This window comes from Haemaphysalis longicornis, unplaced genomic scaffold, assembly GCF_048455015.1.
Source record: "Haemaphysalis longicornis isolate Haplotype H1 unplaced genomic scaffold, Haemaphysalis longicornis Haplotype H1 scaffold_3, whole genome shotgun sequence".
NCBI lineage: Eukaryota > Metazoa > Arthropoda > Arachnida > Ixodida > Ixodidae > Haemaphysalis > Haemaphysalis longicornis.
In genome coordinates this window covers 36,509,023-36,580,040 of record NW_027526335.1, presented here as the reverse complement: position 1 = coordinate 36,580,040, position 71,018 = coordinate 36,509,023, and the positions used below count along the sequence as shown (strand labels likewise).

General features: G+C 50.0%; 1 protein-coding gene across 3 annotated transcripts; it reads left to right on the top strand.

Annotated features, from left to right (window-relative positions):
* Nucleotides 1–19,795: 19,795 nt before the first annotated feature.
* Plx (PTB_TBC1D1_like and TBC domain-containing protein plx) lies at nt 19,796–69,562 on the top strand. Of its 3 annotated transcripts, none has more exons than XM_077702925.1 (17): nt 19,796–20,464; nt 23,050–23,289; nt 28,050–28,242; nt 33,900–34,273; nt 36,517–36,661; nt 37,249–37,445; nt 39,130–39,225; nt 43,879–43,938; nt 44,047–44,192; nt 45,519–45,772; nt 48,016–48,177; nt 49,584–49,742; nt 54,380–54,531; nt 54,613–54,705; nt 56,525–56,684; nt 61,268–61,650; nt 63,851–69,562. In XM_077702925.1, the coding sequence occupies exons 1-17, from the start codon at nt 20,048–20,050 to the stop codon at nt 64,223–64,225; spliced, it is 3,606 nt and encodes a 1,201-aa protein (XP_077559051.1). In that variant the 5' UTR covers nt 19,796–20,047; the 3' UTR covers nt 64,226–69,562. The 3 variants fall into 3 exon arrangements, with proteins under 3 accessions (XP_077559051.1, XP_077559052.1, XP_077559053.1); XM_077702927.1 differs by having other exon boundaries at nt 19,826–20,464; nt 28,050–28,248; XM_077702926.1 differs by lacking the exon at nt 43,879–43,938 and having other exon boundaries at nt 28,050–28,248.
* Nucleotides 69,563–71,018: the final 1,456 nt, after the last annotated feature.

Below are 71,018 nucleotides of genomic sequence, written 5' to 3'. Positions count from 1 at the left end.
CTTGCTTGTGCAGGAAAGGAGCCACCGCAGGCAAGATATCGTCGACGCGGCCGTGAAAATACCGCGCGCGAATCACGTGCAGAAACTCGCCGTGCGGTTCACGCAGCTCGCACGCAGAGGGGCGATGTAGGCGGTGCCGAAATCGCACACACAACGTGCTTTTTTTTTTTTTTTTTTCAAGGAATGTTAAAAGTCAGCGCTTTTTGGGAGCTAATCTTGAAAGAACTTTTCTTATGACATCAGGAGCCAGAATTACCTTATCAAAAAGGAACATGACATCGTTTAGCGTGAACCGCGTGGGGCGTTTTCTGCTCACAAAAATGCGCCGCGCACGTCACACACGCTCTGACGCTGCCGCGGAACCGCCTGCACGCTGCGCTCGGTGCTGCCGGCAGTGGAAAGTGGTGGAAACATGGCGGCGGCTTCGACTCTGAAGTGGTGACAGGAGCTCGAGCGACCGCTTCTAAGCGCTCTCTAAAATGCCACAAGGCACGCACGAAGTTGCTTGTGAGGTAAAGGAGCTTATAATGTGGGCGAAAACGGTACTATAAAACATCATCCGCGCTGCTAGTGAAAGCGCCCATGCAATACCTGCCATGGTGGTAAGCCTAAACATCTGGCGGGGCCATCCGGCTGTCTCGAGAGCTTCAAAACTGCCGCCATGAGGCGTGCGGCTCTCCATTGGCGCAAGTAGGCAGGCTCCTCCCACTGCATCGCACGACGCGCGTCATTTTCTGAGCGAGGCAGAAGCTGCCGCGCCCGAATCGCGTGCAAAAACGCACCATGCGGTTCACGTTGCATGTCGAGCCAGGACAATAAAAAAACAAGCAAAAGGTGCTCGCTGAAGCGCAACTTGAAGCTTCTATCTCGCAAGAAGAAATAAACTCTCTGAAGCCGTAACAAAAGGCAAGCAAACTTCAAACTGAACAAGTTAATCAAAGTGCATTTTGACAATGAGGGCACTTGCAACAAATGTGTTTTTCCTTATGATAGAATGTGTTTTGCATGTGCTTTTTATATGCTTCACGGACCATTTCCACAGAATGGCGCCTGTTGTATAGGTCAGGGAATTTCGTTTAAAATGGTCATGGAAAACATGGAAAAGTCAGGGAAATTGAATTAGGCAATTTGCTAGACACCACACCACCGTAAGTACTCCAGACAATCGCAAACCAAACGCCTATGCACAAAGCCCGTGGTCACCGCTGCAACCGCACTACGAGAAGCGTAGCGGAGAAACCAGACCACAGCAGCCATCTTTCTCGAACCATGACGTCACATCCGGCAAAAAAGTCGCTTTGTTTTTCTTTTTTCTAGTTGGCACATGCGTGGTAGGGCACGTCTAGCGTTCCTGAACGTCAGGTCTCAAAAAGTATCGAGGGTGTAGTGGAGGTGCTGCTTGAGCGAATGGCTTGTCGCGAATCATCGGGATGACGGGACACCGAACGATTCATCTTGCTACAGTGAAATGTGTTGCCGTGTTGTGCCAGAGCGCCCGGCCCAAACCGCCCGCAGCAGACGTGGCCCAACTTGAAGGTGCCGCAGAGTCGCTTCTCTCCTTTTCCCTTCTTAGCGGCTGGGCCGAATAATGCATGCCTCAGACGAACGGCCCGTGGCAGACGCGCAGCGACATGCCTGGAGACGGCGCCGCTGAGTCGCCTTCCCTTTCCCCAGCGTGGCGGCTCGTCTTCCTGGCACCCGCCGAGGTCGAGGGTTCGATTCCCGGCCACGGCGGGCGTTTTTCTGATGGAGGCGAAAACCAAAAACGCCCGTGTGTACGAGATTTCGGCGCACGTTAAAGATCCCGGGTGGTCAAAATTAATCCGGAGCCCTCCACTAAGGCTCACCTAATTGCCTGCAGCGATGGCGTAGAGGTAGAGCATCCGCCTCGCGTGCAGAAGGACCGTGGCTCGAATCTCGGTGCCGGAAAATTCCCACCGGCTTAAAAAATATATATATCCGCGTATTGATGGAACTAAACAACGGGGCTTGGGGTGCGGCCTGACCCTGGCGACCATTGCCGGCAATGCACTCCCTCACCAGAGCAGGATTGGCCACCCTGGTGTAGTAACGGCCACAACTCCCATGAATACGCCAATTAACCCTCGGCCCTCAGTCCCCAGCGGCTGCAAAGCAACTGACCACGGCGGCGGTCAGACCTGTGACGCAGCAGAGGGTGCTAAGAATCCCTGGATCCGGACAGGCCGCCAATGGAATCTGAACCTGGCAACGTTTAACGCGCGAACCTTATCTAGCGAAGCGAGTTGTTCGAGGAATTAGAGGATGTAATAGGGCTTAGCGAGGTTAGGAGGGCAGGCGAAGCATTTACGGTGCTGAAAAATGAACACGTCATATGTTACCGGGGTCTAGAGGACAGAAGAGAACTGGGAGTGGGATTTCTAGTCAATAACAGCATAGCTGGCAACATAGAAGAATGCTATAGCATTAACGAAAGGGCAGCAGGTCTTGTAATTAGGCTCAATAAGAGGTACAAGCTCAAGGTGGTGCAGGGCTACGCGCCCACATCCAGCCACGACGACCAAGTAGTGGAACGCTTCTATGAAGATGTGGAATCGGCAATGGCTAAAGTAAAAACACAGTATACCGTATTTATGGGGGACTTCAATGCTAAAGTAGGCAAGAATCAGGCTGGAGACAAGGCAGTTGGGAACTATGGTCTGGGCTGTAGAAATAGCAGGGGGGACCTACTCGTTGAGTTTGAAGAACGGAATAACCTACGCATAATGAATACTTTCTTCTGTAAACGGGAGAGTCGGAAGTGGACCTGGAGGAGCCCGAATGGGGAGCATAAAAATGAAATAGACTTCATATTATGCGATAACCCTGGCGTCGTGCAGGATGTGGAAGTGCTCGGAAGGGTAAGGTGTAGTGACCACCGTATGGTAAGATCTCGAATTAGGCTAGATTTGAGGAGGGACCGCAACAAGCTAGTACGAAAGAAGCCGATAAATGAGCTAGCAGTAAGACGTAAAGCAGAAGAATTCAGGATCGCGCTGCAGAACCGATATTCAGCTCTTAGCGATGAAGCCGAGCTTACGACACAGGAAGCCAGCGACAACCTTACACTCATTATCACGGAGTGTGCAGTAGAAGTCGGGGGCACTATGGCTAGACAGGATACTGGTAAACCTTCACAGGAGACGAAATATCTAATTAGGAAACGGCAAACCATGACAATCTCTACCGCAGCTGACAGAATAGAACTAGCGGAGCTTTCGAAGTTAATCAATAAGCGTAAGACAGCTGACATACGGAAGTATAATATGGAGAGGATCGAATACGCTGTAAAGAACGGAGGTAGCCTGAAAGCAGTGAAGAGGCGTCTTGGCGCGGGGAAAAATCAGATGTATGCACTTAAAGATAAGCAAGGCAATGTCATCACAAATAGGGATAAAATAGTCACAGTGGCCGAAGAGCTCTATAGGGACCTGCACAGTAGCCAGGACATCCAGAATAATGCCGAACGAGACATTAGTTCAGAGGAGATAGACATCCCACCAGTAACGACCGAAGAAGTAAGGAAGGCTTTGAAAGAAATGAAGGGGGGCAAAGCACCTGGTGAGGATCAGATAACAGCAGACCTCTTGAAGGATGGCGGAGAAATTGTACTTGAAAAACTGGCAAACCTGTATACGCAATGCCTATAATGACCGCAAGTGTACCGGAATCTTGGAAGAACGCGAACATCATCTTAATCCATAAGAAAGGCGACATGAAGCACTTGAAAAATTACAGGCCGATCAGTTTACTGTCAGTCGTCTACAAGGTACTTACCAAGGTAATCGCTAACAGAATTTCTGCAACCTTAGATTTCAGTCAGCCTAAAGAACAAACAGGGTTCCGTAAAGGTTATTCAACAATGGACCAAAAAATTCGACAATGGACCATATGCGCAGTGGCGTTCCTGGCTAAACTTGCACCCCAGCAAATGTGTCACCCCCTCTCATACGAAATGCCAGCAATAATCAGAACAAATCAGCACAGTTTCCACTATTTTATTTGATATAAAAATAATTTCCTCTATTTTATTTGTTCTATTTTATTCATTTTGTATGCCTTTATTTTATTTATTTTATTTTCCTTTATTTTCTATAAATTACTCAGTTATTTTGTTTTTTTTTAATAAAGAGTTGAAATAACAACAAGATCGACATATCCATTTTTGCATAGAAATGAGCAAACTTTGCAGGTTTTATTTAAAGTGAGGGCTTTGGAATATACAATACACGAATACACAATGCAGTTCCGGTGAACGCCTAATACGACATAATGGACAATATACAACGTGTGTCAATACATAAAAAGGAGACAATGTATAAAAAACAAGCAACAAAACAGCAAGAGGTTCCCAGACAGTTTATCGAACGCCGTTTTATCAAACGCCGTTTTATCGAACGCCGTTTTATCGAAAAAATGCCCGTTTTATCGAACGCCGTTTTATCGAATGCCGTTTTATGGAACCACCTGCGGCCGTTTTATCGAAAGTGGGATTTCGCTAAGTTCGAGGTCCTTTTCAGTGTTTATTTGGTCGAATTGGGAGTAACCAAATTCGGAGATATTTTTCTACGATCATGTATTTGCTGTGCATTACACAAAATAAGACTCAAATACAACCTGGAATGTTTTGTGCGGTTTCGTTGCTTTCGACCACCGTTTTTTCTTCGCACGATCGTTGATAGGGTTGAAGGGCGTAAGCTCGATTTTTGTATTATTACCAAACTAGTGCATAAGGACCACCCTTAACCCCGTGCTTATGTATCAGGTGTGTATGAGTTTATTAGGCTAACATCAATATCTAGAGGGCCCGGTGCAAATGAAACAATAATTTTGTATATTTTGACCATCCTCTGGTCTGTGCTTATTCGACGTTATAATATTATCTGATAGCCTTGCCGTTACAATCAGCACGCTTGGTAAGCTACGCACTAACTGTGAGTTCGTAGAGAATCCTTCCTAACCCAGCAAAGGAAAACAGGGGATACTAAATAGTATCTCTGTGACAAGTTTTATTGTGGAGACGTGAAAGCAACGATAAAAGTACAGAAACAATATTCTGCTCGACTTAAGACCCCATGATCAGTTTTTTAAGTTGTGGGCAACAGCTCGGAGGAAGTCGCTGGTCGCCATGTGTCGCCGATTTCCGCAGAGACGCATCAGCTTTTCTTCCCTCAGTCGAAGTGCCTTCTTCTGCCTCCCTGCTTGCTGGTCGCGTAAGCATGCCTCCAGTCGGTCGCTCGTTGCCGCCTCTTCGCGCTGCAGCGTGCACAAGAAGCGCCAGAAGCCGGGGTGGGCAGCACCGACAACCTTCAAGAGACGGCTGTGCCACCCCTCGGTAGCATTGTTCCCACGAGGTTGTCCTTCTGCGATGAGGTGGTCAACAGACCAGCGGTCAGGGGGAAACCGTGGTGGCGCCCGGATGACGATGCCGCAAGGATGTTGGCGCGGTTTTCCTACCACGTAGTTCTTCTCGAACCATTCCAAGAGGCCTGACGCTGATGGTGGGAAGTTCGTTTTTATTTCATCATACCCCTGAAAAAGTGAAAAAGAAAGGAGTAAGCTTTTTGCGACCCACATTATAACTGGTGACGTTACTTACACTACGGATCCTGTGGGGCGGCAGGAACGCCAAAGCGCACAATTGACGCACGTTGCTTGAAAAGTCGCCATCGCTTGCGTATAGGGTGTATTCACAGGGCTTCGGTCCGCGGCGGCGACGACGCCATATTTGAGGTTGCACTCCGCCGCGCGGGCAGCGGGTTTCCCGACGCGAAACGTGGTTTGCAGCGTGCTGCTGGCAAGAACGTTCGTGTGGACGGTGTTTTTTCTGCGTGATTCGTGGGTTTGCGAATGCCTTGTCCTACCGAGTAGCTAGCATTGTTCTCGCTTCGAAAATCCGGACTGCGCTGGTCTCCTACCGCAGTCCCGAAGCAGGCCGCAGGACAAAATAAAAAAAAGCGCGCCGTGTATTCTTTTTTTTTTTTCCTTTCGATATTTCGAAGTGACGGTTAGGGCAGTGCTTGAAGGCTGTCTGTCTTTATTCGACGAATTCCCAAAGAAGTTATCGATAATATGGCTAATCAGTATCGAATCTGTTGGAACCCGTTTCATCCAGGTGGGCCCCGGGACGATGGGCGTCGGAGCTTTCACCTCGCACCTCGTCACATGTTTGAAACATTCGCACGCTTAAAATGTTCACAAATCAAGGTACCCGGCGTACTTTATGGATGAGACGAACCATACTGGCCTCCCGGCCTCAACATGGGTTACTTCGAGTGTTGAGGTGAACGTACGCGTACATGCAATATCACTTCCCAGGTAATTGCGGGCATCCAAATTGATCCAATTCTTCATGGTGAAAAACAGCGCATCTAAGATGAAGACAGAGAAGGGAAAACACAAACACGGCGCTTCTCTGTCTTCGTCTTGGATACGCTGTTTTTTACCATGAACAATCATTAACTTGCACAGTTCGCCGCACTGGTAGATACAATTCTTCTTCGTCGCCTTCGACTGTTCTCTAATTACCAAGCGTGTTACGTGATCAGACACTAAACCTTGACGCTGGGTACACAGTTTGACTACTTCAAAAACAGCGCAGAGACTAAAACGTTAACGTATGCAGGCACAAACAGAGCAGCCTTTGTCACTTGTCTCTCCGCTGCTTTCGAAGTAGCCAAAATGCACGTGTCCCATAATATTGTTCTGCTTATAATTTCCGCTTCGTCTTTACCGAAAGGAAAAGACTTGAAAATCATCGGTGGGATCTTTGTCGTCGCCACCATATTTAATTTTATCACGTACTTACCTCGCGATGGTTTCCACCCAGACCCTGTGCGTAATTGTTCCGCTTCATTAGGAGCTCAAATGTACGACCTTCGTGCGTTCAACGCACAGAACACTGTTGCCAGAGAACCCAACGGTCTCATACTCATAAAGAAGCGCGCAACATGCCTGGGCGGCACGGTAAAACCAGCTCCTCTCTCACACGCCACCACCACATCAAATATACTCGCAGCCTTGGGTGAAGAAATTTTCTCAACTCGCGCCACGGTCGCTTCAAGCAACGGAGGAAATAATGAAATCGGCGCACGGGCATGACACCGAGATAGCGCGAAATCGCCAAAACGGACCGGGTTATGCACGCCGCTGGCCGCGCCTGTCAAACCATCGGACAGTTGCATTCGTCGCGCGAAATGATACCGACTTCAAGCACTGCCCTGGCCTTCGCTTTGAAACAACAACAACAACAACAACAAAAAAAAACCCGGTGTCCTTGCTTTCGTCGTTCGGCCTGCTTCGGGTCTGCGGTTTTAGACGGGAACAGCGCACCCGGAATTTCGCAGCGAAAACAATGCTGGCTACTCGTTGCGACCAGGCATTCTCAAACACACGAATCACGCAGAGAAAAACACCGTCCACACGAACGTTCTTGCCAGCACCACGCCGCAAACTACGTTTCGCGTCGGGAAACGCGCTGCCCGCGCGGCGGAGTGCAACCTCAAATATGGCGTCGCCGCCGCCGCGCAGGTAGCGCCGCCGCGCGGTCCAAGGCCCTGTGAATACACCCTATAGTGAACAATTTTGTTTAGTTATTGCAGGCGCTACGACGTAAATGTGTTTCCCGTGGACAAATGGCGGATGCAGCAGTGACAAGCCTTCCAAGCTAGGCTATATAGTGCTGTACAAGATATTGTGATATTGGCAGGTCGGCGGGGAGGAGGGTCTTGTTTTCATGTACCTGAATGCTTCTGTTTTGTAGGCATCTCAAGCCGTTAAACGAAGCATAATCGGTTCGCGCTTCATGAGCTGCGCTTTTTTTATTTTTTCTCGACTATTCTGTTTCTGTTTGCTTTCGTGTTTGTGTTCGTATTCTTGCCACTGTTAAGCCAGGTTTCCTGTTGTAAATTTAATGTGCATAATAGAAAAAACTACACAGAGGGACCCGGTGAGTTGTTTCTCAATTGTTTTGCAAGTCCCGTAATTGCTTCGCAAAGTTGATGCAGTTTGTTTTTTGTGCCTCGCGCTCCGATTTCTGTATTATAGATGCCATTATACATGAAATTATTTAACGAGTGCGCATTAAATAAATAAGTAACGTTAAATAAATTCCTGTATAATGGCATGTATAAAGCAGAAACCGGGCAGTGAGGTCCTGGTCATAAAGACTGGCCACAAAGCCAAAAATGTGCATGAGGATTCACGGGGTGCACCCATAGGCATTATCATGGCAACATACTTTGCCAAGCGTTGTCCAATATTGGCTTTCCAGAGCTTGGCCAATTGTTGGCTTGTCACCTTTCCCAAGCGCCAGCCAATAATGGCGGCCGAGGTATTGCCAAGCTCGGACACACTGGCCACTGATGATTTGCCATGCTTGGGCTTTTCCCGAAGTACAAGCTGCGGTCATCCAGCTAGAGGAAGACGCCGCCAGGGTCCATGGGCTCCCGGCCGCCGTCTGACGAAGCGACCACCGGGAACCTCCCTCTCGGGTGGTTACGCTCAGCAAAGATGACAAATAAAGTTTTCTCTCTCTCTCTCTCTCTCTCTCTCTCTCTCTCTCTCTCTCTCTCTCTGGGCTTGGCAATTTCTGCTGCTTGTGAACGTCTTGTACACATTGAGGTTCGTATGTCTTCTGGTCATCTTAGTAAAGATGACTTATCAACATCTCACGGAGCTCAAGAAGTCGGAGATCTTGCACAGATGTCCTGTAGAGCTCTTAAAGGGGCCCTGAAAGGCGTTTTGAGTACACTAAATGAAGTAGCGCACTCGTTAGATTGGGTCGTCAACGTCATATGTGCCAAGTATTACTCTTTTACGCGCAGCGGAAAGCTCACACTTTTGTTGCGAAGTTTGTCGCTTTTTTCTCACCCTTCCCTTCGTGTTTTTGGACGCCGCCATCTTCACATGTCTACATCATCGATTCCCAGATGTTCGTCATAAGCTAGACATCCTGCTATTGGGCGGCTTTTTCACGCACTTCCAACAAAGAGATGAGTCGTCTGCTCGTCGGCTCGCCGGCTGATCTGCCAGCGGAGTGCCGGAGTGCTTGGACATTTTACGACAAACGAAACAAGTGTAAATAAACGCTTAACCGTTTGTATTGAATGCAACACGGCCATAACACGACATGGATATTATCTTACTTGAGTACGTTCCACAAAGAAAGCGTTGAAGCCCCGTGTCACTTCTTTCGTGCATTCGCAGAGAACGCCCTGAGCCGAATGCCCGGGTTTGACGCATACATTTTATTAGATGCAACGCTCAGAGCATCTCTTGTCGGCGGCCCTGTCCTTCCTGCGTGCGTCCGTTGTTGTCCGCGTGCGTTCGTTGTCCGCACCCACTCTCCCGCTCTCCTCTCCGATAGCGAACACTCTCTCGCGAGGGGCATCGGTGCTGCGCATGTGCAGTACTCTCTCTCTCCGCGGTTTCCTCTCGTTCGGGCGCGCTGCGCATATATAGTGCCTAGAATATAACCGGTGTGCCGCTCTCCGGCGGCCTTTCGGTCGACGGTTGCTCTCCGCTTGCGCTTGAACCCCCTCAAAGTCGCATCACACCAGGGTTCCCGCGAGGGGAGGTGGGCGTAATTTTTTCAACTTCAAAACAATCCAGAGATGCGTTTCGAACGAACACAACGTCACAACTTGCGTTGCAAGTCTGATCCGCGATTTACAGACGATGGGTTGCCTCCTTATGCCCGTCGAAAATTCGGCACTCACCTCGCGCGCGGTTTGCGGGGACGAACAACAAGTCACTTAACTCTGGTGCACAAGCCGAGATGGCTTTTAGCCACGCACACTGCACATACCCCATGCGAGGTTGAGTCGTACGTCGCTCGAGAAAGATAATCCAGACCATGGGAAGCACTATCCACTCGCAGAAGCACAACGTCGCATTTCATCGCGAAACAAAGGCGTCCACAACACACGCACCATCGCCTCCTGTAATGCCAAACGCATCTCGCACTTCCCAAAAAGGAGTGAGTGGCACGCCTGCAGTACCCACATGTCGCGAGGTGAGGCCCCGAGCTCAACCGGGATCACGCAACCGTAACTGACTTCTGAAGCGGTTTGTGCCTTGTTGCCAAGGCAACCGATGTTTGAGATTGTCAAAGAAATGGCGCTTGCTCCAGCGCTAGAAAGCTCAGAGCCGCGCCGGAGCAAGTTTTGCCAACGTTGCCGCTCTCCACCACGCGTCGCCCCAAGCTGAACTGGTCACATGATTGAAGCGTTTTGTGCACGAGTTCTGTATCGGTTTAAAATGCCTTTTTCACATGCCGCCGGCAGGAATTACCACCGCCGCAAATAAGGCCCGTCACCAGCGGGTCCACATCTGATAAGGCGCTTTTTGGATAAACAGTGCGCGGTGCATGAAACTGACCGAGCGCACGATCCTCCCCGAGCGGCTGCGAGTTCGCCGCCGATAAAAAGTCACGTGCCACCGATAGCAACTGCAGCAACGTACACCGCGAAAGGGAAAGGCCAAGCCGCCGCACAAATGCAGCGAGATTTTTCGTTCGCTTTTCCAGCCTTGAGCGGAGTGTGGGATTCATGGTGTCAACAAAGCTTGCCCGTAGCAGACGGCAGTCTGAAAAGCGCAATAGCGGAAGTACGTCACCGCTGAGGAGCGCAGCAGCATGGGAAGGAAGGCTTTCGCGCCGTCAACAGCGAAGAACAAGTTGAAAGAAGGAGGAAACGCAGCGCGACGATAATGCGCGGTTTTTGATTTACGATTTCTCAGCTGATACTCATCGCTTTAACAAAATTCTTGCGGGAGGAGATTGCTAATACATTGCTTAATTTGGTTACATCTACATCCATGCATCGACGGAAGGTATTTCAGGACCCTTTTAAGACATCTTTGAGACATAAAAATAGACGTCTTATAGCTAACTCGCATAGCGCAAGATGTCTAAGACCTTGCAAGACCATGGTAGACATCTATAAGCCGTTTTGTGTTCTGTAAGATAGCTGCAACATGCAATCAAAAAAGCTAAAATCAAACCTGTACGGTCCAGTCATAGGTACACATCGAGTGCATTAATGGCCGATTGAACACCATTTGTGATGCAACTTCAAAATGGCATTCACCCTTCCCCAACACGCGATTAGAATGGAATCTCTTCGTCGTGAGGCATTCCCTTGAGAATGAACAAAGGAGTCCGAAGCGGCTAGGTGATGGGTCAGAGAGAGAGAGAGAAAACATCTTTATTTGTCCTGCAACTTGGACGCTGCCTTTCGTCGTGTCGGACTGCCGCTCGTTGTCAGTCACCTACTAATGCAACGCCTCCGGTGGAGACAGCACTTTCGGGGCGCTGACGTTTGAGGGCGTCCAACACCTGCTGGACGGCCATATGTTGTGTTTCGTAGTCCTTGCTCATAGCCGCACTTTTTAGGTGCGGCGGGAACGTCTCGGCTGTACTAGCTTTACTCTGCAGTCCCACAGGATGTGGGCTGCCGTGGCTCTATCCTTCTTGCACAGCACACACACATCATTCGGGAACACCTCTGGGCAAATGTGTTTAGCTAACACCGACCGGAATCATTAGCGCATTAGTCTGTAGCTGTCTAAACATAACTGCTTCCTACCTCGTCAGATTAGGGTGGGGTGGTGGGAAAGTCCGGCGGTTGGTCCGGTACCATTCTAAGGTGTCCTTGTAAGTGGTGAGTGGCATCGCCTCGTTGGGCTCTTGCGCCGCAAGTTGGGGGCTCGGGCTCGCGCCGCGGCTGGTGAGCGCGTGCGCTGCCCGGTCCGCCTCCTCATTGCGGTTTTTGCCCGTGCTCAGCGGGCCAGCGTGCGCCGGGAACCACTTTATAGTCACCGATGTTCTTCTGGGATGTAGGGCTCCGCACACCCTCACAGCACCGGGGGAGACACAATGGGTGGCATAACGTGTGATCGCTGTTCGTGAGTCACTGATCACAGTGGTGCATTTCGGATTTGTGAGTGCCAGCGCGATCGCTATTTCTTCGGCGTGGTCCTTGTTCTTGGCCTTGACGCTGCCTGCCGTGTACAGTGCTCCAGAGTTAGCGGCTATTGCGGCTGCGGCATATGTATACATTCGGTTGGTCCGGGTATTTGGCCACGTCCACGTAGTATGCCCCGGTGTCTGAAGCGTGCGTTGCCGTGAGTGCCTTTGCTCTGGCGAGCCTTCGTTCTTGGTTGTGTTCAGGGTGCATGTGGCGAGGGATTGGGGCACGTGGAGGTTATGGAGCAGGTCCCGTGGGAGCGAGGCCCGTTCTTTGCTGTCTTGTAGTTCTTGACTTTGATATCCAAGCCGCTGTAGGATGGAACGGCCCATTCTCGTCTGCGATAGCCTTTCGAGCTGCGCAATGCGCTGAGCTTCAGCTATTTCGTTTAGTGTGTTATGAACTCCCAATTCGAAGAGCTTGTCTGTGCTGGTATGTATATACAGCCCGAGTGCCGCTTTGTATGCCTTGCGGATGATTGCGTCGAGCTTTTGGCGTTAAGTCGTTTTCCAGTTCTGAAAAGCCGCAACATAAGCGATGTGGCTGATTGCAAATGACTGAACAAGTCGGATGATTGATTGATTGTAGGGTTTAACGGCAACGCAGGCGATGAGGCGCACCGTAGTGGAGGGCTCCGGATTAATTTTGACCACCTGGGGATCTTTATCGTGCGCCGAAATCTCGTACACACGGGCGTTTTTGCTTTTCGCCTCCATCAGAAAAGCGGCCGCCGCGGCCGGGAATCGAACCCGCGACCTCGTGCTCAGCAGCGCAACGCCTTAGCCACTGAGCCACCGCGGCGGGTAACAAGTCGGAGGAGGCTTGCCTCTTTCATGCCTGCATGTCGGGTGGACACCCTTCGAATTCGTATTACTCGGATGGCAGTCGCTACCTTGGTTTCCAACTTACTCATGGTGAGTTCATTATGCCTAAGCGCGTCTATGTGGAGGCTGAGGACACGCAGAGTTTTGACGTGTGGGATAACTGTACCATCCCTCGTCCGAAGGGTGATGCTTGAGGTGGTAGGGGTACTTTTGCGTCTTCCATGGGGTGGTAGGATGAGAAGCTCCGACTTTGTAGGAGAGCAGATTAGTCCCGTTCCCTGCAGTTGGTCCTCAATTGCTTCGATCGCTTGCTGTAGCGTGGCCTCAATGTGGCCTTCGCTGCCTCCCGTCATCCACAGAGTAATACCGTCAGCGTAGATGGTGTGCTTGGCGTCCGGGAGGCTGGCGAGCTTGTTGGCCACATCGATCATTACCAAATTAAACAGCATGGGGGATATCACCGATCCCTGCGGTGTCCCCATGCCGCCCAATGACTTGGTGGGGAGTTGTATGTCTCCGACGTTGATCGTTGTCGATCGGTCGGTAAGGAAGTCTTTGATATACGTAAAGGTTCTCTGTCCCATATTGAGGCGGGATACTTGTTTGAGAATGGCTGAAGGATTGATTCGGTCGAAAGCACTCTGTAGGTCTAGGCCCAGAACCGCTCGGTTGTCTAGGGAGTGAGTTGTCTGGTCAATTACTTCTTGTTTGAGTAGCAGCATGGCGTCTTGTGTGCTTAGCTTTGCTCGGAAACCCAGGATCGTGTTTGGGTATAGCTCCTCGTCCTCAAGGTATGATTGCCACCGGTTGAGCAGTACATGCTCTAGGACTTTGCCCACGCAGGATGTGAGTGAGATTGGGCGTAAATTGTCGATGGGGGGGGGGGGGGGGGGGGGGCTTACCTGGCTTGGGGATGAGCACCGTTTTCGCCTCCTTCCAGCGCTTGGGTAACCGGCCGCAGCGCCAGCACTCGTTGTAGAATCGTGTGATGGCGGAAATGGCCGCGTCGTTCAGGTTGCGAAGTGCTTTATTCGTCGTTTTGTCAGGCCCTGCCGCCGATCTGCAGTTGATCGTCTGTATCACCGCCCTAACCTCCCATTCCTCAATGTCTCTGTCGAGATGGGTGTTGACCGCTCCCGTGTAGTTTGGAAGGGGTTCAGGGGGGGTAGAGGGCAGGCATTTTTCGTTCAGACGTCGGCGGACTTCTGACTCGCCAAGTTCCTGCTGGGCTTTGAGTAGGGTGCGGGCAAGGATGTGGCGTTGCGTCCCCTTGGCTTTAGTTTCGTCAAGTAAGTGGCGGAGTAGCTGCCAGGTGCGACTCTTATGTATCTGCCCATCGGCCTCTTGGCAAACCGCATGCCACTGTTGGCGGCAGAGGACGACGCAGTGCTTCTCTATCTCTCGATTGAGCAGCGCCACTTTCTTGCGAAGCTTTCGGTTGTTGCGTTGTTTCCTCCATCTGTTCTGTATGGAGTTCCTTGCTTCAAGGAGATGCGCAAGTCGACTGCCGGCTTCGGGCGGCGGCCCGGATCATATTTGTAAAATAGACACATCGCCAACACTTCTTGATGACGTACGTGATGCGCACGCTTTCTTCGATGTCAGGCGTTAGTTACACAGCATAGCAGAAGGAGCAAAGATGTCCGAAGCGGCGAGGTGACGGGTCCAAGATGGGTCGCGCGGCGGCCTGGTTCATACTTGCTAAAGTAATGCAGGTGTTAGACACATCTCCACCACTTATCGATGGCGCGATGCACACGCGTCTGATGTGAAATAACGCTACAAACCGCTTGTTTCTAGCTGTCTTCTTCCCAAACGTACACACACGCCAACCGCACTTTGATGTTTGTCGCCTTATTGGCTACCCTACGAAGACCATGGCATGGCTTGGCTTGACTTCGTTGCAGCCTTTCGGGCTTAGATTTCTTGCTCTTCTTGCAACTCTGCTTCTCGCGGCCTCGCAGGCGCAGCACTTTTAGCGCTCTTAGCTCCCATCAGGGATACGAGTGTAATACCTTTTCCTTCACGGTAACAGCCAGAGTTACTCAATATATCCAGTAACTCTGGGTAACAGCAGCGTCAGACGTCCGTGTGGATTGTGATCCAAAAGAAGTAATACAACGGATCATTTAGGGATCATTCGCAATCCATTGTGATCCAAAATAAGCTCTAGGATGGACCATTGAGGGATCATTTTTAATGTCTAATCCTGTGGATGTCCCGTGAACGTCCAGTATAGGATCCAGGACGTTTGGACCATTTGAGGACGTCCTCGGGACGTTTTGCGTTATCTGGGCTTCGCCTCGAGCACTGCCTGTAGCCTCGAGCTTCGCGATCGCTGCGCCGCCTGCTTCCGCTTCTCCGCGGCGCTTACGGGAGCAGCGCTACGCGGCTCATTGGGGCCCATGCAGGGTTCTGGTTCTCTTTTGTGTCATTTTGCCCTCCCGCACCCTAAAAAACAAATGGTAAGCAAATGGTACGTTTAGGGCACTTTAAAAAAGAGCTGCGTCTTGGTAGAGTGCTCGAACGCCAACAAAAGCTATCCGGGGTGCGGTTCTGCGCGCTTCTAGGCCGCTCTTACGGGCATCGGCGACGGCGGCAGCATATCACCACTGTCAGCTCCGAATAAGTCAGGTACAAGTGAATTCTGTGGCCCGTTTAGACCTGGCACATTGAGAGGCTAGTTTCGTTTTGAAGCGCAGACAACGAATGCGGCCTTGTTTCGAATATATACGTCGTAGAAAAATATGTTTCGGGGATATGATTACTCAACACCTGACAATAACTTGTGCCTTTTGTGGGAATATAAGCCACGAGAAAATGTTAAGTATATTCCAAGGCTGTGGTTCGTTAAATGTGTGCCCACTCACGCCTTATAGCAAGGCACCATTGGTAAGTTAATGATATAACGGAAAAATAAATGATCTGTCAAGTACGGAAGAAACAGAACAGCTCGTACGGGAATGAAAAAAACCTAGTGCAGCTTCTGAAGTGCTAAAAACGTTTGTCGAAACGTAAATAAGGTCGTGCTCATTGGACCAACTAGATGCGAAATGCACTGATATTTCGCAAATGCACAACGACAGTTAAGCAACTGTCATTGTGCACAAATGCAGAGCGAAATCAAGGAATGAACATTTTAGTAATCACACACACACAAGCTGCGCGCTCAATTTTCTTTCGTTTTTCAACTTTGTGGGGATCCTGACGCCCAAGCCATTGCGCGATCACTGGGTTTGTGGCGTTGTGCGGCGTTTTTCCCCTCTCTCCCCGAAATGCCGGCTCGTCTCGGCGCCACTGTGCGCAGCCGGGCCGTCTTCTCAAACTCCTGCCTGAGGTGAAGGCTGCAGCGACCGTTGCGGCTATAAAACACTGTCACGCAGCTGCGGGTGGTAGTCGAGCTAACCTCACCTCATTGGTTCATTTGCACGATTCCCGAACCCCCCTCTCGCCGGGACGCGAACGCGCGCCCTGGGCGGGGGTCCGTTCGGGGAGAGAGAGAGAAAACACTTTATTGGTGAAACATCGGGTTCAGGTTGGGGCGGGAGACGCTCCCAGGAAGCCGAAGGCGTTGGTCGAAGGTATGTGACGCTTTCTTTACCAGCCGGCTGCAACTCTGTTGCGCCGGCGAAAGCCCACCAGCCCTTCCGGCAGCCCTTCCGGCTGTTGTCCCTACGCTTGCATATAGTGAGGCCGTACCTACCACTCGACGAACACGCCGTGCGGTACGCGCCTGTGAGCGAAGGGGCCGCGTCTTCTTCGCTGCTGCGAGCATGCGCGCGCGCACCACGGTTGCGCCGCGCCCCGGATCACGGCCGCTGGATGAGGATTTTGCCTTGACCGAAGAGCCCACTGGCTCTGCGCCGACGACGCGCGCACACTTGCGCGTGGCGCCCCATCGCCCCTATCACCTAAAGGGAAGTGCGTACCTGTACTGTAAATTATGTAACTGGGACGTTGGTGTAAATTAAACGTCTTCCCTCCGTACCATGGGCATATTCCTTTGTCGGCCCTACTCCACCTGCCCAATAAAGGCGGTGTTGAGTTGGCGCGACGGCGTTTCAGTATCGTGAGCGTGCTCAACTAGCTCGAACCCACGGTGGTTCCTCGCAGTGTGCATGAATGCCTGCCTTGTGCAATGCTAGGGTTATGCATATTGTGAGGTAAAGAGACCACAACTTCAACGCGCAGCTGATCACTCGGTGGACACATTTTTTTGACGTACAGGGCAGGGAGTTCACAATGATAAAAGGAGCCACTGGAAGAGTTGTGCTATTTGATAAGGCCATCTGATTTAAGTTTGTGATAGTTTCTGCAGGCTCCCTGTGTAACTTTACGAAGACGCGCTTAGGCTAGGACGCGGCTTGCTTTATAAGCCCTTCGCCGCGCTGGTCGCGGAGGCTATGGCTAGAAAGTAGTCCTCAAAATGTCCTGACGTCGTACAGTAGTCCTGCGAATGTACTGTAATCATCCGTGGCTTCCTTTTGAGGATGTTCTGAGGATGTGAGGCCGGACAATAATACCTTTTCAGTACCAATTGAGTATCAAAAGAGGACGTACTGAGGACATCATAATGTCCTCAATAGAACGTCCTCGGGACATGCTTAGGATGTGTTTGTGTTGTCTGGGTGTAGCAGATGATGAATGTTTGCGAGCACTCACCTCAGGACAAGACGATCCAGCACTAAATGCTTTGTCAGGTGCGGACCCCCAGGTATACTTTTGTATTATTTACCATACTTCATTTGTAGAATGTTCGTGCAATTTATGCCACATTGTCTGTCCAATGTATTATATAAGCCAGTAGTATTAACTCTATGATATAAGCAATCGTAACTGGCGTGCTGTCAGGTATGAGTGCTCCGCTGGGATATACAAGCGCACAAAACCAATTTACATCATGGTGTACAGGCATCGCATGACCATATGAGGAAACGCTGTTTACGGAGACGCTGTTAGTAAATTTCAGGGCAGTGAAATTACAATCAGTTCCATGTAAATCCCGCCTTCGCGACATTGGACTGTGCCACACACCTGGCGCTCATACAGACCAAATATACCACACTAAGATCGCACCAGAAACGTTTACCCTCTCGTAAATAGACCACATTTACGAACAAAGCGATCGCTTCACAGTAATCCGCGTTTCGACCGCATGAAAACGGTAAATCTCAGTCTCGAACGTGCCCCAAAAGCAGCGGCGACAGTGGGGAGCGGGACAACGACTCCCGCGGATGGTTTCGAAACGGGCCGCTACGGGGATTTCAGTGGCGCAGGCAGCGCTCGAGGCGAGGCGCTGGTACAGTGTGCTTGAGAACTAAGAGCTTTGTGGAGACGTATACAGAAAATGATGGGTATGCGTGGTCCGCGGAAAAATGAATGAATGAAACTTTATTGACACAAGGATGGCGACTCGGCCTATGTGGGGGCGGGTGGGGAGGGTGGTGTCAGTTCGGGAAAACTTTACATTCTCAGATGAACGCCGGTAGCGAGAGCGAAGTCCCAAAAGAAGGCAAAGATAAAAACGCGGTAAAATAAAAAGAAACTATGTGGCACATAGTTTCAGAATGTGAGTGTATCCATCCAAATATTTAATAGAGAAATTTTCGGCTTCCAGAAGCCCTAGGAGAGGGAGTAAAGAAGGTTATGCTGGTGAACGAAAAGCAGAGAAGGGAATAATGCCTAGCACAGCTCTTGCAACAGAAAAAAAAAAGTATTTTGTTCCTGCCCTCAGCGCAGCGCTAGTATTAAACGAAGGGTATAGAACATATATATATAAGTGTTTTATTTGTAAGATGACACGTCATCACCCCGTTTCGCTTCGGTCGCTTCGGTTTTTCGAGGCAGATCATGCAGGAAAGAAAAGGTATTCTTTTCTCCATGAGGCAGATGGTGCGCACCGGTGCTACCGGTGCGGTTTGTCGAGGATGTAACGGAGCACCGGTGCTGCAGTGCACTGAAATCGAGTCTTCTTTTATGCAACGGGAAAGGGAAGCTCGGACGTCAGTGCTTAGTATAGAAAAAAAAAAAAAAACGTGTTGAAGCTTTTAGATGAAATAAAATAAATTTGATCTAATCTTATTAGATTTGATTTGAGGTCAGAATTGAGGCAAACTTGACAATAGTGAGTCTCAACCTGCGGAAAATTTCAGCGTCCTTTTTTTTTTTTAAATACCACAAATGATTCAAATCTCATGACGGAATTCAGTTGTGCACTAAAGTTCAGAGTGGTATAATGGAACCTGCGAAATATTAGAGAGTTTTAGCATAGCGTGCTCCGTCCGCTAACGCTACGGCGGCGGGTAGCGGGGCGCGACTGGGGAGAGCAAATTCGTCACGGTGGGGTGGATTAGTTCCGCGCGGCCTGCCTTCGCCATGCCCGCTCTTTCCCTCCGCTGAGGGGCAACCTCCTCGCACTCCCCGCGCGCGCATGCGCAGTCCGGTCCCGCTACCCGCTAACCTTAGCGTAGCGTACGGGAGCCGCTATGCTAAAACTCTCTATTGTACTAATTGCGGTTTAGCGTGGGCTACGAGGCGCGTCTAAGGGGGTGGGGGGCTTCGGAATAATTTAAACCCCCAGGGACCATTAAGAAATTTTTTACCCACGGACAGCATGTGTCACGAAACATTTTTTTCGTTCTTTTTCTTTAACTACGTTCGCACAGTCTTAAAAGCACACGTGCTTTCATTTTCTTCTTTTATTTTTAATACCGTATAAAGCTCGCGGACTCTCATTTCCTTTTATTTTTAATAGAGGTAAAACAATATTCTTGTTCGAGATTTAACTATAGCTATTTAACTATAACTATTTAACTACACACTTCACACGCTGAACTTCGGTTGTCGGTTTAGTCATGGTTTAGTGGCAGAGGCCGTGAGGAGGAGGGTTGGGTCGACGGACCTCTGGGGAGTTTACAACCCCAAACCTCCTCCCCCCCGTAGGTGCGCCACTGCTGGCAGCACACCAACCCATGAAACGTTTCTCCAGTTTCTCTCTCACGCGGCTTCCACCGCACGTCCGTTGCTAAGCGCGAACAGCTGCTCGCGCGGTGCCGCTGCTGTCGTAGTAGCTGCTTGGCCGGCTTGGCTGTCGAGAGCGGCGGCGGCGCAGAGCGGCCCGCTCCTTCAGACTCCGCTGACGGCACTCGAGGCGGCGGCGGATGGAGCCGCGCAGCAGCGCGCCACCCCGGTGACCGCGGTGCGCCCGTCCGGCGAGCAGGGTTAGCCGCCTCCTCGATGCTGGACTCGACGGCGCTGCGCAGGCGCTTCTACAAGAAGCTCAACATAGCGGGCATGGAGTTGGGCCCGACGGCGGCCGAAGCGGCGGGGCCGCTGGCGCGCCACTACCGCGTGCGCTACCTGGGCTGCATGTGCCTGGACCGTCGCTACACGCAGCCCATGCTGCCCTGGATCGTGGCCGACCTTCGGCGCGAGGGGCTTCGGCAGCCGCTGGACGTGCTGCTCGAGGTGCGCGACGCGTCGCTCAAGGCGCGCGCGTACAGCGACGAGCGGCTCGTGTTCGACCACCCGCTGCACTCCATCTCCAGGTTCTCGCAGGCGAACGCCGACCGCGCCTGCTTCACCTACCTGCATAGGAACGCACCCGACGAGCCGCCCAGCGTGCACGTCTTCCAGGCGGCTGACAAGGACACGGTACGTGCGATCGCTCGTGGGGGGAATGCACAAGCTTGCTCAGCTCTGGCTTTCCGCTCTCGCCGAGGTGCTAGCACAGGGTCCTCGCGCGACGGCAGCTCCTAGCTCCGCCAGTGCACGGCCCTTGCCACCGGCACAGTTCTCCCAGTTGGGATAGATGGCTTCAGCTGGTACTACGCGCAGCTGCCATCGGTAGCCACATGCCGGTGTTGTTTCAAGCGGCCATGAAGACACAGTGCCACCTTCTTCATTGCGAGGCCCCTAATGTTAACACACTCGAATCACTGCCAGGCCCAATTGCCGTTTTTTAACATCAAGAAAAAAAGATAACAAGCATTGAGAAACTCTCAACTTTCGCGCCACTTGACGCCGGCAGTGACGTAATGGGAAAATATTTATTACAGAGTTACCGGTGTGTCAACTTATGTTGGCATTTGAGTGGTAGGATCCAATAGAACTTGAAGCACAGCCGTGCTTCTTGATGGCGGCCTACTCTGGCGGCCACTTATCGCACAAACAAGTTCCTGTTATGTTATAAGGACTCTGCAAAAAAAGTCTGTGATTTGTAGCGCCTGCTTCATCTGTTTTTGTTAACATTTAGATAGACTGTTCATTAGAGGTTAGTTAGTCGGCATCACCGTTGTTTGTCAGTGCAGTCTTTCAAGGGAACTATGTTGTCTTGCTGGCCCGTTGCATATAGTCGTCGCGCCACCGCATCAGCCTCGCTGAGAAAGAGACATGCCCACTTTTTGCTACCCTTGAGGCTTCTTATCTGCTGTTCTTTTTTGGGAAAAAGACTGCTGGTGTGCTGCAAACCCCGTGGAGGCTTGGGGTTCCCTTTTGGCCCTGAAAGTGTCGTTTGTACGTCACAACGCAGTCGGGTGGCGAAGTCCTGTGTGAGAGGCCCACCCAGCCGAGACCTAAGCTAGCAGCTGCATGAATGTGCGCTGCATCACGGCGGCACTGCCTCTGTTCGGGGGCCACACCCCCCTTCCCCCCAGCTGGTCCCACCTTAGCCGTTGCTGGGCCGGTCCACGCAGACTTGTGAATTGACGGCGACAGCCATGGACATGCGTCGTCAGTGCTGGCTCATAACTGAGCGTGTGTTATTGTTCCGGAAATGTGGGCACGAATTCCAAAAAAATTTTGCCGAGTAACGACACGGGGGGTTCTTTAATGCGTGTGCTGACCCTTTAGTCTGTACCTCGATCAAGTCCTGTGTTTTCATTATGTGCTTACCAACATGGCAGGCCAGTTCTTTTTGTACAACATAGGCTGTATGCTGTGCAGTGGGGGGGCCTGGCATGGACTTCTTTGCGGAGACGCAGGTGGAAGCAAAAGTGCCACGAAGCTTCATATCACCGCTGTGTTTTCTCGGGTGGGTGTGCATTGCGCAGTTTCTGTCGCGCACCCTCTGGGACGGAGCCCACGTGAAATTTCGTGTTGCATGTATGTATATGGATACCCTGGTTCAGTCACCTTGCTGCTGGAGTTGGTGCTCAGGTAAAGATGGGCTCTAGGCCAGCCAAACACTGAAGACTCCATTCGTGTGCAGAGCTTGGCAGAGGAAAGGTGCTCCTCTGGAGGACGCCTGTAAGGCAACAGTCTATCCCAGGGGTGCTTAAGTGCCACAAGAAAGCGTACTGAAAAAGGGTTATGTGAAAGTTCCTCTAAGGTGGTATTCTACAATGGCAGTAATGCTTCATAATGTTGGCAACACCAGCATGCTGTAAACGGGATGTATGGCTCGGGTTGCCCGCAAGGGCGTCTTGAAGAGGAAGCTACAACTTTACTGCATGCCCAAGCATGGTTCGCTGACATGACAGCTGTATTGATTTTACCTAAAGGGACACTGAAGTCGTGTGTAAACATTGTCTAATTACCTACCAGATTGAAATCCAGGGTGCAGAGGCCATGTTCGGAGTTTTCTTGGCCAATTTAAGTGCATTTCCTAAACAGGAACAGTGGGTTTGACAGCGTTGTGTACTTTACACCACCCTGCCAACCAGTTTGTTGGCATTGGCTGTGACAGGCACAGTTTACAAGGCTAAATTAGGCTGGCTGCTGGCATATACAACCGGTACCAGAACAAAATAACCGTGAAATGGGCAGAGGCGAAAATTTCAGGGCTCTAAAACTGTGCATGGCCTAAGACAGTGCATGTTGTGCGCCCTTCGACCAGCCATGGCAGAGACTTGCACTAATAGCCCAGAAGTAAAGGGTGGTTAAACAGCCTGTAGGTAGTTAAAACGGCCCGGTGCAGCCACAAACAGCACTTGGGGCCCATTCCATTTGGTTATCTCTAAGCATAAAGCTCAAGCATGCTGTCTTCGTAGCTGCCCAGGGTCGTGGTGTTTTTATCGCCGAATGTAGGGTGTGCCTGGCTGCAGCACCGCATTTGCTCGTGAGTCACAAAGTCCTCCTAAGGTAGCCCGGTCCTCCATATTGGCCTGCCACTTTGGGGAACAAGTGCTCCGTGCTGCTTACAATGCCACTGCTGCTCTGTCCATTCCTGGGGTCCAACAGGACGTCTCATCTTCAGGGGGGACTTTGCAGCTGTTGTGCCACGAGTGTACTTTACGCAGGTGGTGGAGCTGTTTGTGACGGTGCGGGAGCTGAGCAAGGAGCTGTCGCTGCATCAGGCACCCCTGGTGCGGGCAGGAAGCTGCACCGAGCTGGCCAGCGCCGCAGGGGTGCAGCAGTTCGAGGTGCTCTACGTGGGCAAGATCAAGGGCTCCGCCAAGCAGGCCACGCACCACTTCCTGGACGATGCTGTCGAGCGGGCGCAGGCGCGCCAGGAGCTCCCACCCCCCACCACACCCACGGTGAGCACTTCCTCTCTGAAGGTGCACAGAGCTTTGCAGTGAGGGGTCCACCCGTGGTGGGGGTGGGGGGGCGAGCCGGTGCTGGCTGAGCTCCCACCTAGCGGCCCTGCACAGCTTCTTTGCGCAGGCCTCCTGTGTGCCGGCTCTCCCTCAGTCAGGCAGCTGCTTGCTCATGTGGAACAGAGTTGTTTGCATGTGAAGGATGTTGGTTTGCAATGAGCAAAATTGCAAAGCGATAGTGTCAAGGTGTTGTTAAAGGGGAATGATGTCAAACGGAGGGCACAATCAAGAATGCAGTCATCTGCACAAGGTGAAACTTAGCGGTTATGCTAGCAGGAAGGTTGCTTATGTAAGTTGAAACAGAAAAGGGGGTCAACCTGCGCCCTAGGAAACATGGGAAGCCGCACTTGTAAGAATTGGCTGGAAATGGTCAGCATTGGTTATTGTGGTTGCCGCTCTAATTGGGCTATATTACCTCACTAGCAAGCTGGACCACTAGAACCAAAGACTGCGAGAACCGAATGCGGCATTTCACGTGAGGACACCACAGAGAGTTCTACCATCTCACCAAAGGGTGCCAGTGGTGCACTTGGAGGCAGGCAATGGTGGCAAACCATGCTTCATTGCAGGGTCAAAATGTGGAACGCTAACTGGACTGGCTGTTCTAAGCCTGCACAGAAGGCAATGTCTTCATGAGCTCGTTCAGCCATGCGTGGCCGCAGACTGTCCGTTTCGCAGGGGGGGCTCGCCTCGTCTCGGGTCAAAAATCATGAGCTCCTACTCCCATAGAGTTTCATACAATAATGACTATAGAGGAAACTGGTGCTAGTGTCAATGTGAACCCCGAGGCGGCACTTACGCTTCGATGGGAATGATGAGTAGTTCTGGAACCGTATTGCGTAGGATTGAAACAGGCCTATGGCTGCACGAATTGTGTTTTTTGGCAAAAAAAACTCTTACTGCCCGGTTTGCCGTTTACAAATTACATGGCAAACAAGAAAGCTAGTGACCAAAAACTGGTTTCGTACGAAATAAAACGGCGCCTTTAAATAAAAAGCAGACGCCGGGTCGAGGAGGTTTGCGGAGTAGGTTTGCCATTTGCCGCCAGATACAGCGGGACATAGACTTCTTGAAAATCCTTTGAGGGTCAAATTTTTTCGCCAAATGCAACCACCCAGGGTTGATTTTTGTTATTGCTGATTTAAATTCTTTGGATGAATCTATTTTGAGAAAAAATTTATCGTAATTTTTTAGGGTGACCATAAAGTGACAAAAAAAATCATTTGTGTTGTTACATACATGTGGTTTATTCATGAGTAACACAAGAAAAATTCTAAATAAAAACGAGAGAGTAACAAGCCGGCACCTTTTGAGTGAATCGAATTCAGATAGACATCGTTTCGCGGGCGCAAAAAGCGGGAAGCGCCCGGAGGTTAATACCAAAACCAGCCGCTGCGCGCGCGCGAGCGTGCATGGCCGATGCATGAGCGATAGATGGTGCACCGCTCCTATAAAATACAAAAAAAGGAGAAAAGAACCTCATGAGTTTCGGAGGCAACTTTGGTCGGTGGCAGGCGCAAGAAGTGAGAGGCGCCCCCTCGTTACCGGATGCACAAGTGATAGCCAGTGCGCCAGTGAAGTAAGTTATAAAAAATAGAAAGAAGAGCCATTGGTGCAAGAAAATAATTTGACGTATTTACACAGTGTGGCAGCACATGCCAAGCAAGAGAAGTTGCGGAAAAAGGCGCGCTTTCTAAACGTACCAGCGATGACGTACGTATACGTTTTGACCATTTTGAAGGTGTTTGCAGGGGACGTATATGTACGTCCATGACCCTGAAAGGGTTAAAAACTATTTGTGAAAGTTTCGGCACTTGTAGTTTTCAATATGAAGAAAGTTTTCGTTCTCCAAAAAAAAAAAAGTAAATAAACCGCCTATTTTTGGGGAGTTATTCTAGCCTGAATTAGTGACATTCATCCAGCAGCATTCCTATCAGCCACTGGTACTGCTGGTCTACGCCTGAGGGTCTGGCGTTCGCACGGGAAGTGTGGCTGTCCCAAGCAGTTCGCAACCGTCGTCAGCTTCGAAAATCTGCAATGAAAATGTCTAATGAGGAATTCGTGCGTTGAGCAGTGCCCGTAGCGCCTGCTGCTCACTGTACAGTTTTACAAGTTCTTTCTGTTGCAATCTATTTCAGTTTATTGCCATAAACATTCTCATCTCTTAGTTGTATAGAGCAATGTTCTGTAAAACACTTGAGATAACTCTAGGGTGTAAAACCCAGTGGTTAAAACGATTGCAGGAAGTGCTGGCTACAATGGGAGTTCTCTGGGAACAGTGCGCTCCGTGAAATTTTTTCATCACTAAAAGGACCGGCGCTGTCCATTGGTTTTCTTACTGTATGACACTGCTCTGTCTTGCAGTACGCTGCAGCCGTGGGACTACTGATGGAGGAGGAATGGCGTAGCAGTGCAAAGCAGTCGTGCTAACAATGCTACAGTGTACTAGAGAAGAGAGGTGTGTTGTTTGGGGCCGATTGGGGGGTCCCTTTTGCAATCAAAATTCCGCTAAGGAACTCCTGTTGTAAGCAGTGCCCCTGGCAGCCGCTGCATACCAATTGGATTCAGCAGTTTTGCTGGTTAAATTATTCCTTATTTATCGCTCTAAATACTACAGGTTTTCCCGCTCAATTTAATCCAAGCGCCAGCAAATTTAATCCAAGTGCCATCTAATTTAATCCAAATGCCATCGAATTTAATCCAGGTGCCAGTGAATTTGATCCAAGTGCCAACCAATTTAATCCAGTTGTCTGAAGGTTGTTCAGGTGTGTTTTGTGCGGAATCAGGCGCAGCTTTGCGGGCTTTGATGCACGTGGTGTGATGAAAACGTGGTATTCCTTGATGCCTTACGTGCCAAATATCATATGCGCGCAGTTTAATGGACATTTACTAACAAGCGCAGACCATTGCTGTGAGCTGATCGTCTGGGAGAGCGCCGTCGATAACAGAGCTCTTCTGGTCGATAACACACTTCAGAATTATCGTCTGATCTTCGTGTAACAAAGCAGAAGCTCCTTTGATAAAGACACATTACCTAAATGCCATTTGCATTCTGAATGCTTTTCTGCAGCGTTAAGCATTATTTCCGAATTATAATATTGTCTGCGCGCGATCGTCAGAAATATCACCTGCTGGCAACAGAAGTGTCGTCTGCTCGCATAAAGAACTCGCTGGAAAATCTGCTGGGAATACGCGAGCAGACGATACTCCTGACAATCTCGCAGACGATCACCACACGCCAACAACGGATCAAACAAAATCGCTTTCCTGGTCTGCAGGTGTTAGTAAATGCCCATTTAGCTGCACGCATATGATATTTTTTCACATAAGGCATCAAGGAACACCACGTTTTCATCACACCACGCACATTAAAGCCAGCAAAGCTGCGCCTAATTCCGCAAAAAAACGCCCCTGAACAACTTGACAGATGGATTAAATTGGTTGGCACTTGAATTAAATTGGTTGGCACTTGGATCAAAGTCGCTGGCACCTGGATTAAATTCGATGACATTTGGATTAAATTAGATGGCACTTGGATTAAATTGGCTGGCACTTGGATTAAATTGTATGGCGATCGGATTAAATTGAGCGGGAAAACCTGTAGTCTTGTACCCCTGCTACACTAGTGCCCGAATGTCATTTGAACCAAATGTCATTTGACTGAAATGCCAAGTTGTGCTGCTACACTAGGTTTTGAAATGCCATTCGGCTCAAATGACATTCGAGCCAAATGAGCACCAAGAGAGACATTTGAGATTTCAAATGCCATTTCTAGCGCTCTTGCATGCAGTGTCTTCGATCGGCAATAAAAAATATCATACTTTCGTACGTAAAACAAACAAAATATTGTTTGTGGAACTTTGTTCACTGTTAATATAGTTAAAATATGAAATCAACATATTTAATTTTCATACTCTCAAAACCAGTGGCTCAGTTGCAAAAAAAAAAAAAGCTACGCAAACAGCCACCACATTAGAGTCAAAACTGGTGTCTCTTCTAATTTGATTTCATTTTACTGCCTTAGACTGCTCCTAAATTTGATTGTTGTATTATTGTACGAAAACAGAAGAGGGCGACAACAGCGCCATTACAGCACGGCGAGCAATTGGAAAGCTTTCAAATGCCATCGAAATTGTAGTGTAGCACGGCGGATTCTGAATGGCATTCGAAGCACCCCATTTGAGTCAAATGACATTTGATTCAAATGACATTCGGGCCCTATTGTAGCCGGGGTATTCTTTCTTTATTTTATGGCATAAACTTTTATATAAAACCCTTTAAATAATGGTTGAAGTTGATTTATAAACTTTTAGGTGGCGCTGGCTGCAACAGGAGTTCTCCGAGGAACACCTGTGCTCCGTACATTTTTTTTCATCGCAAAAGGGACTAGTGCTCTTTGTCGGTTTTTCCACCACACGACACACCTCTATCTTCTAGTAAACTGTAACAAGGCCGCAGCTGGCGTGTGAGACGCAGCAAAGGCCTGTGAGCCCCCCCAGTTGCACTCTGTCATATGGCCCCTAATGGGGGCAAAAGGAAGCGCAAGAAAACACAACTGAAAAAAAAAAAAAAAAAAAGAAAGGGGCATGGTGGCGCTGCGGCAGCGCTTTTGGTGCTTGCATGCTGCTCGTCATGTCTTTCCTTGGAGTGCAGCTTTGGCCTTGTTGCCCCCCCTCCCTCCCGTGCACGTGTGCGCACAGGTGGTGTCGGGGGAGAGTGCGAGCAGCTCCCTGGAGAACATCTCGGAGGGAACGGATGCGCGGGAGGCCCTGCTGGAGGACCTCCGCAGTGTGGCGGGGGGCGGCTCGCTGCTGGCGCCGCCGCCCCACACACTCATCACGCACACCCACAGCCTGGACGCCCAGTCCCGGCAGGCCCTCAGCCAGGACCTGCGTAATGGTACCTCCTTCTCCGCCCCCCACCAAGATGCAAAGCTGACAAACCTTGTTTGCACTGCATAGACTGGCTCAAATAAGCACACTTTGTGTCATTTATCCGGTCACCAAGGCACTATTAAATTTATAAGGTCTGAAAGAAGGAGAAATACGGCCCGACATTTGCGGCGGTTGCAACACCCTACAGCAGAGATGCGTGTTCGAGTTGCGGTGTGATTGGATGATGTCCAAGGTTGGAGTTCAAACCAGTTTCAGTTTCGTTTCTGTGCAACAACATGCTTGACATCTGCCGTTATCGTTGGTTGGGAATTCCCAACTGTGCTTCTGCCGTGTTGTCGGCTGTAGAATGCTTCACCTCATTGGAGACGCCCGACTGCGATGCGCTTCGCTCCCACCTTTGGAGCTTGCCTGGCTCATACCTGTGTCGTTAGAGGTGTGTTCGCAACAGGCCGAGAGTCAGCTGATCTGGCACTGTGCCTGCCAGCAGGTGGTGCTCGTGTCAACACTCTATTGGCACGTGCCATTGAGAACTCGCCAGCATGTCTGTGTTAGTCTGCACGCAGTCTGCCAACTCGCTCCTGGAGCAATGGAGGTTGCATTGCAGTATGGTGAACTCAGTGTAGAAAACATAACCGACTAAAAATAAATCAACTCGTAAAAAAAAAAGAGAAATCCTATTGGGGATTCGATCTTGCGAATTGCGACACACTGCACCCACTGCTTCAGACGACTCAGCCATAGTCACAGCGCCATCGGGGATGGAAATATAAAATAGATATCGTTAAGCCTGTTGATAGTTTCCTTTTGTTTCAGTATTGCCAGCATGCTAGATAACTGTTTCTTGAATAATGCTTGTGCAGTAAGTGTCCCCCAAAATTCCCCGAATTCCCACAAATATCTTATCTTTAGCGACCGCATTCCTCAGGCAGGAAAAGTGATCGCAAATGTGTGGTTGTGCTGCTGACCACTGTGCTAGTTCACCCAGTGCAAACAGTGCTCCCTGCACCTTGGTTTATGCTTTACAATAGAAATTTTGGTTGATTTTAATTCCTGTGTAACTATATTAACTTCACTGACACTTCTCTCGCGTTTAATTGTCCTTTGATTTTCTGCTAGTGTACTAATCAGTGAAGCGACGCATGTGGCTTGTGTGGAGCTGCTTTGACTTCATAGGCTTTACTAAGCTTGATACAGTCTAAAAATGAACAAACTAAAGGCACATTCATCATGCCGTGGCTAGTTTCAACTGAGCGAACAAATTGTGACGACCCGCCGGCCGACTGATTCTGTGAGAGGGTCGGTCAGCTGCGCAGTGAAACCAAGCCTGCTAGAGTAAGCAACACACGGAACATCATAGGAAATCGGTGAGGAGAATGCAGAAAGTAGGACAGCACGAATTGATTTTTCTACTAAAAAAATTGGCACAGCTTGCACTAGTGGTGGAAGGCTGGAGAAGCAGCAGAGCTGGCAGCCCCTCTCCCTCTGTCGGAGACCTGGCTGTTGTATCTCGCATGGATTTCCGAACTTGCTGCTGAAAGTTCTCCACGACTGGCAGGCCCGGATAGTTTTGTCCACAGGCTTTCACATCTCTCCCAAAGTGGACCGCGTTAGCATGCACGAGAACCTGCTGCGGCCAAGTCCAAAGTCAACGCCCTTGCTACGAACCCAAAGGAAATGCTGTGCGCCCGGAATGCGATGTTAGCTCATTCGGATAGACGTCTGTTCCATGACACGAAGGACCCAAGTTGGATTCCGCCCACGGGGCGCGTTTTATTCTTTTAAATTTGCTGTGCATGTTACTGTTCCCCGCCACTGCTAACCCCGTCGGGCCTTTGGGGTGGACCAGTGGTTAGGTTGCCGGTTTCTCGGCATAAAGGTCATGGGTTCGAATCCTGGGACCTCCCGAACCACATTTTTTTCTTGAAGCTTCGAGGTTTTTTGGTGCGATGGATGGACAAAGTCGTGTAAACGCTCCGAGAGTCGTCGAAACGTGGCCTAGCTAGGGACTCCAGACTACGATTTGCGCCAGTAGTCCCACAGTGTTTACTAGTCACTTCAGTGTCCCTTTAATGGTACCTCCCGTACCATTTGCTGGCTTGCCAGGGCATTGTAACGTGTGTGCATAATAGATATCCCACCAGTAGGAACGCATTCAGTGAACAGGAGTAGGGCCGGTAGAGTGTGTCTGCTGCCCAGCAGCCCCCAGTGTTGCCGGTCAGGCTGCATCTGCCCGTGCATTGGATGGGCTGCTGCAGCCCTCTTGTGAAAAAGATGAGATCGTCCAGTGGAAAAGTTCCCCACCGTGAAGAAAGTCCCCTTTTTTCTTGCGCTCCAGCAAAGCTTTCTTATGCAAAAACTGTTGGGCTCAAAAATGTACAAATCCTAAATCAAATCAGTTTGTTCCAATGCAGAGTGCTTTTTAATGATATGTATTGAGGAGAAGGAAGGGGTCAGAATACAAAAATTGAATTTCTGAAAGACAAATTTTTGGCAAACTGGAAAAATCCCTTTCAGCATTATCCTTTACGTGTCAAAATAGGTTCTAAAAACATTTCAGGATAAACAAAGTTTTTACCCGCCGCGGTGGCTCAGTGGCTAAGGCGTTGCGCTGCTGAGCACGAGGTCGCGGGTTCGATTCCCGGCCGCGGCGGCCGCTTTTCTGATGGAGGCGAAAAGCAAAAACGCCCGTATGTACGACATTTCGGCGCACGATAAAGATCCCCAGGTGGTCAAAATTAATCCGGAGCCCTCCACTACGGCGCGCCTCATCGCCTGCGTTGCGGCGGCGCGTTAAACACTACAATCAATCAATCAATCAATAAACAAAGTTTTCTTGCGTGCATTGGCAATACCCGTAGTAACAGCTGATATCCTAGCATGAGCATTTTGTCAGCTATAAATTATTACTTGCAGCACTTTAAAAAGACGTTTTTTGGTCAGTTTCAGTAGTTTCTTTTAGTGCAAAAGTAGTTGGTGTCAAAAACACGCAAGCCACATGAAGGGAAGCTAAATAGATGTACTTTTTAATCATTTTTTTTGGGACGTACATAAGGAGTTTTGATGCAAGAAGTAATTTGTAAGGTGAAATTTTATGAAGACTTTAATTTACAAAGCTAGGTGTGCCTATGTCTCAAAAAAGAATTTATAAGCTTTTTTTGTATAGACAGTCTTCTTATGTGTATAAGCAATGTCCTTAGTAAAAATTTGCGTTTCAGTTTGAGCAATTTACCAGCTACAGAAAAATTAGTTGCATTCTTTCCAAACCCTGAAAAAAATTTTTTATGCGGTTTCTAGTAAAAATTTCTTTATATACAAGGCACATAAAAATAAAGCTAGATATATGGGCTTTTGTATGGCAGTTTTTGAGACGAGGTAAGGAGTGGAAATGCGAAATCTCCGAAACAAAATTTTTAGCAAGCTTCAGAAAGTACGTCAAATACTTGCTTGTATAAAAAAGCGACGTAAATTAAAAACCTTTTGAAATATACTAGGGATGGGCGAATATAGATTTTGAGGTTCGAAGCGAATTCGAAGCGAATAGTGATTTGGTCGAATAATTTCGAATCGAATAGTTCGAATAGTGCACATTGCAAATCACAAAGACAAATGAGCAACTTGTGACCTGACTAATGTACACATTTTTTTCTAATAATTAGAACTCGCGTAGGCACAGCATTGTGTAAAACTATTACCAGTTGAATATTTATTGCAAAATCTTACACACAGCTTTCCTTTGCTGTATTCACAAGTTTTCATGAAGAAATGCCTGTTGCGCCACATGCTCTAGGTGCAGCAGTTTCCGCCGGCTGCTCATTCACAAGTTCAAGCGCCGCCTAGAAACTTCGCTAAAAAAAGAAGTATTGTAGCCACTAGTATCCTCGGCCGTAGCCAAGCAAAGCGCAAGTGGCTGGCCGCCATTTTGAATAGGCTCGCTTAGTGCGGCGTACTGCCGCGCTGTGCGAGCCTATTCAAAATGGCGGCATGCCTATTCAAAATGGCGGCATGCCTATTCAAAATGGCGGCCTGTACAAGTCTGCTGGCTTGGTGCCGCGATGTTCGGATCGGTGTCGTTTCAGTGCCGCCTTTTTTTTTTTTAACTTAAATGTGCTGGCGGCCGAGAGCTTCGTCGAACCTCTAGGCAAGGCAGCAACTCGGCAGTGCCGGCACTGATAATAGAAATGTCCGCGTCGGTGGGTCTTGAGCCAAGCCTGGGGTAACTCTCGGAAAGCTTGACCGAAAAGCTTGGCTTTTAGCTGCCTATTCGGGAGCATCGAATAATTCGAAAATATCGAATACCTGCATTCAAATCGAAGCGAATAACGAATAGAGAGCTATTCGATCGAATATTCGACAATACCGAATATTCGCCCATCCCTAAAATATACATAATCAGCGAACTTATGCATAAAATTCGAAGCCCTAGCAAGAGCGGTTTAGCAGCTACAGAAAATGGCTTCTAGGCTTCCAGTTGTGCATACTAGTGTCACTAGATAAGATACAGAGTACCGTCACTGAGGCATGCAAGTAAGCAACGGCGGCCATTTTGGTGTTTATCAGTGTTGCCAGATTCCCGCTTCTGCAGCCACGCCGCTAAATTTGACGAGATCATTTGTAAACAACAGTGCCGACGGCGCAGCAAAATGGCATCTTCGGACACACTTCTGTAGCTGAAACGTTGCTACGTGCGTTATATTTGATTCACGTTCAGAACGACACCAGTCGCGCGCTGCCGCAGAGCAGGGAGGACAAGCTGAGACTGCCACAGTTGAATGACAGGAAACGCATAAACAACAAAATGGCGGTGCCCTTTAACCGTCGCAGTGTAAACAAATGTCATGTGATGCGAACTGACCAACGATCACGGCAGCGGCACGGAACAATGGGAGAAAAGAGTGCCGATACCCTGTAACCTTATCTAGTGACACTAGTGCACACTATTGGGCACAGCAGTTTCCTCCAGGGTCTCTCCTTGGGGGTCCTTGAGGAGGAGGCTGCAAATCTGTCCAAATGGTGTTGACACCCTATAGCAAACATTTATGACGCATGGAGAGAAAACCTGTATGAGCTATGGAGGTTGCCAAGCAAACTGGGTATCTGTATACCACAGCCTGAACAGCCTGCATGGTGTGAATTTTGAGAAAGAAACTTTGGCTAGTCATGACTGTCTGTGGATGAGGTCACTTATTAGCGGTGTGCATTTTTGGTTGTTGCATTTGTCTTTCCTCGCTGAGACCTTTAGTTTAATGCCGCCCAAGCCTGAGCAACGTTAATTTGAACTATGACTCAAGCTTTGAGCAGAGCTGGGTTAAGCACACACCCCCGTGGTCAGTGGATTTGCTTAGAGATTTCACTCACTTAAAACGTTGCATTCAAAGAGCACTGCAAAAATATCCCGATAGCGTTCAACTCGACAGGCCACATCGCTTTACCAGCTTTATCTTTCTCAAGCAATTCCCTGTTGGAAACCTTTCCTGTGCGAGAATGCCGGAGATGTGCACGTCCTGAGGTAATTGTACTTGGTACTGCAGGAAAAAATAATCTTGGTAGTCACTTGTGAAGGAAAAGGAAGTGCTTATCTAACGGCTGGAATTGCGAGGGCGTGGAAGCAACTGGAGGAAGTGTGTCGCTGACTGGCTGCTGGGTGGCGGGGGGCAGTGGCGGGCGCAGGGGGCCGGGCGCTGCCGCAGCGGGTGCGGTCGGTGAGCGGGGACCAGCCGCGGCCCACCAAGCAGGCGTCGCTGCCGGCGGCCTTCCGTCCGCGGGTGAGCAGCGGGGGCGCGGTGGACCTTCGGCGGCTGCTGCAGCCCGAGCGGCGCAGCAACCGCACCATGCTGCTGCTGGTGCTGCCCCGCGAGCTGCGTCTGCTCAGCACCGACCGCAAGCAGACCCTGGTCAGCCGGCCCTTCGCCGACATCTCGCGCTGCTACCAGGGCATCCGCTACCCGGACCACTTCGGCTTCAACTGCCGCGACGCCTCGCTCGCCGACAAGTACACTGCCTACCTCTTCAAGTGCTCCACCGTGCAAGTGGTGCGTCTCCCGTGGGGGTGGGGGCGTTTGTCAAGTGGGGGTGGGTGGAAATCTTCCATTAGAATGCGCTGTTTACTTTAATTGGGGTTCAGTAAGCGTTTTACCAAGTTTCTTTGGTAGCCCAGGGTGCAACCAGTGGATGTCCAGTGGATGGATGACCAATGTGCAAGCATGATACGCGAGCTACACCACCTGTGTGTAAAGGAGTGACTGTGTAATGGAAATTCTCGGCAACAGGAAATACTAGTGACTAAAATGTTGTGCACATCACAAAAATGCACGCAACCATTTTTGCACTTTAGTTCTTGCCTTAGGAGCAGCCCACTGCTTGCAAACCCCAGTTTCTCCCAACCATCCATTGTGGCAATTGTAATATCAGGATTTTTGCAATAGGCGTTTTTTGTTTTTGGCAGCAGATATTTGCGAGAAAAATGTCTCCTCCGGCAGTACAGTTGAATCTCGTTATAAGAGACATGGATGTAAGAGACAAATGGGTATAAGAGACACTATTCACCTACATGGTTGGCTGCCCTATCTTTCCCATTAAATTGACCTCTTTTATAACAGACATCGGATGTAGAAGACAGTTGGTTATAAGGGACAAGTCATTCTGGAACTTTAATCGATAATCTCGCTTGTAGCAGACATTTTAACTTCAGATGCAGTGCCACCAGTCACTAATTACAGTTGCTTCCATTCTGGAAACACAGGTGGACGACAGACGCCTGCAGTCGCTATTTATTATAACTTCAGCAAACACAAAGTGGTTCAGTCAGCTATGAAATGACGATGAGAAGCCCTGCCAATGGAAATGCAACTTACAGAAGTGATTGAATCTCACTGCCATCCATTGGATGGAGCGCGATCGCACATGCGGGCTCTCTCACTCGCGTAGCTCCCAGTCAAGAAGCATTGCAGATGTTGGGTCCTGCAAGCGTAATGAATAGCCTGAGCACACAGCGGAAGAAGCTGTGCTCTCTGACTATTTATCAGGCTTGTGAACTCAACATCTACGATTCATCTTCCACAAACAAGGAAAGGGAAAAAAGCTTGTATAATCGGCTGTAAAAAACAGTGTAAATACAGTCATGAAGCAAACAAAGATTCAGAGCTGTTTCATAAATTCTGGGGGCCATACATAAATTAGAATGAATCTTTTGAAACATGCTGTAGCGTTCTTTTGAGCTTATTTTAGTCATACGATGCCAGAATTGAACTAGGATCTGATTAGTAAGTGAAAACATGGTTCCCTGCTTATAAGAGACATCTCATATAAGAGACAAAAACTGCTCCCCGGTACGTGTCTCTTATAAAGGGGTTCAACTGTATCTTCGGGGGCTGCAAGCGCTCCGTGGGGGGACTGAGCCTTTGCTGCACCTTGCTGTCACATTGTGGCCAATTGTGGGCACCGGGTGCTGCTGCAGGTGTTGTAAGCGTGCTTCCTGCTGTCTGGCAGAGGGGGCCGGCTAAGCCACAGGCGTGCTTGTCTGCACAGGGGGCGTTTCAGACGGCCCAGGGGCCAAGCAAGTGGTCATCCCTGGTCTTGCATTTTCGCTGGCGGAGGCAAACAATGCCCATGTGTCGAGATGATCCCCAGATGGCCTAATTTAGGCTGTGACCCTCCACTATGGTTCACCTCATAGCGCGGGTGCAGCTTGGATGTGTAAAAAACACCAAAAATTCCAACGTTTGACCTTAGGATAAGAAAAGTGGCTTTCTATTGAGTGACTACAGCCGGTACTTCTAAATGGCAAAGGGCATCGGGGAAAAACTGTATGCAGTAGCTTTGAGGGAGAAGTAGTGTGTTCTACAAGGCTTTTCAACGCTCTTGTGCCAAATTGAAATGACTGGTTGGTGTAGCGCGTCTTTCAATCGCTACATGGCCAAGCAGCATGTTTGGGCCCTGGGCATGTTTCTTTAATGTTTCCACTGAGCTACGCAGCTTCCCTTCCAATCAAAGAATTCTTTTTTGCAGCTCTGCAGCTGCACAATAGAAAATATTTCTCTTGTTAAAAAGTTGAGTTTTTTTTTTTTTAACTGACTTGCTAAATGAGCCGCCCGGAATGATTGCTGTGGGGATGGAACCTTTACCATCTCTAATTTTAAGCTGTGGTACCAGTTGCGCGAGGTGTCCTGCATAAGAAAGGCACTTGTTTCTAGCCTCTTTTGACGGTCTAATCGAATGATGAGGGGGTGTGGTGGAATCTGATTTGTGGGCGGTGGCCCCCTTGCCCCTGCCGCAGGCGAACGAGATCATGCAGACGCTGAAGCAGGCGTTTCGCAGTGCCCACCAGAGCAGTGTGCCCAAGGAGGGCGGCGCAGCAGTGCAGTCCCCGTGCGATTCCTGTCCCATGCAACGTTTCCACAAGCTCTGCCTCGAGCTTGAAGGTGCGTGCAGCCTCCTTGCTCTCCTGCCTGCGGGGGCCCTGGTTATTTTGGGGCAAATCAGGACGCTTGCTTTCCAGGCAAGCAGTATGCAGAGAGGACCGGGATTTGGCTGCAATATTTCTGAATCGAAGCGGAGGCCAGCGATGAAGCAGAGGGTGCTAAGAACCTCTGGGTCCGGACAGGCCGCCTCTGCGACTTGAACTTGGCAACACTCAGCACACGAACTCTGTCTAGCAAGGGAAGCTTAGCTGCACTATTAGAGGAGCTCTTGGACATTAAGTGGGATATCATGGGGCTAAGTGAGGTCCGAAGAACAGGAGGCTTCATGGAGTTGTGTAGCAGGCATGTTCTGTGCTACCAAAGGACCTCATGAAAGGAAAGAGCCCGGGGTGGCACTTTTAAAGGGGCCCTGAAAGAAGTTTCGGCCAGTACACAGGTATTCATATTTTGAGATAAATCAATGCTCCGGTTTGATAAATCAATCAGCATCAGTAGAATTATTGCAAATCAAAAGAGTGAGTTCTTGGAGATGGTTGTTATCTTGGCAAAGTGCGGGCAGTGCAGCAGAGCCTGGGCTCCCCCCGCAGGGCTGTCCCCCGAGGAGTGCTGCGCGACCATCCAGCGGTACATCCAGGGCCTGTCCGACTCGGACAAGCAGGCCATTGCGGCCCGGTACCAGCTGGGGGACTGCCGGACGGTGCAGGACAAGAACGAGCTGTACATGATGCTGCTGCGCCACCTCTACGAGCAGAAGCAGGCCAAGCACGCACACCGCTCCGCCGAGGTGGGCGTCTATCTGCTGGCGCACTCTGCTTTGTCATCGCAGCCTTCCATGAGCTTCACGGACAAGTGCTAAGCCATTCTCAAGTCCCCATCTTGAGCATTGCTTTGCAGTTGGTGCATCCACCGGTACCCCGTGCTCTTAGGTGGTAGGGTGGCCGGCACCTAGCGCAACGTGGCTTCCCTGTTGGTCATGTTGGACAAGTCCCCAGTGGAGGCGTGATCCGAGCTCTCCCCCTAGTGTTCACGCAGGAGGGGCACCGTGCCTGTGTGGGCAACATCACTGCCCTTCCAAAGGGGTGGCACGCAGAGGCTCTACCTAACCTGCATGGGGCTAAATTGGTGCCGCTCCTTTCAAGCTTGCCAAAGGAAGCCGGACCCACTGGGACTCTGCCTGGCGACCCGCCGCGGTGGCTCAGTGGCTAAGGCGTTGCGCTGCTGAGCACGAGGTGCGGGTTCGATTCCCGGTTGCGGCGGCCACTTTTCTGATGGAGGCGAAATGCAAAAACGCCCGTGTGTACGAGATTTCGGCGCACGTTAAAGATCCCCAGGTGGTCGAAATTAATCCGGAGCCCTCCACTACGGCGCGCCCCATCGCCTGCGTTGTGTCAGCGCGTTAAACCCTACCATCAAATCAACTCTGCCTGGCGAGCCTCGCAGTCGTGTGCTCCTCCTCCAGTTGTGTGGAGAGGGTGCCACACTGTGCTGTCAGCCTCCGTCCTCTGGGTGTGGCTTGAGTGTGCCGGCCGACACCCGAGGCTCCGAGAACCCGTGAGAACCAGGCAGTAATGGCCCCCCATGTTCTAAGCTTTGGCTTTAAGAGCTTCTCTTCATTGCCATCGCGCATATTCAGGGAGGGATATTTTGCACTTGGTGCAGCTTTTTCTTCAGTAAGAAAGCACTGCCTTCACGGGGGGGGGGGGGGGGGGGAGAAATTTCGCTGCACTTGTTGCTTGGGAGCAGTGCAGTGCCAAAGCAGGTTGGAATGAAAAGTCCCCTACCATGGCCAGGCTAGCCACACCGTGGCAGTAGGGGGCCTTTTTTTTCGTAGCGCTGTGTGCATGTGCCATTCTCGTTGCCAGCGACCAATCGACCCTTGCGTCAGGCAAAACGTAAGCAATACGCTTTAGTAGCTTATCGCTAGCCAAGCGCTGCTCCATTTTTCTAGCCCTGCACTGCATTTATCATTTTTTGCTTTCTCGTTGCTCGCACTGTTTGTTGACGATTGTTGACATTTTTATTGTTGTCAAGGAAAGGCAACACAAGTGTTCAGTGGAAACCAGCCTCCCAGGTGGGGATAGCTGGCAGACCTCTAGAGTTTTCTTCCCACACCACTTCGGTTAGAACACATAAAGGCACAACTACATGGGCGCATAATTGGCAACAAACTTGCACATTGACGTGGGTGCGCAAAAACGCAGAGTTGCGCACTGTGCCTGTGATGGCAAGCCAGTCCATGGTAGCAGCCATCACTGCACCGGACACTGTTGGGCCTAACATCAGTGGACCCGCTCCGACTGACGATTGCCTTTACCATTAGATTGCACTGAAACAAAGAACAGCTCAAGGGGGGCTTTCTTTCCTAGCCGATCGCTTGGTATGGCGGGTGGAAGTGGTTTCAGTGGTGCGTGCAGGTGCAGGGCGAGGATGGTACGGATGTGAGCTGGGAGGTCTTCTCCTCTGTGCAGGGGCTGCTGGACTTGAAGACGCCCTCGGTGGTGTTTGACAGCATCAAGGAGAAGGCCAAGAAGTCCATCTCCAGCTCCTTTGACAGCATCCTCAAGGTGACCACCCCGGCATGGTGCATGCATGCATGTGGTGTGGCTGGGGCTCTCCCCCTGTCTCAGGGTCACCGAGGGGCTTCTCTTCAGGGAAGGCCAGCTGGGGGCAAATGTCGGCAGAGGCACTGCCCTCTTACGGGTCCGGTGTCCTTCCTTGTGGGACAGCGAGGCAAAAGGGCACCCTGCAGGGGGACCCGAGGCCCAGTCCCTGCTGGTCGACTGAGAGCCGCATTGGGAAGGGCACGAGGGGGTCCCACTGGGGGACAGATGTGGCATTCCGCCTGAGCGTCATGACGAGGGAGCCGTGCAGTCGGTGCCTCCCCTTGGCGACATCTTGGATAGAAGCAAGGCCGTTTTGGAGCACTGCTTCACACGGGGGTGGGGTTTGGATGGAACAGGCGTATGCTGTAGGCATTAGTTGAGAGAGTATGGGGAAAGGCTGTCAGAGTGGGCAGCACCTTCGCGGCCGATACCGAATGCCAAGCGATAGTGTGACCGCATTTTCATAATGTTCAGCTGTGTGCGGCTGCTGGCAACTTCGTTTGTGGGCTCCTTTAGTCGCCTCTTGAAGTGTCACCTATGGGCCCTGGTCTTTGCGACTGCTGCACCACATTGCGGCACACTTCTGCGGTGTACGTGGAGTGAGTGCTGTGGGGCTGGCAGGGGCTCGTGGGCTGTTTGGCTCTCTCTCTCTGGCTTCCTTTGGCCTTTCCGTGCCGCCAAAAACTGCTTATGCTCACCTCTGTAAGCAAGCAGTGCGTTTAGGGCTCGCCAAAGAACTATTGAGGCTTGGTAGAATGCTTGAGCGCCGACAAAAGCAGTTTGTGGACACGGTTCTGTGCACTTCCTGGCCACCCCTATGGGCGTCAGTGACGACAGCAGCAGATCACCACTGTTGTCACCGACCACGTCAGGCACGAGGGAATGGTATTGTCGCCTCATTTAAACCTTTTAGGTTGGTTCCACATTGCAACGCGTGTCTGTCTAGCCATCACAAGCCGCTCATTTTGAGCATATATGGCGTATAAAGATAGGTTTCGGGGATGTGATTGTGCAGCACCTGACACCCATGTGTGCTTTTTGTGCGCAGTGAGCCACGTGGAAATTTCAGGAGTAGTGCTAGGCTCTGCATTGTTTAATATGTGGACACTGGTGCCTTAGAGCAAGACGCAGGGACAGTTCCTTAAGCCACGCAATATAAAAGAGTCTGCGAGTCCAAAAGAAACAAATGAGCTTGCACAGGTTATGTAAAAATTTAGTCCAGCCTCAGAAATGCTAGTCCAGTTCTTCTCAAAGCTCAGTGGATGCGCGCGCAGCTCACGCGTATAGGTTTGTACGGTGGGTGCTGTTCATGCGGTTACTTTGCTGGCACGGAATAGATAATTGCAACGGCTGGCGGTTAATAGCACGTGTTCTCAAAGAGCTGAAATAATTTGAAGGAATAACAAAAGTCACAAACTTTTCTTGTAACCTGGTATTGGTTCAGACACAGCGCACAACATGCCTTAATACCACCAGGTGTTACAATGAAAGAACACAAATAGGTGAGAGGTGCTGCGAGCACAGCTGACAGTACGTTATGCCAATTGTATTTGAATAACACTGCCGTCGTTTATGAGTGTAGATGCGACAAGCAACGAAGGGCACCGGTGACACCCTATAGCACTTGAGCAAACAGCGCAATGTGCCCACATATTTTAATGTTTGGCTAAGAAAAAGGCGCGCTCATAGCATATCCCTAGCTCTTATCCTAAAGATGCAAAACCAAGTACACTCATTTTCAGTGAAGCTACGCTGCACGCTCAGTGTACAAATGCAAGGAGAGTTCCCAAAGCTGGCACTTCCAAAAATTTTCTCACCTTGCGTTCCAGATGCAAAAACAATGCCGAGCAGCAGCAGCAGCAGGGGTTTCTTACTCCGCGAGCGACATGAGTCGGCCCGAAGCTGTGGGTGGCTGGCACACATGGACAAATGCATAGGCCATCTGCGGCCTGTGTGTATGGGGGTTAGAAGCCACCACACCGCGTGGCAAGGTTTGGCCATGCCTGATGCCTGGCTTCATTCGTTGGTGATAGTGGGGACAAGGGCATGAAGTTTTTCAAGAGCAAACCTGCTCTTGACACCTCTGGGTATAGTAGCGCCGCACAGAATTTCATTGTCAGAGCAGTTAAGGAAACATAAACCTCGTACACAATAAGTATTTCACCACTTCGCTCGAGGTTTTTAACCGCGTTTATTTAACCTTATCACTGTCTAATTTGTGGCATGGGTCACACTCGGACAATCTTCTGTCTATGCACTACTGCAGTGGGTACAACATTGAAATGGGAGGCAGGCAAGAGACACGGCCAACTGATGGAAATCCTCCAGGGGGTTTATTATTCAAACCGTTCTAGTGCTCCCTTCTATCAGGGGTCTCTCTCATTGGTTCAGCGAACAAAGCCATTTGTCTTGGCCGTAAACGGGTAGACTATGTCGGGCCAGGCTAGCTGGGAAGAGTTCCTGCTTCTGTGGCCACCGCCTTGTCGGAGTCCAGCAGTGGAGAAATGGCCGCATCCTTTCTCCGTCACATAGCTCTGCCCACCTCCGTGACTCCCGTGACATGGCCGTGCACACGCACCTGGCTGCCGGGCTAAAAGGCCGGCCGCTCTCGCTGGGAAGCGGGTTTCCCGGAAACTGTCCGAGGAAAGAGTCCGTCTGACATTAAGTCTAGGCAAAAGGAAACAATGCATAACACTGGTTCACTCTTGCTACCTCTGCATTTGCAAACCACTACATGCTTGCTTCAGGAAAAAAGAACTTGCTTATGTTTGGTGAGACTCTCTTCTTAACAAATTGCACTTGAGATTGACGGGGCTCTCTGGGAGAATGATGTTTACTACGTGTGGAAGTAACCTTGAAAGAGGTGGCTGCTGTATTTATCGTGCTACCATATCTGCCGCAAGCGCAGTGCATTGAAACGACAGGGACGCTTATTTACTGCCGTTCCTGTGTTTGTCTGCGTGTGCACGCTTGAACTGTTCTTGCTAGTTATCTTGGCACGTTGTCCATAGGCAAAACATAAGGTGATCAACAGACGCCAGGACAGGTGAAAAGTGCTGTAAATGAACACTTTTTTTTTTTCTTTTTTATAAATAATTTTGAGCAGTGATATTATTGGAGTGAGCTGTCGATACTGCTTGTTGAAAAGTAGTTGTAACTCACTTAATAAGTTCGGTAGCCGCAGCGAGTCATGAAAAAAAATGTGGCAGGTCCAAAATATGGCCACTGAGCAGATCCAGCGCAGCTAAATTGTAGCAGAAAAAAAAAGGAAACAAATGAGGAAACAGTTTGCAGTGAAGGAAAAAAACTCGCTCATCAACACATAGCTATTACACTCATTATAAAGTCATTAGCCGCAGGGAGTGACAGAAAGCCGCAACAGCTCGAAAAAATCATCGTGGGGCACCGGAAAAGGTGACATTGATGCTCGTAGTTGTCAAAAAAATGCTCCCTCATTTCACCTGCTTGGAATGGCTCGCAAGGTTCAAAGACGTGAAAAGGATTCCAGATAGAGGAAACACCAGCAATTTATAACCAAGCTATCCGAGGCATTTTTGGTAGGTTGGTTAGAAAATCGTGGGCACATATGACGGAGATCTTTAGATCCATCGATGGTTTACCACCAACTTAGTGGGAATTGAACATTCCTCTCCTCTTCGTGGGTTAGCATTTGGTTCCATCAGCACAGTGTTAAAAAAAGCAACTCTCATTCGTCTTCTGCTCATGGACATACGACACGTAAACAGCCCTGGGTGTCCTTCACATGACGCACACCTCTGTCCGTCTGTCTGTCTGTTCTGCCCATATTATTTCGCACCAGGCGAGGTTCTGATGACCTTTGGTCCTCTTCTGACGGCCCACTCTGTTTTCGGGCCCAGTGCTGGCCAAGTTGGCCCTGTGAAACGGGGGCTGTGCCGCCATGGTGGGGGCCGGGCCTGGCAGGTGCGGCCACACTGGCGATGTGAGCCGCTGCCAGTGAATCCCTGGGCAGCCAGGAGGCCAGGCAGTGGCCGTCCTAGTACAGCTTTTCCGTCTGTTGGGCAACATTCAGTAGCCACATTTTCCCCCGTTGCAGTGCTGCTGGCACTGGGCAAATCTGCACTTTCTTCCCCAACTGGAAACTTCTTCAGGCCGACTTCTTTATGGGGGTGAAAGAAATGGGAAAAGACCTTGTGGTCACTCTGTGCTTTTTTTAGGGACCGCAGCCGCAGGTAGGAGGAGGTGCAGAGGGCACTTGTGGGTTCCCCTCAGCATCCTACATGGTCCTGCTGCCAGATGAATGCCCCCAGAGGACTCTCTCTGCGCAGAGAGACACCCCTCCGTCGGAGTGTAGCTGCTTGTGGTTGAGGCATATGCGGTGCATGTTGATTCTGAGGAGGACAAGATGTTTTTCCAGACCACACTAGTGCGCTTAGTTGGAGCGAAGCTCGTTGACCTGGTGCAGGCAAGAGGGGGCTTTGCTGGTGGCGGTTCTGCATGGTGGGGCCATTGGGCTGTTCCAGCTGGCACCTTGGGGCGGTGAGCCGCTAGCAGTGCTGTGCCAGCCGCGATTGCCGGGAGGGTTCCCCCACGGTCTCACTGTTCCCTTCTTCTTCCCCACCCGGGCACTTTCAGAGGAGAGCCAAAGAGGGCCGTGGACGATCAGCTACGCTTCCCTCCGAGGAAGCATTTAAAGTAAGGGAGGCCCCTTTTTGTTTCTCCTGTGCTTCTCGGTGGCCCCGAGCGTTCTCTGTTGAGGCACGGCGCGCAGGTGTTGACTGAGGGGGCCCCGTTGCCACCCAGCTGACGCTGAGCGACGCCTCCCCCACGGGCTCCCGGGAGGGCAGCTGCGACCCGACGACCCCCGTGCGGAGCCTGTCGCCCCACCCTCGGGGGGACACGCCCAGTGCCACCCAGGAGGCCACCAAGCGCAGCCCGCTGGTCAACATGTGAGGACCTCTCTCGCCATTGCCCTGAGCTGCAGGGTTGCTTGAGCAGCGCCCTGGCTCGCCTGGTGCCGAGAGCCACACAGGCACTCACTTTGCGCGAAGAGGCAGGCAATCGTGGTTCTGGGGACAACACGTAGGAAATGGAGAAGGAAAGGGTTGAGTTGTCATTCGTGCCTTCAGTGTGCATTTTCACTAATCAAAGAAAGAGAACTCCACACGTCGTTACAGTGCTTCACTTCTAGCATGACAGTGTTGTCTACAGTTGTGCAGAAAAATATTCAAGGGACACTGGAGCGAATTCATCAGACTTTTATTCCTGTCTGTATCCCTTAGACTGGCTCAAATAAACATTTAATAGAAGCAAAAAGAAGGAAAAATACCAAGCACCATCTGCGGCAGCCACAGCAACTACAGCAGTGACGCAATGTACAAGGCAATGTACAGGGTTTTAAAGTTTACACATGTGCACTTGTTGTTGAGTCAGTGTTGTTTTTTTCTTTAAGGAAGAGTCTTTTTGCAAAAACCGTATGTGCTGAACATAATTCTTATGGTTTCTACCTCAATGCGGCTCACATCAGCCTCACCGGACTCGGACAGAATTGTGCTAAAGTTGCTCCTGGCTTTCGCCTAGGAGACTCCTCCTAGAGAGGCTGTTCCCTTATCTTCTCTCTCCCCTTTCTAAGCCAATGTGGCTTCCTTTTAAATAAACATTTTACAACAATTTAAGAGAGCTGTACATGCCAGTTTCTGTTTTGGTTGCCTGCAACAACATGCTTGGCCTCTGACGTTATCCTTGGTCGCGTATCTCGATACTATGCCACACTTCTGCCACGTTGTCGGTTGCTGATTGGGCCGCATAGGTGTGCCAGCACAGCTCAGGGCAACCCAAGTATAGTACCGTTCAGCACCAAAAGATGAGCCAAGGCATACACAGGGGCTCAACGTCCTCCGTGCCATCTGAGACGCTCAAGTGGGAGGCATTTCTCTGGCACCTTCGGAGCTCACCTGCCTCCGTAAAGGCCAACTGCACATTACACATACGCATGCCATTACACAGGTAATCGCAGGCCCAACTATTGGGGAACAGCACTTTACACACAGAAGTGGACAATTAAGGGTAGCACTTCATTACAATGAAAAGTGTCAGTTGTGGCTGCCATGTCCTTGAGCCCGAAAGGTACGGAAGTCGGAAGGCCCGCGTGAATGTCAATGCACTGCGCATGCGTTGTGTCGGCTGCGGGTTTTGTGTCCGGCTTGTGAGCTCTCGTAGGCCCGTTGAAGCTGAAAATCTCGGCAGTCCCCGATGCCCTGCCTGCTGGTGTGCAGGTTCATGAAGGTGGGCCCCAGCCGCCACCACTCGTCGAGCGACGACGAGGCAGGGGAGGTGGCCGGTGGCGATACCGGTGCGTGCCGGCAGGCCATCTTCGAGCGAGTAACGGGCAGCCCCCAGCCGGTGCCTGGGTCTGCCGCCCCTGCTGCGAGCCGGCGCACGCGGGAGGAGCTGCGGCAGCTGTGGCACAAGGCCATTCAGGAGCAGCTGCTGCTCATCCGCATGGAGAGGGAGAACCGGCAGCTGCAAGGTAATGGTGCAGCCTCTTTGCAGTTGGGAACAGCGGGGGCCTCTCCGTTCAGACGCATCGGGCCTTGCCAGGAACAGTGGGCACGCTGTCCCTCCCGTCAACGAGGTTCGGCTGTAAGAACACGCATCCCTTGCCAGCAGGCAGTCTACTGGGTGTACTTGTTAACATGCAGGGCCCGCCTGTAACAACCTGCTGGTGCGCAGGGCTGCATCGTAAGATGGGCCAAGAAGGTGGCAGTACGTTGCTCAAGGTAGAGGCTGTTGGTACCGGGGCCCAAGACAACACGGAAATGGAAACAAGGGGAGTGGACCCCTCCAACTGGTCCCAGCTTGTACTCTGCCCCAGAAGATGCCTAGCTCTCCACATGGGCATGCAGAAATAGGTTGCACATTACGTGCGCTGCTTGCCCAGCACTGTGGACCCTGCAGTGTCAGCCCCTAAGCCTTGCGTGTGCCTATCACGAGCACTGGTAATACAATGAACCACAACACGCCCACGGGTATAGTTCTTCACTGTTTGAGGCAGTATGGGGGACGGCTAGTGATGGCTCACATTCTCAGAATAGCATAAAACGTGTCCAGGCACTGCGACAAACGTCAATGAGTTGTTTTCTTTGCACATACTGGTGAATCTTGCAGCTCGGTGCTTGCTTGCGGCGGTGAAAACAGGTAGGTGCTAGAGTCTGTTGTGTGTGCATCAGGAGAAGAGGGGGGGGGGGAGCACTATGACCTGGCTGTCACAGTGTTTCCTTGCACCTTTTTGGTCCAGTCATCTTTGCACCTCCTTGCAGTGGATCTGCCCGTTGAGGTCTCCTCGCTTGGGCTGACAGTGGAGGGGAGATCAGTGTCGCAATTGTTGCAGTGCCGGATATCACTGGTTCTCCCTGCCGGGCCTGCCCCACCGCCTGCTAGGCCCGCTGAGACACATACCTCGGCAAAACTGGATGCCACTCACTCACTTCAAAAAATATATTTTTCCTCAAGCACGCAAGGCTATGGCTACGCATATTGCGTTTTTTTTTTTTAATCAGAAAAACACTTACCGTAATTACCCGATTCTAACGCGCCCCCGATTCTAACGCACACCCGATTTTCCCGGCAAAAAAAAACGAAAAAACTTACACCTCCGATCATAACGCGCAAGGAACTTTGTGAGCATGAAAAACGAATGCGAGAGAAACAGGCGATTTATTCCTCGAAGTAATCTCACTCATCTCGCACCTCGTCGCTCTCCGAGAGCTCCTTGTCGCCTTCTGCTGTCCGCAACATCTTGTTATCGGTGTCATAAAGCTCGTTCGCGATGCCACACTTCTGAACGAACGTTCAACCATGGTTCGATGGGATCGTGGCCCACGACTCGCACGCCCATCCCACGAGCTTCTCCAGAGGCGTACGCTTCAGCCAACCGCTCGTTGTGAACGCGTGGGAGCCGTTCGCAAGCCGTGGAAGCGGTGCACCTTCGTTGCCGCTGCTGCCATTGCTGTTATCAAGCGCGCAAGTGGAATAATTTGACGATTTGTGTGAACGCCGATAGAAAAGCCTAGGCACCTAGATCCGAAAAATTGTTGCTAAAAGCTTTGGCGCCATCTTGAGATGGTGATGGGTGAAACAAAATTTCAGCTGTTTCGCCAGTTCGGTTTCGTATCCGATTCTAACGCGCATGCGATTTTTCGGCCTATTTTTCCGGAAAAAAGGTGCGTGTTAGAATCGGGTAATTACGGTATTTTGCGGTTCACTGTTTACAAATTACACTGTGCACATGAAAGTTAACCACTAGAAACTGGTGCTGCACAAAATAAAGTGGTGGATTTTGATAAAGCAGATGCAGAGCCAGCACTGTTTGCGAAGTGCATCCGCCATTGGCTACCCCTTACAGTGGGACGAGGACTTTTTCAAACACCATTTGGAAGTGTGTCAGCACCGGGAATGGCATGTTGTGCAGCACGAGGGGCGCAGGGGGATTGGCCACCCGTAGTGCCTGTTTCCATGCTCGTTGGTGGCAAAGAGCACTGGCGACAATGCCCAGCTGGCTAGTTCGCTTACGTAGAGCCCTCAGTCTCAATCTATTTCCCCCAGCAAGAGCAGGACGAAAATGAAAGGGGAGGTACTTATTAGTACTTACATGAGCTCCCAGCAAAGGCAGGACGAAAAACGAAACAGTCTGCTCGTAGCACCTTTGCAGCAGCAGATTTCTCTCCTGGTGTTGTTGTGTGGCTGACACGGGGGGGCCTTGCATGGATGCAGCGAGCCAGGACGAGGCGAGCAGCAAGCGCCTGCGGCTGGACTACGAGGAGGCGGGGGGGCCCTGTGACCCAGAGGTGGCCGAACGCTGGGACCGGCTGCTGCTGGCCAGGGCCCACGGCAACCGCATCGACCCAGCCACCCTGCACGACCTGGTCGCAGCCGGTGGGCACTCGGCTTTGCTCAGCATTTGCAGCGTGCTTTTCAGTGTCCACTTAAGTTTCCAAAATATATATATTTTTTTACTTACTTACTTGCAGGCTAGTCAGTCTCCTTACTTCATGCTTTCCCCTCGGGGCCTGTTGGGAAGGTATTGAGTCACTCTCTTGCTGCTTGTGGGTAGCATCGGGGGCCTCTAGCATGCAGGCCCCGCCTTTTTGTGCATTTTTGTGCGTAGAAGTGTTAAAAGCAAAAGCTGAGTAGTGGCATTGCTGCTGATTGAACCCATGCTCCCTTGTTCTTGTTGACCTCATCTTGTCGCAAACTGGTGCGACAGGCCTTATGGGCTGTTAGAGGGGCCATAAAGATAGAATACCAGTTTGCTTCCTTAAAGACTTTGCTCTGCCTCAGAACTGTGCAACCAATGTTATCGTAAACTTCAAGCCCGCTCGATGACAAGAAAGACAGATAGCAGTGGCGAGCCACTTTCTCACTGGGTCATTATGACGTTTATACAGGACCTTTTGTGCAATCGGAGGCCACCGACCGGAGCAACCACCAAGAAACTTGACTGTGTGATTGTGCTGGGGGTCTGTGCCTTGGTTTCTTTTTATTGTATCCCTCCATTCGACTAAGCTGTGGGAACGTGCATCAGCAGTTTTCAGTAAAAAGTATATATGCTGAGGCCTACTCCATCGTGTTGTACATTGCTGTTTGCTTATTAGATTGTTAAGCTTGGCATTTCTTGAATAACATTTGTGCACTAGGCTTCCTCCTAGCCGTCACAAATATCTAATCACCAGCGACTGCGTTCCAAATGGCAAAGAAAGCAACAGCAAGTGTGGGGTCGTGCTGCATACCTGTCTGATAGTTTACCCTGCACAAAAGGTGCTTCTCGTACCTTGGTTTTACGCTTTACAAGGCTGATTTGGATTCCTTATTACCTAGACTAACTTTGCTGACTCTTCTCCTGTCATTAGGTTTTCTACAAAAGTACTAGCCACACACGCACGTGCAGCTTACAACTCCAGTGAGGGGAGGTTAGTGAAGCCTATATATGGACCGCATGTATGCTATTGTGACCCCATCGACTTTACTAAGCCTAGTACAGTCTAACAAAATCCAACCCCATTCTTGTGGGCCCAAATGTTGGGGTTGTTCTCGCCCTGGAATTGACGACCTGCAGAAGGCCAATTCAGTCAGCAATAGCTGCACAGTGGAGCCAATCTGGAATGGTGCGCTTCACAGGAGATGGGCAAGGAGGATGCAGAAGGGAGAAGAGCAGTTTGGAACCGATTTTTCTACTGAATAGACTTGCGTAAAGGCTGCACCGAGAGCGGTCGGAGCCTGGCCCAGACTCTGTTCTGCAGGAGTCGAGCGGGGTGTGACGGGCGTGTCCTCCGTGCATGCAGGGGTGCCCCGCCACCGGCGGGGGGAGGTGTGGCTCCTGCTGGCGGAGCAGTACCAGCTGCGCTGGCCCCCGAGCGGCCAGCCACCCCCCGAGGCGCCCTCCTACCAGCAGCTGCTCAACCAGCTCACCACCCACCAGCACGCCATCCTCATCGACCTGGGTGCGACCTCTTTATCGCCAACTTGAAACGAATTAAAGCAGGCGCATTCAACACTGGCCGCACCCTAGTTACTTCCTAGCAGTTCTTGTATGACGGCACAGAATGTTGCTTGTGTGATTGGCTGCCACCCACCTAAGCCACCACCAAAAACATGACTGGCAGGTCGTAGTGGGGCCTCCAGTTCCATTTGATCGTATCTTTTGTATGCTAGCACGCCGTTAACACGCTGATAAAAATGCTTTTAGTGCTGGTATATAACACATCACTCCTGGTTGTATGATGTCACTATGGTGGGAAATTTGAAAGTTCAGTGTTTCTCACGTTTTCTCAGTTAAAATAATGTCTTTCAAGGCTGGAATGGAACTGAGTGAGCTACCAAGGTCTAGTTCTTTGTAGTAGAACCAAGTTTCACTTTGCCTTCATTGACCCTTTAACTCTTTCACTACGGCGCCATAGGCCATCGGACGCCGGTGTCCGATGATTTCAAACGTCCCGCGAAAGCTAAAAACGGCGCCTGGTGGACAACTAACGCCATCTGGCGTATTTATTGACAACTCATTTTTTGATTTTATTCTGTTTTGTTGATATTTCGCGTGCAGAGACCGCGCCAAGAGTGAAATTTGAACCCGCGGTAGTGGCGAGTTGTGTGAAAACGGCGTCCCGCTGTATTTATAAACAAAACGGGCTTCCTATCTGAGGACTGCGGCTTTACATTGATGTGTAGGGTCTGGACAACGTACGGTAGGGATATTTTGCCAAATGTGCCGCGTCATATCGCGTTATTACCTTCATGATAGCCTGGCACTCGTGTCAGATTACCGCTTCAGAGCGATGTGCGACACTTCTCAAGAGCGCTGGATTTTTTTTTCTAGTTTTTTACCACTAAGGTAAAAAGGATTTTGTGTCAGAACACAAAAAAGTGTGCTTGGATGCCTGACCGACTTGCACTTGAGTGGCTTCGAGGAGTGGCACAGCCGTCAGTTCCGCTAGTTTGACGGGCCCACAGAAATACAAAACTTGGTGTACAGCGTTGATATATATATTGAATCATAGCCAAGAAATGTAGGAACAATTTGTATATCTTAGAATCCTTAAAATAATTTTTAGGCTCATTACAATCGCCTATATACGTTGCGTGTATACTTTTTTGTGCATTTTTTTCTGATTATTTGACCAATAAACTGTAAGTAATTGTACCTTTGACAAAAATGCTGGTATGTGTTCGTAAGAGCAATCTATAAGCTACAATTGCATGCATAGCAATGCTAAATGCGTCCACTAGCTCAAGAGAAAAAAATAGTTTTGTGGAAGCACTCAAAATCGGCCGTTTTTCCGCCGTAACGAAAGAGTTAAAGGGAGACACTGGTCTTAAAACTTCTTTTGATTTTTAGGTAAACTCTAATTTTAATTAGAGTTTGATTTTAAATATGCCAGCTCTGATATTAGATGTGCCATTATTTTTTGAGTCAGCGATCTACTTCCCAGGATAATTAGGGATAATTAGTCATTTTTGGTGGAACAATTAACAAAATATTGTTGGTTGTAAAACTGTAATCTTTGCATTTTCCATTATTATGAACCCTAATGAATGCAATAATCGAAGCAGTTTTTTGATGCATCGCTTGAAACTAATTTTACAGCTCATTAAACTTTGGTGGCACCAGTGGCAAGGAGCCATTTCAAACACCAAAGTTTAATAAGCTGTAAAATTAGTTCCAAGCGATGCATCAAAAAACCGCTTCTCTTGTTGCACTCACCTGAGTTTGTAATATTGGCGAATACAAAGATTAGTTTTATGACCAACATTGTTCTGTCTATCGTTCCACCGAAAATGGGTAATTATTTCAGGTTATCTTGTGAACTAATTGACTGACTCAAAAATTAATGGCGTATTTGAAATCAGTGGGGGAAAAGCAGCAAGGCTGACAAGTCTCTCGGAGTTTGCTTGAAAATTACAAGAAATTGTTTTAAAACAAGCTGCCTCAAGTGGTGTGCACCTACTGTCTGCGCTGTAGTCCAGCGTGTTGAGCCAACGTTTCCCCACTCCAATCTCCGGGGGAAGTTGCTGGAAACATTCTGTATGCTGCCTTGCACTCTCTGGCTCTTGGCTTGCTTTTGATAAGGGGTGGGCCTTCTTTGACAGTGCGCCAAGCTTTGGTGTGTTGCATGCCTTCGCCATTGCCCACGTGGGCTCGCATTGGAGCTGGCATCCACAGCTGCCGTGAATACAAAACACAAATTTGGTTCATCACAAGGACTGCTTTGTCTCAGTAACAATGATACCACATATCTTATCGCAAGCACCAACAAACAAACAATCTAGGTATTAACACTTAAATGCCCGTAAGGTTTCTATTGAAGATAAATACGTGAATTCTTCCATAAACCCTATTTATTAGGCTGTGAACACAACTACAACCGAGAAAACCCTTGCAGTTTCAAGGAACAAGAAATACAGCTATGAGAATATTCTTCCCTGTGGGCATTTAGGGGTGTCCTACTTTGGAGGAAACTTTGCGAAGCCAGAGCCGCGCAGAGGCGAACCTTCGATGTTGTGCAAGTTATCTTCAACTGATTGTCGCTTTTTGCTCTTGAACAATATCTGAACCGAAAGTAGGGTGCTGCCATCTTTGAGGAAATGGGCGTGGCTTATGAAAGCACATCTAGATCATTCTGACAATAAAGGCACGGATCTTTTTATCTCCTGTATCCTGCCAGCCCTTTAGATCTCCTTCCTTCACAAACAGGTTTCCTTGCTTCGCAAAAGGTTTACTTGCTCTAAAACAATTTTAAATATATCACAAAACAATGCGTCAATAAGTCAAAAATAAAGGGTGCACATGTAATACAAGGTAAGCTTCAATGAAGCTCATGGCTGTAAATAAAACTTAGGGATGCTTTTTTTGTGCTGAAGGGAGTGTATGTCCCAGCGGTTATAATTACATTCATGTTCTTCAAAACATGTCCCTGCTTGCATTCGCGTTTGACACGCTGACCATGTCTGCAATGCTATCAATTTCTGCATCTTTTGAATGGGTAAACACAGCTGATGATTCATCAACATAATCTCCCACTATGTGTGGGGTGGTCTACATCGTCTGCAAGGGAATAGAAAGGTTTTAAGCCTCCGCCAGATGCCGAGCCATACAAAACAAAAAAGAAAATAGCACAAAAATACTCTAATGCGCTGAAAGCCCGTAGAGAAATATGTTCCCATGTGGCGGATTTGATCCAAGCCTTACTCACAGTACATACTAAAAGCAAGAAGTGGGCTGAAAAAAACGCTAGTACGCTAGCTTACTTACTTTGCCCACAGTGGATTACTTAGTAATCCATATCTCGTCGCCTTTATGGTGCTGAATGTGCGCAACACAAGATTTACAGAAAATTACGGCATATGGTCACAAGACCTGCAGCTGCACCTAGTGGAATGAAGATAAAAGAACAATTTTTTCCTGTCATGGTAGGAAGGCATCACGCTAGATGACGCCACAATACTGTGAGGGCATATGCAACCCAGTGGGCTATGGAGGCATTTGAATGAAGTGGGAATTAGCTTCCCTGCAGGTGTTTAAGGGTTAAGGAAAACAGATGTAGCAGCGCGAACTCCCCAGCCACTGTCTGGTGAGGTCTCATTGATGTAACAAAATGTTTTTGCAATTGGTAGCCACGGACCAAAGGTACCGTCGAGAAGCGTGAATGGGCAATTGTAATGTGGCCTCTAGTCCCGTTTGATCATATCGCTTGAATGTGCAGTTGAAACACGTGATAACTGGCTTGTAGCGTGCAATTTGATCGGTTTTCTACATTTCTGGCGTTGTTTCACTTAATTTAAAACGATCTCTTTTTCATTGCTGGAATAGAGCTGAGTGAGTTTCCAAGGGCTGGTTCTTTCAAATTGAGCCAGTTTGTATGTTGTCTTGACTCCCCTGAAGGAAGTGTGAATGCAGCATGCGTTCCTGTTTTGTTTAAAGAACATTCCTGTGATAATTCACTCAAGTCCACTCACACATCGAAGGATGTCGTTTTTGCCAAATGTTGACAAACTTTTCTGCTGTGTGATGTCAGCAGTAACGGAATCTGGGTGGTACTAAACAGAGAGCACTGGTAGCATCAACTCTAGCCTAGCATCCAGTCAGTGTGACCAGTGGTGTGACCAATCGGTGTTACCACTACAGTTGCGCCATCGTGCTCTTTAGCCAATTCATGCTCCTAGCCAATTAATGATTTCGCGTTCAAAAACTCTTTTTTTGAGCACACCGTTGAGCGCGCAGAAGGCATGCACTTCCCCCAATGTGAATCGACGAAGACTGAGCACAATGGACCGTGAGAAAGACAAAATAACAATGATGGCCGGCCGAGCAAACGCATATACAGTGGAAAAATGAGGGTTGAATGCAGCGCCAGCCGGTGCAGTAGCGTCGGAAAGAACTAAAAACACCAAACAAGCAATAACAAATTCCGCACGTGGAATTGGTGTGTGCGGGCAGGTTGCTATCTGTAAAGCCGGTCGTGGCCTCGCTACGCGAGTCTGTCTCAGTCAAGACGAGTGCCAGTGAGTGCTGGGTGTGCCCTTTTTGCCCACTCCCATTTGAGTGTTGGGGACGCTGGTGAACAGAGATTGTGTGTGGGTGCAGGGCGGACATTCCCGAGCCACCCCTTCTACCGGGACAGCCTGGGCTCGGGCCAGCTGTCGCTGTACAACCTGCTCAAGGCGTACTCGCTGCTCGACCCGCAAGTGGGCTACTGCCAGGGGCTCAGCTTCGTCTCGGGCGTGCTCCTGCTGCACGTGCGTCTCCTCTCCCCCTCCTCCCTCTCCCTGTCACTCTCCCCCCCTGACGTGTTGTCCCCCTCCCCCCTGCCGTTGCAGATGGACGAAGAGCAGGCCTTTGGCCTGATGAAGCACCTGCTCTTCCACCTGGGCCTGCGCAGGCAGTACAAGCAGGACATGGGCGCCCTGCAGGTGAGAGCCTGGCATTCATGCCTGTGCACACGTCCATGCAGGGCAAACAAGATTTACGTTTGTGTCATTTCCATTGAATTTGTGCACGTGTAGTATTGCAGTCAAGTGACAAAATCACCATGCTTAGCCAAAAATTCACTTTTGTAGTACTTTTGTTGCTGTGAGAATGGAGACGGGAAAATGGACTGCAAGCAGGAAATTTATTTTTGGAAGTCTGTGTAATTATTTTACCAAGCCTCACCTTGCCGCAACTTTCCTGCTTGGCTCTCACACTGTAAGAAATGGCTCGTTGCACTAAGACCAACCTGATCGTGTCAGACGCACACAAAGCATCCTGCGGATACGCCTTGTGTGCTTGTTTCTCTTTTTGCTCCACGGCACCATGCGGGGCTGAGTGTGCAAGTCAGCATCTTTATTCCATTTCATTTTATTTCCATAAAGTTGCCATGCAGAGTATTACATAAATGGCACGCAGCATAGAAACTACACAGAAACCATGTTTAATGAAAGGTGACCGATGATGCTGTCTGTGGAGGTGGAGGGACAAGTAATTGCAGCAATGTCGCCTGGAAAGCCATCCCAGCCGCAGCTATGCAAGGACATAGGATAGGTTATGGTGCATGCTCATGGGCACACAACTTGAAAGGTGTTAACCAATTCGTCGCAATGTGAGTGTTGGGGGAACAATGCACAGCGACATGTGCGTCCCGATCCCTGATGACAAAAAAACTGCAAACAACAAGATGGTAATAACCAGAGAGCGAGAACGATGAAGATGGCGAGAGCGACTGTACCACGTCACCGCGAGACGGAGAAATTTGTTCAAGCAGTCAGTGAGCTGTGTTTACTGTAAAAGAATTCTTTCAGGCAATGGATAGTAATACTAAAGCAGTGTGTTTTGCAGTTTATGCAAGTGCCCAGTCCTTTTTATACCACTGACTGGATGGCTTGCTTTCTGTACACAGCATCTGTTGAGCAGGCTTATCAGTTAGCCATTATGCTGAAAATTGTCGGGGAAAACCTTTAAAGCCAGGGAATTTTGAAAAGTAGAATTGGTAGACATCCTGCTGACCCTATTATATGTCATTCCCACATGGCAATATTTTTGTGCAAGCAAAGCTGTATGTTGTCTTCATAGTTCTTTTAAAGCAATGCTTACAAATATATTTGTAAGAAGTGGCAGGCTGAAACCAAGATTTTTATGTTTCTGGCTTGAGTCGTACAGTTTTTTTTTTTTTTTTTGCTTAGAAATGCACATGTTTCGAAGTACCCTGCCTTGTTGCTGCAAACTGTGTTTAAGCACCTGGTCTTAGAGGGCTCAGGCAGTTTCCTGCAATGTGTCCTGCGTGTACAATAGATGGCAGGAGCTACAACAAATGTCTGTGGTGGTGAAACAAGCTACTCCAAAATCAACCCCAAAAAGTTCACGGGTGTTCACAGAAAGAGTTCATAAACTAGCTGAAACTCAATACTGTACAATAGTGACGCTCAGGATGTTGTGTCTGACCACTATGAAGCACGTCGACCAGCGTAACAGAAAGGCTTCTTCACCTAGAGCGGCCAACTCATTTTTAGTTTTCTCATAGAAAACCATCGAAAGAAAACCTTGCTTATAATTGGAGGCATGCCGCCCTCCACACGATCAATATGAAGAAAAATGCTAGTTTCATAACTAGTGTACTCTGCTTTCAAAAACACTGCCTTTGTGAGACTTGCATGGGATTGTCAGGTGTGAGCGTTGCAACTATCTGTGCAGCGTTCTGTGGTGCCATGTTGGGAGCGATTGATGCGTGTTGCCTGCCTGGTCGGTGGGGTGCAGGTGCAGCTGTACCAGCTGTGCCGGCTGCTGCACAGCCGGCAGCGGGCGCTGTACACGCATCTGGAGCAGCTGGACATTGCGCCGGCCCTGTTCGCGGCCCCCTGGTTCCTCACCCTGTTCGCCTCCCAGTTCCCGCTTGGGTTCGTCGCCCGCCTCTTCGGTGGGTGCCCCAACTCTGTCTAGGCTGGCCGGGGGAACTGGGACTTCTTGAAATGTCTATAGAGATCAACTTCCCTACATTTTCCTAGAATACTGCGTTGATGTTCTTGGAGGTGGTATGCATTGTGTGAAGTTTTTTTTTTTTTTTTTTTTTTTTTCTTGTTTTGATTTGGCCCTGTGAAAACAGCACAAAACAAGTGACTTCCGCATTACTACCAATATCCTAAATGTTAGCTTCCTCCCATTTTTGCACACATTTTTTGGGTATTCATTGGTTGCGTACTCTTCTTTTGAGTGACAGGGGTAGCTTACTTTTCATTATTTGGGAGTGCTTGCCAAGTGCTCCCCAGCCCATACCTATTCTGCGCTGGATTTCTCTCTCGTGTTTGGGGTCAGCACTAACCATCTGTCCGAGGTATATAATTCGGTTACTTCCTCTAGCGTTTAATTTCCTAAGCTGTAAAAGTCGTTCTTGGCATGCTTATTTGTCATTACTTTAGATTTAAGCCTCACGGCCGCACTTTTTCATAGTAGTTCCTCAAGCATTTTTTTGCAGGTGTTTTGCAGTCTCACTTAGCAGGACTATAACATACTATAACATACGGTGCCTTTTATTCACAAACGTAACTTAAGTATTACTTTGGCCTTTTGGCACTTTTCGGTGTCTTAACGAGTTTATTAAGAACCAAACTTGTGCTGAGAGGGAGCCTTTTCGTGAACTTGATGTTCTTTTCCGCCCTCAAAATTGGTGACTGTACCGGGCGGCAAAGTTATTCTTTCTCACCAGACGAAACCACAGGTACCAATGAAGATGCGCGACTACACGCTGACAGGCAGGCCTAGTTCCTCAAAAGACTTGAACTGACACCGCACTCACACGTGGAAACACACAGTATTTTGCGGTGCGGGCGAAATTCACAAAAATAGCGCATTTCTTTAGTCAATATCTCAGAAAAAGTGCAAAAAACGAAGGCTGATCAACGTAGCCAATTCGTTACATCAAGGCTAATCGTCACAACGCCTTCAATACATAGAAATCGCAAACACATGGGTTTCAATGGAGCTGGAAATGAAGAATTGAGAAACTACGTTAAAGCTAGGGATTCGTTACATAGAGGTTCGTTGCATGCAGGTTTAACTGTATATATTTTCAGTTGAAAATTTTGGGGTTACAGTGTAGACCATTTATAACGTAACCGCTTATAGTGCGGGACCGGATATAATGGGGTTTTTGTGACCACCGGTTTGCCTCCCATAGAACTCAATGCATAAGCATACCGCTTAAGATGCGGTTGGCCGAAGCACAATACCGTTTATAGTGCGGTTTTTCGGCGGGTCTGCTCATCGACCGGTGCAGCTGGGGTATCGTTTTAGGGTAGCAAAAGAAAAAAAGAAATGATGAAATTGGCCATCTGACGCAGCGCGCACCCCTTGCTCTCCTCTAACTTCGACACAGAAGCACCCTTTAGTTCGCGCGTACGTGATAACCACAACTGACCCTGCTTGATGCACCTCGGAAGATAACGACAGGCTCCCCGTCCGCGCGTGGCAAGTTGTTTCTATTAATCGTGAACCGCATGGCCCGTTTTCGCACACGAATTGTGCACATCGGCGTTGCGCGTGCATTTTTTTCATGCTCGCGTCTACGATTCCGCGCTCGCGGTGGCTTCTTCGCGTGGCAGTGGGAGGAGCCCGTGGGAGGAGCCTGCACCAATGGAAAGACGCGCACCTAATGGCGGGAGATTCGAAGCGCTTCGAGCCGGCTAGCCGCGCCAGAGGTGTTTAGGCTAAGTCCCTCGATCAGATGAAGGGACTTTAGTTTAGGCTTACCACCGCGGTATTTTTTGATGGGCGCTTTCACAAGCAGCGTGGATGGCAGTTTACATTCCACTTTGCGGTCACATTATCAGCTCTTTTCTTGCATGAGCATTTTCGCTTGCGCCTCGTGCGGCATTTCAGCGAGCGGTTTGAAGTGGTCGCTGGAGCTGCCTGCACCGCTTCACGGCCAGTGCCGACGCCATGTTGCCGCCTCTTACCGCGCCGCACACGTTACGTCAATTGTATCCGCGCCGGCGTCGCCGCGCCAGTGGCGTGCGCTGCACGTTTTCGCGAGAAATCGCTCCATGCGGTTCACGCTTTAGAACGTTGTGCAGATAAGCCACCGCTCTTCCCAAACAAGCGAGCCGCACGAAGATTTCCACCGCCAGTACGTTGCGCTGATAAGCAGCCGCCTTCGGCATCGTGAACACAAGGTGGGGTAAACAAAAAAAAATCCCGCTGGCCTTTCTTATCATGTCCTGTGGCATCTTCATAGACGCAAAAAACGCAGCCATAGTCTTTCAAAACACAAACACAACGGAAGTTAAAGCCGCACTCGCCGTTTGTAAGACCGCGCTTTTGCAATGTGTGAGACCCGGCAGCAGCAGCTGATGTTAAAAATAATACGAAATAAAGACCCTTCCTTCGTTTTTAGGCGCTGTGCATTTGGGTGATAAAAAATTTAGGATGACTTGAGAGGTAGGTGGCGATTTGGTTGAATTCGCGCACGTTTTGGTTATACAGTTAAACCTCGATGTAACGAAGTCGGTAAAATTCGTAATTTACTTCGTTACATTGAAATTTCGCTACATTGAAATTCGCGGTTTTAATGAAGTGTTCATCCCGTGAAGCATTTCCTGCAAAAGAAAACGTAGCGCGCATACACGGCTGGCGCACTCTTTCTGTTTCTATCGAAGCTTAATCGTCTATGCGGGCATCAGAGTGAACCGCATGGAGCGTTTTCTCCCCGCAAAACCACGCCCCGCAAGCCACAGGCGCGCTGACGCAGCCGCGGAGACAACCCGCGCGATGTGAGTAGCTCCAGCGACCGCTTCCGCTCGCTGAAACGCAACCCGAGTGGCAAACGAGAGGGGCATGCAAGAATAAAAGCGGATAACGTGGGCGAAATTTTCACTTTGTAAAGCGCCATACGCGCAGCTTACGAAAGTGCCCACCAAATATATTCGGCATGCCCGAGCACTTCGAAGCTCCCGCCATAGGGTGCGCGCCTCCCCATTGGCGAAACTGGTCAGGCTCCTCCCACTGCCGCGTGCAGCGCGAGTCACTTCCTGGCGCAGAAGCCGCCACCGGCGCAAAATCGCGGACGCGGTCCGAAAAAAACGTGCGCACAAATGCTTGCTGCAGCGATGAAACCCAACAAGCATGAGCGAACGAAGGGCAAAACGGCGGCATGCGGCGGCGGCGGCCCCGCAAGAGGCGATTAGGCTTACCACCGCGGAGGATGTTTGATGGGCGCTTTCGTAAGCGGCGCGCATGACGTTTTACCAGTTTTACTGTGAAAATTTCGCCAACGTTATCCGCTTTTTTTTTTCTCTCGCGTGCCCCTCTCATTTGCCTTTCGAGTTGCGTTTCAGCGAGCGGTTGGAAGCGGTCGCTGTAGCTACTCGCATCGCGCGGGTTGTCTCCGCGGCTGCGTCAGCGCGCCTGTGGCTTGCGGGACGCGTTTTGAGTTTTTGTGGGGAGAAAACGCTTCGTGCGGTTCACGCTGATGTCCGCGTAGGCCCGCGTAGACGATTAAGCTCCGACAGAAAGAGAAACAGTGCGCCAGGCGTGTATGCACGCCACGCAGTTTGTAGGCAAGGGGCTCGCTGCATCCGCGGCATTGGCCCGCCCGTGTTGCCGTTCGCGTTTTATTGAGACCCATTTCGGCGCTTGCGTCTCCCAAAATATACCTCTACAACGTAAATTTCGTGCCTAGTTCTCCATGAAACTTCGTTACATTGAAATTCCCGCAAACGGGACTTCGTTACACAGAGGGTGAAAATACATGGTGTGCATACACTTGAAGTTACGAAAAATTCCGTGGTTCGTTACATCGAGGTTTTCGTTACATTGAAGTTCGTTACATCGAGGTTTAACTGTAGTGCGGTACCGCTTATAGTGTGGATTTTTGCGGCTCCCGCGACATACGTTATAAGCGGTCTACACTGTATTTTAATGAAATCCAATATTTTTATGTATTAAATTTTCTCAAAACTTGCATTTGACTGGTATTGAAGGAGCCTTCAAGACAAAATGCGAGTTTGGTTCATTCGAAAGATTGGCCCGTTACAAAAAAACACTGACACCACTTTTAATGCAAACTTCACTTTATTTCTTTTTTGAATGCCCATCTCATCATGTTTTGGGGGCAGTTTTTGCTGCCCAACGACTCGTTCTATAAATGATAGTTTTGTGCTGATATGCACTAGAGGGAGACCTGCCATTCGTGTCCAGGTGCGCCATAATGCACCGTGGAGAAACGTTCCGCCGTCCCTTGGCTTGGCTGGCCAGCGAGATCAAAAGTTGGCCGTGGTTGCAAAAGTCGTAACTTTTGTCCATAGAAGACTCTTTGAAGTTTTCTCCATCGGCATAGAGGTGCTGCTTGCAAGAGACTTGTTTGTCAGCCCAAGAGAAAATGGTAGCTGGTCCTAGCTGGTTTATGGTTAAATTCCCAGCTGGGCCCTGCTGGTCCCAGCTGGTCCTCCCAGAAGGCCGGTTGTGGCAGAGGAGGCAGCGGCCACAAGACAGCGTGTGTGTGTGCAGACGCAGTGTTCCTGGAGGGCGTGGAGGCGGTGTTCAAGGGGGCGCTGTCCCTGTTGTCGCACTTTGAGCCCGTGCTGCTGGCGTGCGGCAGCTTCGAGGCGGTTATGGAGTGCTTCAAGAGTGGCCTGCCCGCCCTGGAGGCGGGGGGCGCCATGGAGCACGTGCTGGCGGGGCTCTTCTCGCTCGACCTGGGCCACGAGCTGGCCGCCTACCAGGCCGAGTATGAGCTGCTGCACGAGCTGCTGGGCAGCGGCACGGGCCCCCTGTCTCGCCTGCCGCCGCCGCAGGCCCCCCCGCCGCCGGACCACCCCGACCTGGAGGCCCAGCTCCGCGAGAACAGGGCCCTGCGGCGCCAAAACATGGAGCTGGCTGAGCAGCTACAGGTGCGTCCCGGGGGCAAGGAGCCACAACTCTCCCCCCATGCGCTGGGCAGTTGCTTTGCAGGGCTTTCCATCCCGTGCCGAAGGCACAGGGGCATTCGAGCAGCAGTTGTGAGGGCCTACTGCCAGGTGGGTGGGCTCCGCGAGTTGGCTGCTGCGGGCGTCCTGGCTATCTGCGCTAGGGCAACAGCGGGCACATAGCAGGATCCGCTGACTCGCGCTTGATCGATCCACCTTAAAAGTGCAGCCTTATTGACAGATGACAGTGCCAAGGCCGTCATTCACTAATGGACCTGTCATTGTGGCTGTGGGGACGGGTGCCCCCCAAAGGACTTCAGTGCCCCAACCTCCCTGTACACGCATCCAAACTCACTTTACTGGGAAAGGGGTTCCTGTGAAAGGGAGAGTTCATCCTTTGGCACCCTTCCTCTTGAGCCTTGTGGCATTGCAGGATCTAGAGGGCCACAGCACCGGCCCAGGTGGTTGCCTACATGACCGGGCCGGGCCCAGGCATGTGAAAGAGGCCCCCACACCACATGCCTGGCCAGTTGGGCTTGTGGGAACTTTACCAGTGCGAGCACTGGCTGCAGTGTCAGAGTGGACGGAAGAGTGGGGCTCTGGGAGGCATCCCGGGCAGTGCAGGACTGGTTATCGAGAAGAGGGCTGCCCACACCATGTGGGGGTCCTCAGGGATGTGAGTTGCACCATAGTGTTTCCTACATGCACTAGAAAGGAAACTGGCACGTCCTGGAGGCGTCCATGTCACCGTGGGAATTCTGGGAAGAGTATAGTCCTCTGCTTTGCTTCGTAGTTGGCTTGGCTGGTAACTTTCTAGCGAACGTGGAAATACGTAAAGTGCGGCAAAATCAGCGATAGACATGCGTATTTACATAGACAAAGAATAAAAACACGCCATAGAAGCAAAATAAAATGCATTTTCTTCCGGTTTTTTTTTAATGCGAAAATATTTTATTCCGGACCACACACAAAGATTTCACTGACGTCTTATCCGTCACGGAAATGACGCCAGTACAACGGAGCAAGCGGCTTGTAAAGCTGTAAAGGGTGCACCCCTGCACACAGGGTCTTCTTGCGTGGAAGCAACCTTTAGTACTAAAGAGTACGTTAGACTTAGGGTTGTTCGTTTTCGGGTTTTATATTTTAACACGATAGTGTTCTATGCCGGTATACATACATCAAGATTTCACTGACGTCATATCCGTCACGAAAATTGCGCCAGTACACCTTTGCCAAAGCGCCCCGCCAGCAAGACGTCGCTTGCCAAGCACACCCACAAGACAGCTGCCAACCCGCAAAGCATGCCCGTCAGTTGAGCAGATCTCGCTGTACATTTCACTTTTGTGTATTACTGATTCCTATGACAGAGAAATCAACTATAGCCTTTTTTGTTTGTTTTTGTAGGTGGTGGCTTAGGAAAACATTGTCTGCGATCCTGAAGGGCCAAGCCGGCTCTTACAAAATACCGTATTTATTTGATTATAAGAAGGTCACGATTATAAGGCGAGGGTGCAGCATGGAGAGTAAAAAATTCGCTATATATATATATATATATATATATATATATATATATATATATTATACTGAGCTTCGAATATTAGACGGAGTATGACTTTGAGACTACAGATTTTGGAAAAAAAACTTCGCCTTATATCCGAATAAATACGGCACTAATAACTTTAGCAGTACCCTACGAAGGCTTATTTATTTTAATCGTTTCATTGATATTTTGAAAGAGTAAAGTATCAGAACAGTCTGTATACATACAAAGCATTTGCACCAAGGTCAACATTTTTGCACCCACCGCTAACTGACGCTCCCAGACAAAGTGCATAGCGTGTAGATGCATCATTGCCTTGACATAATCTTGGCCAGCTCAAGCAGTACTCAAACTGCAGAAACTGGCTGGTCGGACTCCCACCCCTGTATGGCGTCACTCGCTCCCTTGCTGTGTGGGTGCCACTCCAGGTGCAAGGGGGAATCCCGAATTGGTGGGCACTGGTGGCTATGCTGCGTCATTGGCTTTGCTGCCATGCATTTGAGCATGGGACGACGGCAGCCACTTTGCTGTGATGCCATGGGGTCACGTGTGTGGGACGGCCGCCCAGTTTTGGGTTGCCTGGGCCGGGCAGGGCCTAGCTGGCCGGGCTCTCCGAGTGAGACTCCTGCCCCCGGGCGCGTGCAGGTGTCGAACAACCACGTGAGCCGGCTGGAGTCCTCGGTTAGCTCGTACCAGGGCACGGTGCAGCACCTGGAGGGGCGCATCCGGCAGCTGGAGGACGAGCGGGACGCCCTGCTGCACAGCAACGCCGCCCTGCGCCACCGGCTCGACCGGCTCGAGGCCGCCGACGAGCGCTCCGCGCGCTCGCTCAGCTTCGGTGCCGCGGGCGAGGCCCACGACGACATCGCCCAGATGGTGCGCCGCCTCGGGGGTGGGGAGGGCCCCCTGCCGGAGGACGACGACGAGGACGACGACGAGGGGGCCGCCACCGAGGGGGGAAGGGGGGGGCTGCCTCTGAGCCCCCCCTCCCCCTCCACCGGTGCTAGTCACTGCTGTTGAGGCCAACCCTCTGCCCACTGTCACATACCGGGACGTAGCAGTAGCTCTTGAGTGGGGGCTGTGCTTGGCTGTGTGTGTGCGGGTCATTGGAGTCAAGGGGAGGTTTGCCAGGTGCTCGTGAAGATGGCTGTGCAGATCGTTTATTTCTCCTAGCTTGCGTCATTCATGTCATATCACAGTAGTCTGCTGTCACGACGAAAGCTGCGTCCAGAAGCTTTCCTGGAGAGGCAGGTGTCGGAATTTCGAGCCCCCTTCCCCGGTTTTTATGGCGGTAGTTGCAAGATCATAGGTAAACACTTCACCGCCGCATACACAAGGCTGTCGAAGCTCACAAAGCAAAATGTTAATGTGGACTTTTAAATGCTAGCTACGGGAGCCTTAAATGCGTGGCAAGAAAGGGTGCAAAAACAGCAAGCAGAGAAGCCTGCTGACTGTTGCCACCCTTCTCGTTGTGAGGTCGGGAAGCAGGCTTGGAAGGAGAGGCCAGTGGGTGCTGGCTCCCCAGCTGCACTGTGTGCTACGAGTGGAGCCTCAGGACACCGGGGAGACAACAAACAACTTGGCGTTATTTGAGAGATTCCAGAACCCGTTCGTCGCTACAGGGGTGTGCGACAGGAAGCACTGTTGCCCATCATCGAGACATCTGTGCGACTTGTACAGGTGAGCGCAAAGGATGCACAGGGACTGTTAAAGGACACAGCACAAGTGTGCTACTACAACTGAAGCTTGTTGCACAGGCACTCCCTATATAAGCACGTTATACATAAACAGATAAAACTGTACAAAAAAGAGAATGAGGAAGAACGGAAAAGATAGTTGCACGAGATTAATTTTTGCACAACCCATGTGCTAGCAAACGAAAGAAATTCAATTTCTCTGGCCGATAGGTACAAAGATGGCACACTGATGCAGCTGTCTTGCGCACTCTGAATATTTGCTGCTTCTGCTATCTCCCTAGTGTGTTGGTCTCCCGATTTGAAGAGCACCGGACTGAAACACCGGACTGCAAGCACCATCTTTGCAGTAAGCAGCCAAGTGCCCCTCAATGTCGTGGCCCGCATTATTTGCATGTTTGTGCAAATGAACGTTAAGGCACAGTCCCATTCGGCCTATGTATGGCTTTCCACATTTCAGAGGAAGCAATAAACAACGCTTTGAGTAAATATAACATACCCATTTTGATGCTTGATGCTGCACTGCTTCTTTTTTGAGTGTGGGCTGGTGAGCCTTGTATAACATTGACATCTTGTGAGAAGACACAGAGAAGACAACGTCCACACCCACTTTACTCCCTTTTTTCTTAAGCTATGTGATATTTTGTGGATATATGGAACAATGGTGACTTTGCCTCTTGGTGTGTTACCGTGCTCCTGCTGCTGTGAATCTCGAGCGTCTTTTTTTGTTTCTATGTGAATTGTTTCTGCCACTCACATAATCAACTCAACTGGATAACTAGCTGACCAGAGCTGCTGTGATTGCTGGTGAAAGCTAGCATACGTTGAATGAACACGCGATTTGCCAAGAGAGTTCAACAGGCAACCCTGTTCAACAGCTCTCTTTACCACCTTTGAATGTGCCGAGGCAAATGGCAGCAGCGGCTTTTTGCTGGCTTGGTGGCTTTTAGCCGCCAAGAACCTTCAGGTTCATGGGTGACTACATTGTTGTGCGGCAATGGACAAGTGAAAGCTTCTTGCATCACGTCGACCACACATCGACTACCTGTCAACAATTTTTGGCTCTCTTGGTGTTGACCCATGAGGTCCCTGAGAACTCTGAGATCAGGTTTCTTGCGCCCAGACTTCAGCTGAGGGAGAGCTATCTTCGTTGGAAGTATCGGCCACACAGCAAAAAGCCGCTGCCGCCGTTTGCCTCGGCGCATTCCAAGGTGCTAAAGAGAGCCATTGAACAGGGTTGCCTGTTCAACTCTTGGCAAATCATGTGGTGAATCAATGAATGCTAGCTTTCACCAGCAAACACAGCGGCTCTGGTCAGCTGGTTATCCAGCTGAGTTGATTATATCAGTGGCAGAAACAATTCACATAAAAGCGAAGAAAGATGCTCGAGATTCACAGCAGCAAGAGCATGGTAACAGGCCAAGAGGCAAGGTCGCCGCTGTACCATATGTCCACATGCAAATAATGTGTGCCGCGGCATTGAGGGGCACTTAGCTGCCCACTGCAAAGATGGTACTTGCAGTCCGGCATTTGATAACCGTGAGGTGCTCTTGTAATCGGGGGCCAGCACACTATGGAGACAGCTGCATCAGTGTATAACTTTGAGATCTTTGTACCCATTGGCCAGAGAAATTGAATTTCTTGGGTTTGCTGGCGCACGGGTTGACGATAGGTGTGCCTGAGCATGCAAAATTCATCTCGTGCGACTACCTTTTTCGTTCTTCCTCATTCTCTTTTTGTACAGTTTTATCTGCTTATAAAGGGCTAATATAGGGAGAGCCTGTGTAGTAAGCTTCAGTTGTAGTAGCACACTTGCGCCGTATCCTTTAACAGTCCCTGTGCATTCTTTGCGCTCATCTGTACTAACCATGGAATACGAACTAGGCCAACAGATCACATTACTAAATAATATTTGTGCAGACTTGGAATTGCCCGCTTACTGTTCCATAATATGACCTAGTGAAAGGTCTGTGGGGTACTTGGTGGAGCAGCCAGGTATGGGCAGTCGGTACACTGCGTCAAAGCTGCCGTGAAGAAGCCAGGAGTTGGGAACCATTGATGAAGCGTTGTGGAGCTGAGCGGGACGTACCACATCATAAAAGCCATGGCCAGTGAAGGCATACGTCCTCCCCCCTCTCCCTGCCCCCACCCCCACCTTTTCCAGCACGGTTCGCTCGTCATTCATTCAACTTTCGCAGCGGCTGGGCTGTTGCAAGAGTCACTTGAGTGATGGTGCTGCAGCATCTGCATTTTGATTTGTGTTAGTACTGATGTACTTACTTTCACTGTAGCCATTCGTTAATCGCCTAGTCACTGCAGCATGGCGTTGTTTTCAATTTGAAACTCAACAAGTTCCAACAGCAAGTCCACAAAACCAATTCAGCACTCGGTGTGATGGGCATCAGTCAGCCGTGCAAATTGGTGTTTTAGTGTCGCAAGTCGAATCCAGGAAAGTGGCCGGTGAGTTGCCGCCTCACCTTCTCTTTTCATGAATAGCTTGTCCTATCAAGGTTCACGTTAAAATTTGCACCAAGGTTGTTTTGATGAGACAGTCTTTTGAATGAAGCAAAGTTGCGTGCTGTCTCCTACATCTTTTAAGCCCGGTGAAATTTGATGAGTTCCTCTGGCTCTAACAACTGGCATCTGTGACAAAGGTTGTTGTGAATATTTTTCATCTCTAGTGTGTCAAGCTGACTGTGCAGCTAGTAGCTTTCATTACCCTTTAGAGAACGGGAATTTTCTCATGTGTTGCACATGTATGGGCTGGCTGGTGGTGAGAACAGTTGTGTGAATTGCTTTGCTCTTCCGGTGCGGAGCAAATCCTGCACTTTGTTGGAAGGGCAAGTTCTGCCTAAGAGTGCTCTTTTACACATGCCACAACCTAATAGCTGTTGCATTTGTTTAAAGTTAGAAGAACGCTAACTTGACAAGGCATCTGTGTTGCATGCATTTTTTTTCCCCACCCTTATGTGGTCTGTTATTTTTATCTTTGGAAAGACGTTACCACGTGGTCTGGTGTTTTTCTGTCCTATCGACAGTGCTGACTGCTTCACTGCTGTAAAAAAACTAAATTACGCAGACATTGGGGCCTATTTGACATATTTGTGCGCTTCTGTCTGCAAAGTGCAACTTGTTCTGTCTGCAAGCATGAGGAGAAATCCACTGTTTCTTCATCTAATGATGCACTTTTATACAGTAAAAGCTCGTTAATTCAAAATTTAAAAATTCAGATTTACATTTATAATTCCAACTGCACGATTTAGTCCGGCCAAGATCCATACAAGTTCGCGTATAAAAAGCCTGGTAATTTTTAACGCACATATGTCCCGCCACGGATAATTGCAAATGTGCGCCACTATGCCGGCCGCTTGGTGCCTGGTGCGTGGCCAGAAAAATGCACCAGCTGCCTGCACACAAGGTTGCGTCACTTGCAGACTGGAGAGAATAGCGGAGGGAGAAGTGGGTACAACCAGCCTGGAGCCTCATGGCGAGGAGGCGAAAAGCAAAAACGCCCGTGCGTTTGAGATTTCGGCGCACGTTAAAGATCCCCAGGGGGTCAAAATTAATCCGGAGCCCTCCGCTACGGCGCGCCTCATCGCCTGCATTGCGTCAGCACATTAAACCCCACAATCAATCAGTCAAAATCACGACGTATTCTTCACAGGGGTGCAGTGGTGTGTGGTGCGCTGACAGGTGAGGGGACCAGAACCTGTCGATGCCAGTGACTGCAGGGGTGAGGAGGAGGAAATCTGTTTGTAAGTCATGGCCACATTGAATGCCCAAAGCCGAGAGGAGGCCATCCACTACGTAAGCTCGTTGGGGCGAAAAGTGCCTTCAGGGACTGCAATCACAGACTTGAAATTTCAAGCCAATCGTCGTGTTGTTGGCGGGTCGTACTTCTTTCCAGTCGCAGTGTACTGCTGTTGTTCTTCACTTCTTGTTTAGTTCAAACTTTCTTTAATTCGAACGTGCAGTTCGAAATAACGAGCTTTCACTGTATTAGTGTTGCAGCTCCAGATCACAGGAGAATTATAACAGGGCTGTGCACCATTGGGAATATGGCAGTCAAAGGATCATCGCTCTCAGCACCTGTCAATGGAGGCGCTCTGCCATTGTAAGAGTGAGGACACCATCGTGACACTCCACGTGCTTTTCTTTGGCGGGTTCAAGGGGAGAAACAAGGTGGTGGGCTTCAGAAGCCCACACAGGCAGCAGCAGGACAGCTGCAGGCCTGCCATGCTAGGACTTGATGCACCATTGGGAGAGTACAGCGGCAGCGGCCATGCCAGGCGCGTTTTCTTTTTCACAGCCACCACGACCCCACAAGGGTCGAGTGCTGCTAGTCTGCGGCTGTCAGCACAGTGGGATGAACGTTGTTGGTGAGCACGTTTCGCCTTGGTAGTGAATGTGAGGCCAGCTTGGCCTGGGGATCGGGTGCTGCAGGAAGGGCCCGTGTGGTTCACGGGCCTTGTGGCCCAGGTGGGAACATGTGCCTTAGTTCTCGTTTTGTCGAGCCAAGCTGGCCGTGGGCAGATGAAGAATCTCAGTTTTTATTTCTGTGTGGATGGTGCGCCTTCCAGTTGTTACGTGCTGTCTTAGCTGTTGCTGTTGATACAAGCTAGAGGATGCTGGTTGCAAGAATCAGGCCTTTTTGGTGTACGCACCCCTGCTTCTTGTCTTCTTGCGTCGGCTGCACTTGCTCAAGCCGGAAAACGGTTGTGGCCCCGTTTTAGAAGCGGCACTTCCCTTGCCCAATAGGGCGAACGCCCTCTCGGGAAGGCTAGCAGGAAGGGGGGGATCCACAGACACTGCGGGTTTTTTCCCTCGCAACGCCGGCCTTTCTGTGCGGTGTGACCGCGCGTTGTGTGCCTACCCCAGGACAGCACGCAAGTGCTCTCAACGCAACTCCTTCTCACAGGGTCGTCTTCCCGACACGAGGGTCTTCCTTTGCGCCTTCAGGGAAACGAGGAGCGCCTTCCTTCTGCCAAGAGGCTGCATGTAATGATTTCCCAGGTAGGCGCGTGCACTCCTCATGGTGAGACACGCAGGATGAGGACTCGGTTAAAACTTACACTTCCCGGACACCAAATGTCACTGCCGACCGCACTTGACCGGCGCATCTCTGCCCATTCCAAGCATAGCCATCCACGACATCCTGACCTTCAGGAAGACGGGTCTAGGCCCACTCGTCACACGTCCACTCGTCATAGGCCAACTCGTCACAGGTAAACTGGTCAGGAATGCCAACTCGTCACAGGGCATTTTGTACGAAGAATTCTCGCATCACTGGAATATTTGTCACACAGAAAACTCGCATTACGAGCTTGTTTTGGAACGTTGAAGCGATGTTTCCGCCTGCTATACGTCGCCCATTTAAAAATGATACAGTAAAACCTCGTGACAAGAGACACTCAAGGTAACCAAAAAATGTTTCTTGTAATCAAGGTCTCTTGTATGCAATGTTGCTAACATGGTGAACATAGGAAAACCAACCAAACCGCTTTCATGCAGATGTCTCTTATAACCAAGTGTCTCTTATAACCAAGTGTCTCTTGTAACAGTGTCTCTTGTAACGAAGTTTTACTGTATAGGTGAGTGAGTGTTCTTTCAAAGTTTTTGACGTAGGAAGTTAGGTGATTATGCCGCCATACGAGTTAATTATATTAAAAGGATAATTGCATGCAAATTTGTATTACCGTATTTACTCGCATAATCCTCGCACTTTTTTTTCGGAAAAGTCAATGCAAAGTTAGGGGTGCGAGAATTATGCGAGAAAAAAAAAATCCGGTGCACAGTGTTGCCAATTTGCTTTATGCCAATCCCGCTAAATGTAGCGGTCGTTTTTTGTATATGTAAGCTCAGTGTTGCCAACAGCAGCTATTTCTTTTTATTTTATTATTTACAACGTAAACGGTCTCCCGTCGATCAGCGATCATGAAATTGCCGCCTTTGCTTTCTGGCGCGCGCCCTATCTCGTCGTCGTATGTGCGTGCCCTACTCCAGTAACGCACGCTGAATTCGGTGACGCCGAAGTGCCTGCCTGCGGCACGGTTGCCGTGTTCGATCGCGTACTCTTTCGCTTTCAATTTGAAAGCGGCAGTGTAGCTGGCGTTCCTCCC

What these genes read in the sequence shown, in the direction of transcription:
- Plx (XM_077702927.1), top strand. Translation starts at nt 20,048, where the DNA reads ATGCTGGACTCGACGGCGCTGCGCAGGCGCTTCTACAAGAAGCTCAAC. An exon ending in AGGCGGCTGACAAGGACACG is followed by an intron (nt 20,465 to 23,049) that starts GTACGTGCGATC and finishes TACTTTACGCAG; the next exon opens with GTGGTGGAGCTGTTTGTGAC. An exon ending in CACCCCCCACCACACCCACG is followed by an intron (nt 23,290 to 28,049) that starts GTGAGCACTTCC and finishes GTGTGCGCACAG; the next exon opens with GTGGTGTCGGGGGAGAGTGC.